This window comes from Aegilops tauschii, chromosome 4, assembly GCF_002575655.3.
Source record: "Aegilops tauschii subsp. strangulata cultivar AL8/78 chromosome 4, Aet v6.0, whole genome shotgun sequence".
NCBI classification, from domain to species: Eukaryota; Viridiplantae; Streptophyta; class Magnoliopsida; order Poales; family Poaceae; genus Aegilops; species Aegilops tauschii.
Window position 1 is genome coordinate 493,199,510 of NC_053038.3, and position 72,089 is coordinate 493,271,598.

At 43.3% G+C, this 72,089-nt stretch overlaps 1 protein-coding gene, 1 long non-coding RNA gene, 8 other non-coding genes and 1 pseudogene across 10 annotated transcripts; all 11 read right to left on the reverse strand.

The window, feature by feature from the left end:
* Positions 1-6,821: 6,821 nt before the first annotated feature.
* Positions 6,822-12,386, reverse strand: LOC109750372 (NADH dehydrogenase [ubiquinone] 1 beta subcomplex subunit 7). The gene is made up of 2 exons (XM_020309336.3): positions 11,893-12,386; positions 6,822-7,049 (listed from the first exon to the last, which is right to left on the reverse strand). The coding sequence occupies exon 1, from the start codon at positions 12,240-12,242 to the stop codon at positions 11,907-11,909; it is 336 nt and encodes a 111-aa protein (XP_020164925.1). The 5' UTR covers positions 12,243-12,386; the 3' UTR covers positions 6,822-7,049; positions 11,893-11,906.
* A 16,808-nt stretch (positions 12,387-29,194) lies between these two features.
* Positions 29,195-32,523, reverse strand: LOC120963130 (uncharacterized). Its single transcript, XR_005755106.3, has 2 exons — positions 32,235-32,523; positions 29,195-31,697 (listed from the first exon to the last, which is right to left on the reverse strand). It is a non-coding gene; the product is annotated as an uncharacterized lncRNA (long non-coding RNA).
* On the reverse strand, positions 29,902-29,975 carry LOC120963684 (small nucleolar RNA Z267). Its single transcript, XR_005755434.1, has one exon. It is a non-coding gene; the product is annotated as a small nucleolar RNA Z267 (small nucleolar RNA).
* LOC120963687 (small nucleolar RNA R44/J54/Z268 family) lies at positions 30,120-30,209 on the reverse strand. Its single transcript, XR_005755437.1, has one exon. It is a non-coding gene; the product is annotated as a small nucleolar RNA R44/J54/Z268 family (small nucleolar RNA).
* Positions 30,552-30,672, reverse strand: LOC120963738 (small nucleolar RNA SNORD14). The gene has a single exon (XR_005755484.1). It is a non-coding gene; the product is annotated as a small nucleolar RNA SNORD14 (small nucleolar RNA).
* Positions 30,717-30,853, reverse strand: LOC120963707 (small nucleolar RNA snoR2/U65). The gene has a single exon (XR_005755456.1). It is a non-coding gene; the product is annotated as a small nucleolar RNA snoR2/U65 (small nucleolar RNA).
* Positions 30,905-31,085, reverse strand: LOC120963682 (small nucleolar RNA Z112). Its single transcript, XR_005755432.1, has one exon. It is a non-coding gene; the product is annotated as a small nucleolar RNA Z112 (small nucleolar RNA).
* Positions 31,810-31,894, reverse strand: LOC120963636 (small nucleolar RNA Z103; annotated as a pseudogene).
* LOC120963634 (small nucleolar RNA Z103) lies at positions 31,938-32,032 on the reverse strand. The gene has a single exon (XR_005755390.1). It is a non-coding gene; the product is annotated as a small nucleolar RNA Z103 (small nucleolar RNA).
* On the reverse strand, positions 32,067-32,161 carry LOC120963633 (small nucleolar RNA Z103). The gene has a single exon (XR_005755389.1). It is a non-coding gene; the product is annotated as a small nucleolar RNA Z103 (small nucleolar RNA).
* On the reverse strand, positions 32,248-32,346 carry LOC120963632 (small nucleolar RNA Z103). The gene has a single exon (XR_005755388.1). It is a non-coding gene; the product is annotated as a small nucleolar RNA Z103 (small nucleolar RNA).
* Positions 32,524-72,089: the final 39,566 nt, after the last annotated feature.

Here is a 72,089-nt window from a genome sequence, read left to right on the forward strand (position 1 = left end):
ATTTCAAACGAATCAAAGGGATCATAGCAATTATCATAGCAATCATCCTTCGGTAAGCACGAAGGGAAATTAAACAATGTATGAGTTGAAGAGTTACTATCATTAGAAGGTGGGCATGGGTGATCAATCCGATCTTCCTCCTTTTGTTCTTCGCTCTCCTCATTATCTTTTTCATCTAATGAGCTCACAGTTTCAGCAATTTCTTCTTCCATAGATTCCTGCAACATATTAGTCTCTTCTTGGACAGCGGAGACTTTCTCAATAAACGCATCAATATCGACATTGTATTCATAATTCTCATAGCAATATTTAAGTATAGCAAAAAATTTAGGCCTATAAACATCATCATCAAAAGCTTCATACTTTTCAAACAAAGATTCAATTTCATAAGCACCCTTAAAAGCAATGAATTCTTCTATTCGTTCCACATCATAGTAATCATAAATACCATTAGTATAAGAAGCCAAGATTTCATTATCATTAAATTTGCATGAAAAGGTGAGGTTTGGAGCCTTCATCCTAGAGTAACAAGTATAATCATATCTCAAGCATAGTTGCCGAGCATACCAATGCAACATATGAATTTGATCCCATAAGAGTTTCCCTTTTTGAGTCAAGCGATAATCCCTAAAGTATTCACGTTGATCCAACGTGTCTCCCATCATATAATTGAATGGGGTTTTCTCAGGATTATTAAAGTAGTGCATAATATCTTTCAGATAATGAGCATGGAGGGTTTTAGGAGGTTCCCCATCTCCATGAGTAGCAAGTACACCTAATTTTTTTGGTATTTCGTGTTCCATATCCATAACTAAAGATAGAGAACAACTTAGAACAGCAAATAAAAACTACTTAGTGATAAAGCAAACAAGCACACACGAGAATATTCACCCCACGCTATTGCTCCCTGGCAACGGCGCCAGAAAAAGGTCTTGATAACCCACAAGTATAGGGGATCAGTTGTAGTCTCTTTCGATAAGTAAGAGTGTGGAACCCAACGAGGATCTAAAGGTAGAACAAATATTCCCTCAAGTTCTATCGACCACCGATACAACTCTACGCACACTTAATGTTCGCTTTACCTAGAAAAAGTATGAAACTAGAAGTACTTTGTAGGTGTTGTAGGCTAGGTTTGCAAGATAATAAAGAGCACGTAAATAAAACCTAGGGGCTGTTTAGATAAATACACAAGTAAGTTAGTTTTAGTAGAGAGATTTTTGTCACGAGAAAGTTATTTGTCCTTAGGCAATCGATAACTAGACCGGTAATCATTATTGCAATTTTATATGAGGGAGAGGCATAAGCTAACATACTTTCTCTTCTTGGATCATATGCACTTATGATTGGAACTCTAGCAAACATCCGTAACTACTAAAGATCATTAAGGTAAAACCCAACCATAGCATTAAAGTATCAAGTCCTCTTTATTCCCATACGCAAACAACCTGCTTACTCGGGTCCGTGCTTCTGTCACTCACGCCACCCACCATAAGCAAATCATGAACATATTGCAAACCCTACAGCGGGGATACCTCACGCTTGCGCGACACGGAGAGAACCATAGGACAGCACCAATAATAAAACATGCAACTCAAACCAATCATAGCAATTCACCAATCACCGATAGGACAACAAAAATCTACTCACACATCATAGGATGGCAACACATCATTGGATAATAATATGAAGCATAAAGCACCATGTTCAAGTAGAGGGTACAGCGGGTTGCGGGAGAGAGGACCGCTGAATATAGATGGGGGAAGGTGATGAAGATGTTGGGGAAGATGATGGAGGTGTTGGTGTAGATCATCGTCACACGATGATTGCCCAGGCGGCGTTCTGGCGCCACCGGGAGAGAGGGGGAGAGAGCCCCCCTCCTTCTTCTTCTTCTTCCTTGACCTCCCCCCTAGATGGGAGAAGGGTTTCCCCTCTGGTCCATGGCCTCCATGGCGGCGGAGGGGCGGGAGCCCCTCTGAGATTGGATCTCTCTCTCTCTCTCTCTCTCTCTCTCTCTCTCTCTCTCTCTCTCTGTTTCCTTCTATTTCTGCGCTCCCTGATTCTGGTCTTTCACCGTTTCTTAAATTCCCGGAGATCCGTAACTCCGATGGGCTGAAATTTTAACACGATTTTTATCCGGATATTAGCTTTCTTGCGGCCGAAGAAGGGCTCCAACCGCCTTATGGGGTGTCCACAAGGACAAGGGGTGCGCCCTACCCCCTGGGGCGCGCCTCCCGACCTTGTGCCCCCCTCGGGCATCGTCTCGCGTTGATTCTTTTTCCCAAAATCACATATATTCCAAAAAAATCTCCGTAAGTTTTTATCGCGTTTGGACTCCGTTTGATATGGATTTTGTGCGAAACAAAAAACATGCAACAAACAGGAACTGGCACCGGGCACTGGATCAATATGTTAGTCCCAAAAATAGTATAAAAAGTTGCCAAAAGTATGTAAAAGTTGTAGAATATTGGCATGGAACAATCAAAAATTATAGATACGATGAAGACGTGTCAACATCCATGATGCGGTCAGCGATGGCGTTATTGACCCTAACTGGTCCTATCAAACGACCTAACACATAACAGAGGAGGGGGAGGGGTAGCTTACCAGCTTCGATGTCGGGGAAGACATGGCGGAGACGAGGATGGTCGGACGGAGTCAATGAAGAAAGGGAGAAGCAGCTGTTGTTGCCGGTGAGTGCTCCTGCCGCCACATGCCGCTGCAGGGGAGTGTCGCAGCCGCAGATCCGAGTTGCCGCCGCCCTCGCAGCCGCAGATCTGAGTCGCCGCAGCCGTCGGTGCCAACAAGAGAGGAGGGCTTGTCCTACAGCTAGGGGTGAGCGAGTAAATGGGGTGGTGAGGGTAATATTTTTGCGCCATCCCGCCTCGGCCGATTTTCCCCTCCCGCCATCTCTGACCGCATCCCCCTGCACCGTGCCCTACATCGCGTCTTCGTTTTCCGCCCGACTCCACTCGGCTCGCTGGAAGCGGCCGATTCGAGCGTTCCCAGTGAGCCAGGCTCTGGGGTGCTTTAAGTTTCGTGCGGATGCGAGCCAGGCCAGCCTGCAGACAACCAAACGGCCCATTTTCATCCCGCCCGGGCCTGGTTGGGTTGTATGCAGCCTACCAAACGCGCCCCAAGGTTTTGGTCGACCTCGGTTCGCTGGTGACCGTCAGTGTATGTACAGTATAAGACCGAGTCCATCTTTTTTCGAAACCGATTTCGAAAAAGGACTACTAATCCTTAACTTTTCGAGGCACCCGTGGTTATGAATGGCAGACCTTTTCAATCCTTTCGACCTTGGCTCCGTAGGCGCAAGTTAGAAAGCTTGAGAAACAGAACTATATGATTTGATTCGATCCCAATAACCATGATATGATCATCTTACGGTGATACTTTTGTCGACGGAAGGATGAGAGCCAACTATGTAGCATCTACATCAAAAATTCAAGCATTGTATACGTCATTAGTCTGATTCTTGGGGGAGATTGAGCTTCAAGAAATTGTTAACGCTCTTATCAATACACAAATGTACAACTCCTCAAGAATTTCAATTGTGCTTAATTATACCCATCACTGTACGAGTTGGATTCAAGATTTCCCCAACCCCTTTTCATCAATGGACTCCCGACGTCTACGAAAGAGTGTTTTTCGTTCGACAAATTCCTGCCTCTATATCTATCTCTGAGGTGTTTGGTTTTTGCAAAACTCCATAGACATACAGAAGAGAAATATTATCCCCACTCCAATCAAGATAGAGCTTTTGCCAAAAGTTTATTGTGATCTTTTTGTTCAAATAACAATTAAGTTGAAGCAGGGCCATGAACAACAAATCTCTTTATGATAAACAAATCAATTTTGCAAGTTCGTTATTACAGGTAGTTCCTATGAAGAATCAGACTAATGATGTATACAATGCTTGAATTATCGATGTAGATGCTACATAGTCGGTTATCATCTTTCAGAGACTACGAGTATAATAGGAGCATCCGTAGACAAAAGGACCAACCTAAGATGATCATCTCATGGCTAGGAACAAATCAAATCAGATGGTTCTATTTCTCAACCTTTCTGACTTGCTCCTACGGAACCAAGATCGAAAGGATTGAAAAAGTTAGCCATTCACAACCACTAATGCAGGATTCCTCGAAAAGTTAGGGATTACTAGTTCTTTTTCAAAATCGATTTCGAAAAAGAATTGATCCAGTCTTATACATATGCGAGGAAGGTAATCAAAAAAGAGAGAAGACAAGTTATTCTTTCTTTTATCACTTAGGAGCCATACGAGATGAAAGTCTCATGCACGGTTTTGCATGAGAGAAAGAAGCGAGGAATCCTCTTTTCGACGTTGAGTTCCCCAATCCAGTTGTTGCTTTTCACGTGAATTCTCGATATTCCTTTTTATTTCCCATCAAACAAATGGCATCTTCTTTTGGAAATCCTATCTATTATTAGCATGATTTTGGGGAATCCCCTTGCTATTACTCAAACAAGCACGAAATGTATGCTTGCATATCCGTCCTTACGGCAAATCAGATATGTAATTATTGGAATAATTTTTGGAGACTCAAATGATGGATATGCAAGCATGATAATTTATATGTTGTTCTATCTCTCCATGAATCTAGAAACTTTTGCTTGCATTGTATTATTTGGTCTATGTACCGAAACTAGTAACATTCATGATTATGCAGTATTATACATGATAGTTCCTTTTTTGGCTCTCTCTTTATCCCTATGTCTCTTATCCCTAGGTGGCCTTCCTCCAGTAGCCGGTTTTTTGAAAAACTCTATATATTCTGGTATGGATGGCAAGCAGGCCTCTGTTTCTTGGTTTCAATAGGACTCCATACGAGCATTCTGCCTATCTACTACTATCTGAAAAATTAAGTTATTAATGATCGGATGAAACCAAGAAATATCCCCTTATGTGTGAAACTATAAAAGATCCTCCATCGAATTGAGTATGACTGTATGTGTGATAGCATCTACTATACGAGAATATTAATGAACCCCATTTTTTCAATTGCTCAGGATACCCTCTTTTAGTTGCTAGGTCTATTTCCTAGTTCAAGATCCCTCTTACTAAGTGAAATAAAAGAATTAGTAGCTCTGTTCCGCCCAAAAATAGGAATGGGCGTTAGGGTTATGAACTTATAATCATGGAATCGACTCAATCATCATATTATAAGTTCATTCCATACCGGACTAGTCCGTGCACATTATTACTATGAGAAGGGGTCATTCGAGCCTATGGACATAGGATACTCTGTTTACATATAAATCCCTATGTCCTTACATTCTATTTAGGACTAGGAATAAGTGCAATCAGACCTACTTTTGACATATCTATCATATTCTCTTATCTGGGTATCATATGCACCTCTTTGGGCTTTTATTGAATCGAGAAATTGGATTGTACGTCTTTAATATTTTTGATTTTGATATCGATTTTGAATTTTGATACATATAAGATGTCCTGCGAATAATGCAAATCGAAACTATTTGATGTCTGACTCGGGTCTATATGACCGATCGATTAAAATACTCCAAGACTCCACCTTTGTCATATATTCCATATATCACATTAGATAGATATCATATTCATGGAATACGATGCACTTTCAAGATGCCTTGATGGTGAAATGGTAGACATGCAAGACTCCAAATCCCATGCTGAAGAGCGTGGAGGTTCGAGTCCTCTTCAAGGCATAAACATGGAGGCATTCCCCGTAGAAGTATTCCCAAAATCTGGGCCCCATACCGGTGCATAAATCATCTTACAAAACCAAATAATCGCAAAACACTTAGGCGCTATGCATTAACTCCCATCTCATTTCTTGATATAAATAAAGAATCAACCAATAAAAAACATGGGGCGTGTATGTTTATAAGGCTGGTCATAGTGGGGAGTAACTTAGACTAGTAACATGCATATCTTACTAGTTTATGTTACTACCTCTATAGTGCATAGTATCATAGATTAGTATCATAGGTGGTCTCATTTATTGCTATGCATGACACATAGTAGCATCACATTTATTATGTTACGGTATCTACCTATGTTACTATAACCATCTCTCTCTTCTTTAATTGCCTGCCACATAAGCATGTTTGCGAATCCCAAGTGCATAATACTACTTATGTTACCTCCACTATGGCCAGCCTAATGGCTTGAGACTACCTGGCACAGCATGTAGTGGTCAGTTTATTGCATGTAATTGTATTAATTAGCAAATAAACATTAACTTCTCTCGTTTTCCCCTCGTCTTCGTCGTGGTGCGCAACGTAAGATGACTTATGCACCGGTACGGAGGGAGTATGAACGATCCTAAAAATCCCTCGAAAGAGATAATAAAAAACCCAAAGCAAATGGTATTCTACTAGAAGGGTGGTCTTAAGAGATAGATATATCCCAACCTCTATTGCTCTCGCGATACTTTTCCACGCAACAAGAAAAAGTGACTACGGATTCCCATTTTGTTTGTCGAGCAGACCGACATCAAGCATGGCTTTGGCCCAGACATGAAAAACAACCCGGCATATATGTGGCAAACACCGCCATAATTTCGTTTCCTCGGGCAATTCCAGGCCACCAACTATATAGATAGAACTGGCTGGCGTATAACAGACCAATACGAGTAACCACAACTCCCACAGTACGTAGGATGCATTGCTGACTAGGCCCGAACGGAAGAACCTGTGGCCACAATAACCAGTAATCTCGCAAGGTTAATATAGCAGCAGATCGTAAGGAGAGATATTCATGTTGTAAAATAGGCTCCTACTACATCAAGGCAGATGCATAAGCAGAGTCCAAGCACTGCATTCAAAACTTCAAGCTTGTCATTTCACTCGTCGAGTATAGGACGACAGCTGGTTCCTTATTCCATCAAACTTAAACTTGAACCGAAGGAGGGAAGGCAGAGGGGTACAAGAAAAGAAAAGAGTTAACTTTATGCCGAATTCAAACAGATGTTTCGTTCATACAAGAACAACATTCATGATCCTTGCGAGCACAGCGCCCTTCAAGCTCTAGTCACCAACCAGTCCTGCACATCCAAAGAATCCATTATTCGTCAATTAGGAGTATGATGATTTAGTGACGAATATGCGCTGCAGAAAAATACAATCAAGCAGGCTTCTCCAGACAGGAAGCGCCACCACCGAAAAGAAAAAAAGAAACAGTCACATTTTCTGACCCAGATTCAGGCCAAAATGTTAGCCTCATGCCAACTGGATAGAGAAGAAACTCTTGTCCCAAAACATTAACCATCTAACACATACCACCAATAGACATCAAAGGGCGTAGTGATGAATTTACATGGGAGACAAACCCCTCAGAAGGTCATTGTCATTTAGGAGAATGAGATAACAGAGCAACACCTATCAATTTTGGCCTGAATGGACTGACACCGCATATACCCGAAATGAACAGTCAAAGGCAACCTGATGGACAGCATAGAAAGGATTGCAAATGCCAAAAACCTTCACATCAAAATGTGATGATGCACTAAATCCGAAGGAAAGAGTACCCCACATACAGTATAAGTGCAGGGATTCCTTTGCAGTTATTATTAACGGAACGAATGAGCGGTCACCAGCCAAAGGACACAAGTTGTAGTATGCCATTATACTCTGTCCTTTGTTTCTTGCTGTCACAGACGGCAAACAGAATCATCAGACAAGATCGCGGAACTGCTAAAAAGACATGATTTACAGTGGACGGTTTGCAGCCATATGGGCTAGTCAGACCAAAAGATTCCTTAAATATCACATCCGTTGTGTTTTCAACATGTCACGGGTAAGCACAGGACTCCTGATGCAAATGCAAGGTAAAACTGAAGTCTGTTTCTTTGAACAAGATGTCATGATGGTTTCCTGCACGAGTTAGACAGGTTACTCGTGTGCAGAGATTCCTTTGCAGTTACTATTAATGGAACGAATTAGCCTGGACCACCCAAAGGACACTAGTAGTATGTACAACATTATTCTGTCCTTTGTTTCTTGTTGTCACAGGCTGCAAACAGAATTATCAGACAAGATTGTGCGTGGAACTGCTAAAAGGACAGCATTTACAGTGGACGTTTTGCAGCCATATGGGCTAGATCAGATCCAAAAGATTCCTTAAATGTCACATCCATTGTGTTTTCAATATGTCACGGGCAAGCAAAGGAATCCTGATGCAAATGCAAGGTAAAACGCAAGTATTTCTTTGAGCTAGATAAAACTAAAGTCTTTCTATGAGCTAGATCTCATGATGGTTCCTTGCATAAGTTATACAGGTTACTCGTGTTAAGTTGGAAGTACAGGGATTCCTTTGCAGTTACTATTAACGGAACAAATTAGCCTCGACCACGCAAAGGACACTAGTTGTACGTATGACAATATTCTGTCCTTTGTTTCTTGTTGTCACAGGCTGCAAACAGAGTTAACAGACAAGACCATGGAACTGCTAAAAAGACATGATTTACAGTGGACGGTTTGCAGCCATATGGGATCAGATTCAAAAGATTCCTTAAATATCACATCCGTGATGTGATATTTTCAACATATCATGAGTGGGCAAAGAACTTGTCTGAGTGAAAATGTGAGGTAAAACTGAAGTTTCACATATGTTCATCTCTTTTTAGTTACATCTTATGATGGTTTCTTGGATGAATTAGAAAGGCTACACCTGTTAAGCTTAAGTTGAACAAGCTTCTAAAACAAAGCAAGCGACTTAGCAAGAAGCAGACAGAACTAATAACTAATTGTACAGCACAAATATGAATCATCACCAGAATAAAACAAAGCAAGCTACGGTGTTTCTCATTTGATTAACAAGTTCAATAGGTGACCATGTGGTGGTGCCAATTTTTCAGTGTAAAAACCTAAATCATTGAATTGGATATTACAACATATTTGCAGAAAGAATACAAAATAAAGAGTCGAAGGACAATTTTCTCAGATGTGTGACCTTTTTTTTCATTCTTTAATTTGGTCTTGCTGTATGCCAGTATATTGACAAGCTGCCTATATCTGTTGGAATTTGATCCAATGTTCAGGATATCGGCAACTTTGTAGCTGCTCGGTCGGTTGAGGAGTAGGGATTAAACGGCGAATCGGCCTATTAACTGAATTTATCAGTAACCCATTTATCGGTAAGTTAATTAGGGCCATATCTATATATCTTAGCTACATATAGCAATAATGCAGCAGCAACAGCAATAAAGGAGAGGCAATAAGCAGCAGCAGCATATAGCACAGAGCAGGAGCAGCATATAGCATAGCACAGAGCAGATCAGCATATAGCACAGACTGCTTGGGGAGGGGGCGGCGACCTGGAGCAAGAAAAAGAAGGGATGCGAGCTCGGGGAGGGGCTTGTCTGCCATGCTGCTGGTGCTGCTCTCGGGGAGGGGGATGGGGAGGGGGGAGGGGGCAGCGAGCTCGAGCAGGAGGAAGAGGCTTGGTGCCTGGAACCTTGAGGAGTGCAGGCACCTCTCGGGGCGGCAGCGGCTGCTCGGAGAGGGGGGCGGCGGCGGCTTCTCCTAGCCTCCACCAACGAGGGTTACTACGGGAGGGGAGGGGAGAGTGAGAAGGGAGGGAAAGGGCTGACCTAAAACATCCAGTTTTGGGGTAAAGGAGCGAATGGGCCCAAATTTCTCTCTCCCTCTATTCAGTTGACCGGCCCAGTGGGATAAATCGGACTGACAGCCAATTAATCCAGATAAGGTGTTATCGCATCCATGACCTGATTCAGGATTAACTGGCCAATTACCTTAAATATCGGCGGATATTTTTAACAGTAATCTGATCTCAAGTATGTATTTCCTGGCAACTGTGAACAGTGGCGGACCCAGGAACTGAGCTTAGCCGGGCCGAAACATTTAAGGTCTAAAATTTAAGTTACAAATGCAAGTCTACTCAAGCAAAACTCATGAAATTCAACAACTGAAAACATGAAAAGGCATAAAAAAGAACCATGAGAACAACTAACATACTATTGATACTTGAAATGCTCGCTTGATACCACAATACGACAGGGAGCGGGCGGCGCAGGAAGCAGCAGCCTGGAGCAGGTGGTGATGCAGCAGGCAGGAGTGGCATGGAGCAGCAGGAGGGTGCAGCACCGCATGGAGCGGCAGGGGCGGCAGCACACGAGAGTGGATCAGGGCTCAGGAAGTTGGCCGACTCAGGAAGGGGATGATTCGGGGGAGAGGCCTAGATTGTTTTGGTGACTGGTTTTCTTTTTAGCGAACCTGCTAAGAACTTTATTAATCAAAAGAAATTATAGCAGTGATGCAAATGGGTCATGAGGAACCCCTAGCCAAATATGACGACATTGATCTGAGTGCCAGAATTTTTCTAGCTTGTGTGCCTCACAAATAGCTTTACAACCTATACCTTCTCTCCATGCTGGCAGTTTTTTTATCAAGACACCGTCCATGGTGGCTGCCTGGCTGCACGTGAACGTGACGTCAGATCCACGTAGAGCCTTAAGTTCAATCACTCCAGCCCAAGCCCAAATACCTTCTCTCCCTAAACCTCACGTACCCCTTCACGCGCAGAGGTTGGATAAACTGGCAAACAGCAGTGCCGCCGTTCGCCACCGGAGGGAAACTGAAAGGACCAGCTCGCCCCAGTGGTAGATCCGCCACTGACTGTGAAATGCATCATGTTTAACTATAGCGAACCCTTTGTTCTTTCAGTTTATTCAATTCAACAGTCTACGTGAAATATACCTCAGTCTTCTTGGTTGTTTTGAGTTCATAAATCATATTGTTATCTAACAAGCTTGATGAATAGGTGAAGGCACAACTTTATTTAGAAACCAATACATATATCTGTTGATTTCTGGTTACATTCAGCAGCCCGGACCATTCTCACATTTCCTTGTTTGAATTCATCAATTCAACGCACCTAATGCATCTGCCTTACATTACTTTTTGAAAACTTATTTACTTCATAGTTGTAGTTGCTAGTAAATCACTAACTGGATGGTATTGCAAAATGTCACCTATTGATGGAGACACGGAGACTGAGACATTAAGGTAGCACGTTTGTCAATGAAGCTTTTCTTTTCTAATTCAACGTATAATCAGAACAGATACCCCCTCTGCTGCTAAGACCAGCCTAAAATTTCAATGCTTCACTGATGCCACGAAAAACATATATTAAAAAGAATTCCAGAATAGATTATAAATTACTCCCTCCGTTCCTAAATAAAAGTCTTTCTAGAGATTCCACCAAGTCACTACATACGGAGCAAAATGAGTGAATCTACACTCTAAAATATGTCTACATACATCCGTATGTTGTATTCCATTTGAAATGGCTAAAAAGACTTACATTTAGGAACGGAGGGAGTAGTTTTGAAGCTCTACAACAATCCATAGGCCAAACAGCAGGAATTCGTGTTAGCTTTATTTACACCTATGTAATCCTTTTTCGCATTTCAAAAGCTCTATAGCCACAAAACATTCACATTTGACAACTCAACAAAAGTATAAAACTCCGGAATGAATAATCCACAGGCCAAACACACAGGGATTCGTGTTAGCTTTACACCTATGTAATCCCTTTTTTGCACTGTCAAAGCACTGTAAGCTCGAAACATTCACAATTCACAACTCAAAAAGTACAAACTGCAGAATAACAACAGAAATGGACGGAGCAACAGTGAAATGCAAGGATATGGCATGAAAGCGGATCCCAGATCCCCTGCATACATCGGTTTACAGGTCTAGACTCTAAACGTGTGCCTGACACAATCGTCTCGCAATCGGCTATAGGGGTCAACTATCCTACCGCAAACCCTAGCTATTCACCGAACTCCGCCCAATCAACCTTAATTAATGTTCACGCAATGCGCCGAACGCAAAATAAATGATGGGGAGGAGCGGGCGGTTCACCTGAATCAGACGGATCAGGCGAGCTTGGCTGTGGAGGGGGCGAGGGGCACGCCGATGGTGACGCTGCCCTTGACCTTGGCGCCCGCCTGCGCCTCGCGGATCTTCTGCATCTGGAGCATCCGCTCCATGACGAGCTCGTACTGGCACTTCTCGTAGGAGTGGCGCTCGGGCTCGCACTTCCAGGGGAGGTAGAACTCGGCGACGCGGCACTTGTTGAGCGGGATGAGGAGGTGCGCGCACTGGTCGCGGTAGGGGATCGGCAGGCGCGCCTCCGCCATCTCCGCCTGGGTCGCGATCTGCGGCTTCGAGGTGCCCAGTTGCACGCCGGCCGCCGCCGCCGCCGCCTCCATCTCTCACCTTCTCCTCTCTTCTCCGGCGAGGTCGCCGATGGGCTGTGCGGGTGCGGGATTGGTGCGGCGTCTGGTTCGGGCGAGAGAGTGGTGGTGGGTTCCCGTCGCTCTGGAGTTTTGCACTGTGGGTGTTGTTGTCTGGGTTCGGGCGGGCTCGAGTCGGGGCCTGCGAGTTATAGGCCGTTAAGGAGTTCCTTTGCTCCTCCACCGCGGCCTTTTAACGGTTGTGTGTATTTTAAATAATTTGCCTAAAAAATTACTGGAGTATTAAAATGTTTTGTTGCGAAAAAATTTTTGCACTGAATTTTAGTTTGACCAGGTAATTGTCCGTGCGTTGCAATGAGTGCATAAACATTCTAGTGGATTATTAGGCTATGACTACACATCTATTTATTATATTTGCGTTAAAATCTTAGCAAGTTTTTACGCTATCACCATGATTTACCTGTCATCTTATTGTTATAAGCACTTACTTGGTAAGAACTTATTAATGTATGAAAGAAAAACAAATCACCATGATCTATCTGCCATCTTATTATCAAGTACTCTCCCCGTCCCATAATATAAGACAGATGCAATAATGTCTTATATTATAGTACGGGGTGAGTACAATTTTGGTAAAAACTTCTTGACTTGTCAAAGAAAATTTTATTTTATTTCGGTAAGTTGGGACGATTGAGTTGGTTTTTAGGAAAAATAGATGAGAGAAAAATCAGAGATGGGGGGACAAATCAAAAAAGAGGATGGAGGGGGAACGTACATAAAGAGATTGGATGAAGGAAAGGGTGAAATGGGAACTTTACATTTTTTTAAGTAGTATAATAAATGTCTTATATTATGGGACGGAGGAAGTACAATTTTGGTAAAAACTTCTTGACTTGCCAAAAAATATTTTTTATTTTGATAAGTTGGGATGATTGAGTCGGTTTTTAGGGAAAACAAATGAGAGAAAAATCAGAGATGGGGGAACAAATCAAAAAAGAGGATGGAGGGGGAACGTCCATAAAGAGATTGGACGACGGAAAGGGTGAAATGGGAACTTTACATTCTTTTTTAAGTAGTATAATACAATAAATATTATGTTGTGTAGAACATGAATATTTAAAGTAATAATATGAGAGCTAAAACTAAAAATGCATATGATTTTTCATGTTTGCTTATATCCATAAATTTGAAGATTCTGCTAAACATTTTTATGAATAAGAGCACTATATTTCCCCACTTTATGCTTAAGTTGTTCCCTTTCTCACTTAGAGGAGTTGTTCCTTTTCTCACTTGGAGAAGATGCTAGAACTTGTAATTAATTGCCACCTGGAACTATAACAAGTTATCAAGATTGTCTCTTTGCTTTCATGAAAAAATTCATGTCGCTACATAAATCTCGTGTTGGGGTTACAAACATTCTGATTTTTCTTAGAAATAAAGGAAATGCTACCGAAATTTAGAGTAGTGTGGTAGCATCACCAGGTTAGGTCGAAATCTGGGGTGTCACATCTAGGTTTCAAGCATGTGTTGGATCCCCTGTATGCTCCCTTGCCAGCCTTATATACTCGACACCGCTGGGGTTACATTACTCGGGACATGTCGTGGTGGGCTTTCTCCACTAGTCTGTCTCGACCCCGGTTCCTCGCTTGTTGGCTTTGCTACCCAATCTCCATAGCATACCTAGGTCTTCCCAACTCTTGGGATTAGCCCGATAGTAGTGGTCCCTATGGAACCCAAGGACACGGGGACACGGTGATAGTTCCCTCGTCAATTAGTCCCTTGAGACATGTTGATATTAATTACCAAATCTACCTAGGAGATTACGGTACACTTCTGTATCCCACGCAACTGAGTCCGATACGACCAGGGAGCTCCTAAATTGAATATTCCACCCATCCGGCAAGGCTACCTCATCCACCTGGGGGTACGCAGTGATGCCGAAGAACGACGGGAAACTGTCCTTGAGCGGGCCGCCTAGACATCCCCAACCCACAGGTCCAACCAGTAATTCATAAATCGATCGATGTGCTTAGCCCCCAATCTAAAGAAGTGTTTAATATATTTTGGGCCCCATTTACAAAACGGGAGCCCTAAATCACTAGATCAACAAAGCAATGTCACGATCCCGCAGGTATTAAGCTCGAAGCATATTGCCCAAAGGCCTTTGCTCGTCGGAAGCAATTTTCCATACCCACTTAAGGAAGAGAGCCTTATCCATCACCTTGGAGTTAGTGATTCACAAACCACCAAACTCCTTAGATTTGCACATGGGCTCCCATTTGACCATGTGATATTTCCATTTGAGCCCGAGTCTACCTAGAAGAAGGTGGGAAGGCCCCTCAATTTTTTAAATTTTGTTTCAAAGCGGACCCCACAAATTTTAGGGAGTTCAGTTTGAGGAGATGGTTTGGGGAGTTAAGTTTTACAGGAAGGGCCAAAGATGATGTAACATTTGCAATTAACATGCAAAAAAGTGTGCAAATGACTCCATAGTAGCTCTTCTACCATTGATATTACCATCCAGAGAGAGTCCCGGCCCGTTTGACAATGTAGGTTGGATAGGAAAATTTAACAAAGACACAATGTAGAAGATGGTGGAATGGGGTGGTGTGTTATCCTTTAAAGCTGGTTTGGAGAAAGACGATGGACTGTGGCAGCGAGCAAAAGACATTTTTTGTACTGTTCAGAACATAAGCAATGACAGATAGGTAGGGGGATGTTGCTGCAAAGGCAAAGAATCAGGGATGAAGGTAGACACACAATCAGATCGGGTTATCTCTATTGCAAAGTGTTTTCCTTGTATGAATTATCAAAAATTAGTAATCCAGATAATTTGCCAGATTTCTTGAACCATTGATGCCAAAGGAAATGAAGTACCTCTGACGGTGACAATTGCAATAGAGGTGAGCTTTGGAAAATGATTTCACATCCATTGTAGTTTTTCTTGTCCTAATGCAGACCTTAGGTTATCAGCCGAAACTCGTGTTGATGCGCCTCACATGGTCGTGTACGAAGAAACTAAAGTCACATACACCCGTTGTTTTTCTTGTACGTATTCAAAATAAAAGATTTCTAGCAAGTATACCTTTTGCAAGGTCATTAGCATTCCATCTTCCACCGAACATGAAAAAAATACCAACTCCCCCCATGAAAACTGAAAAAAACATGAAAAATGAAAAAAAAAAGAACAATTTTTTATGGAAGTACTCTAATATAAATGCTATCTATACCCTATGAAAATTCACAGTCCGCAAAACTTAAGTCCACAACATAAGGATGAAATAGTAGCCCATGTTATTGAGTCATATTTTCCTACACCGCTAATAATGTCAAATGTTGACCGAATAAAGCAGTATTTCAACAAGATACGTGCAATGAAAAAAAAATTGCGAGAAAACTTTGGATCTATTCATCAACTATCAAGTAGTACAAAAAACACCAAAAGTAAAAATTACATCCAGGTCTGTCCAACTAGCGACGACTACAAGCACTGGAGCGAGCCGAAGGCGCACAGCTGTCATTGCCCCTCCCTCATTGGAGTCGGGCGCCGGTGACCGCATCTGCGCGCACTCGAGGGAGGGGAAGTGGGCGGTGGCAGTGTTGGTACCCTGTGGGGCGCACGCCTCCGTGCGATGCGGGAACCCTACGGCAAACCTCCACAACCATAGGGGAGCGGCAGCAACACTAGGCTCGTCGACGTTGTGAGCCCCGTTGACTATGTCGGGTAACGCCGACTTAGGTTATCCCTAAAAACACTATCAACCACATCATAACTGTTTGCTTCCGCTTTCCTCACAGAGTTGGTTCTAGCTTTCACCGAAGGATCTCGATCGATGCTCGCCATCAAAAGATATGGGTCTAGCTGCTGCCCTAGCCGGAAAGAATGGGAGAGTGAGCCATTCATACTGAAAAGAGTGATTCGTTTTTGAAGTATATCAAATTCAAAGGAAAAAGCTGGAAGAAGACGACGGGATTGTTGATAGATCCCCTCTACATCCTAACCAAGAGGACCGAGTGCAAACCTCTGTCTCTTTTTCTCGCCGGGTGGAAAGGTTATTCTTTGCCAGTAGTGCCCTCTGTAGGAAGAATCGTAAATGCCGGAGGACGCGTTCAACATGAATTGTCACTGTGGAATGAAATCACCTCTTGAATCGAGCAAGAAATGACTATTTATTTGATAATAGCGACTTATCACAAAAACAACCAAGGGTCCATCGACCCGATTGAAACTGTCCTCACTGCGTTGAATCAAAGGGAACTACTATAGAGAGTGGAATAAGCTACAAGGCATAACACTATGAGCTTTTCTTTAGATAACCTTAATCACACCAGCTTTTACTCATGGGAGGGTAAAGGAAATAGGAATGTATGAAATCTATCCCAATAAGAAATGCGGAAGGTTGTCAACTAGAAACCTGTTATCACTCTCTTCTTCCGATCGTCCCATCAGTTTCTTGTAAGCCTGCTTCCTCCGATGATCGGTTGCGGCTAACTTCTCTCTCTTCATCTCTCTGAGTTTGCTTCTTGGTAGTAGTTACCCCTGTCAGAACCTTTGTCTACTCTTTCGTATAAATACGCTGATCTGCCAGCCAGCCGAAAGTAGAGAACCACATTGTATGATCTGGGGAAACTCTCTGTTATAGCTGCGATTTCTTATTCATTCAGGGCGCCGTTCATGTGTTTTTAAAGAAAGGATACCTTGTGATTCCAGATTTCAATAGAGATTCGATTCCTCACATCTAAGGAAAGACAGACACAAATGCACAGACACATTATCCGGGGGTGTCACCGTTTGCATCGTATCAGTATCATAAGAGAAGATTGGTTGTTGTGAGTGATTTTACTACCCTTCCAGACTTAGCAGGTAATGAAGCTGCTGACGAGGGAGGAAATTGTAGGAGATATGCCCTAAAGGCAATAATAAATGATATTATTTATCTCCGAGTTCATAATTATGTTTATGTTCCATGCTATAACTGCAATGATTCTCGAGTCTGCAATATCCACGTGGCTCGAAGGAAGACTCATATGCACGTGTGGAATAATAAACGGTAAGAAGTATTCCTAGTCTGGCCTCTAAGACTAGCTCAAGTGTTGCATGATGGTTCTGTTTTCCTGATCATGGGCATGTCTACGCCAGCAATTTTGAGGGCACAATGTTAAGAGAACATTTGTGTTGAATCGACCCGGATTGATGTTATGCTAAGAGATTCATTCGTCACAAGTTAATGGTTTATAACACAGAGATAGTTAATGTTTGCATAATTCCTTAGACCATGAGAGTATCGAGTTTCTTCATGCTTGCTTCATGAACTTTGGGGTTTGTTAAACGTCATCCGTAACTGGATGACTATTACGGCGGCTTACGGGTTCATGGGAAAGTATGTTAAGTAACTTGATAGCTCGAGATTGGGATTTGCTCCTCCGACGATGGAGAGATATACTCGGGCCCTCTCGGTGTTACGGTGTCCATCATCGTCTGGCCAGACACTTTGTGATTTGATCACGGGGATGCCGGAACACGAAACGAGAAAAGAGAACAAAACCGGTAACGAGGTAACTAGCATAGTGGACAAGTTGTTGATCCACGGGAATGCCAACATGTCTCACCTCGGGTATTTGTAACATATCGCGAAGCAACAGGAATAGCACGCGGCAACTGGAGGTTCACTCGAATATTTATTCGTGTGGGTATAGGGGTCAATATGGGTGTCCACGGCTCCGATGTTGATCATTGATCGGAAGGGGTTCCGGGTCATGTCTATACTTCACCGAACCTATAGGGTCACACGCTTAAGGGTCATCTATCTGCTGAATACTAGACAGGGAGTCTGAGAGAAAATCACCGAAAAAGTTTCGGACACCGAAAAGTTTCGAACAGCGGAATCGTACCGTAGAGAGAGGTCATCGGATAAGTTTTGATGATACCGAAAAGTTGTTTCGGGATACACCATTAAGTCAAATTGGTTTCGGCACATGCCTGATAATTCTTGGAGGATGCCAAAATCATTCTGGAAGCTTTTTGGAATTTTCTGAGATAAAAACCGGAAATGTTCCGGAGCTGCCGGAGCCACTTCAGATGCGTTTCGCAGATGAAAATCACTAAAACCGGAATTGTTTCGGAACGCGTTGAAAATCATTTTAGTGGGTACTGGAAATGTTCTTAGCCCACATAAATATTTTCAGTTCGATCAGACACTGAAAAATGTCGTCGTGAATAGTGAAAATCAGCTTTATGGTTACTTTATGGAAAGCCACCTTTTGGGGCTTTGCTCCAAAAGATCTTGGGGATGACATGGATGGATAGGAGCCATTTTTTGGGCCCCTCATGGGGGTGTGGCCGGCCACATGGGGTATCCCCCCTTGGGGACCCTCTTGTTGATTGGTTTCACTCCTAGGTCCTTGTGGAAAGACTTCATTCATGTGCATTTTGGGTTTTTTGTGAAACTACCCTACCCCCTTGGGATTTTCTATAAATAGAGGTAGAGGGGCAGCCCTCCACACTCATCCCTTGCTCTCATACACATGCCATGCATTATCTGGCTTCTTCTGTCCCTCCCACGAAAAGAGTTTCGTAGAGCCGTAAGGCTGTCTGGGTTCCGGCAGGAACTAGTTCTGGACGGTGAAGCCCTGCCGGATAGATGACACCGTATGTGTGCAACTCTGTAGAGAGATCGTAGTTTCGGTCTTAGTTCGTGAGTGCCTCCCGAAGGGCTGTCCATGTGACCGTCCGAGTTTCGAAGGTCCTCCCGAAGGGCTGTCCGAGTGACCGTTCGAGTTTCGAAGGTCCTCCCAAAGGGCTGTCCGCGACACCGTCCGGGGGGCTGTTCGACTGCCTCCCGGAGGGCTGTCTGAGGAGCAGATGAGGGTATACATCCTCGTGGTTGGGAGGCTGTAAATCCTAGCTGCGGGGATCTGCACCGCCGATCGTCATCGACTCTACTTCCCGCTGCGCTACGAGTCGGTAACGAAAAAGATCAAACCATGTATGCAGTCTCCATAGTGGTCCTGGGCTGGTGCGTTGGTCGGAAATTTTTTGTTTTCTGCTGCGTTACCCTACAGAAATGTCCGTTGAAAATAAAGCGAACCAGTGGGGCTTAAAAGTCACTCTTTGAATAGTTTTTCAGACCGTTAAGTTGTCAATCTTTCCAATGATGAGGCTCCAAAGTTTATTACATTTCCTGGTCTGCCGAGGACAGCACTAGATTGATTGCTTACCGACTTTCATTCAAATACCAACCCATCTTTTTATCAAAAGCATGGAAACTATCTAATCGAAGATAGAATTCGCGCCTGTGAAAAGTAAGCAATTTCATCATTTTCCTTCGCAACACAGCTCACTCAATTGTAGAGATACCGAACAATTTGAGTGATCGATCGACCTTGTTGCACAATGACCCATTCTCTCTCTTCCATCCCGCCTTCTGAACCGAACCCTGGAGAAAGACTTCTTGAACAGAACAGAGCAGCAATTCTAGAAACTTCCATTTTCCATTGATCTGGGCGTTGCTATTAAAAGTGGGTCTACCCGCCCCGGCGTGACTCACACTTGACCAACCACTTCTATCTAAGAAAATACTTAGGTAGGGTCAATCTCCCTTCGGGGTTTACGCGTCCTAGTCCGAACCATTGGATCGATCAGAAGAAGAAAGGCAAAGGAATTGAAAGGTAGAGTAAGAAGCATCGCCCAGCAGAGTGATTGAGGGAGTCTTCCCCAGCCCAATGGTCTTCTTTTTGTTTTTCACTCTCCTATTTTGATTTTGGAAGAGTTCTACTACTGTTTCAGTAGTTCTAAGACCCTTCCTTCCCTTTTCAAGTGCTTGCTATCCCTCTCGCTCTACCCGTTCAGAGGGAGCCCTAGTTTCAGCATAATAGCCTCGTTTTGAAGCGCTCGCTTCATATGGACGTACGTCGAACAAAGGAATCTTATCGGCATACCCACCTACTGGGCGTGGTTCACTTGACCGACCAACCGACCCAATAGTAGGAGTAGGCGGCTGGCTTCTTATGTGAAGAGAACGGATGGAGAAACAGATGCGCGAAAGAACTAGTCCCTTGGAAAGCTTCGTTTTCCTAACCCAACCTAAGCATAATGAGCTGGTTATTTGAGTATCGAAGCTGTCGAGTGTTCCATTCTTTCGTATGTAGACCCCAGCGAAGAAGGAGAATCAGAAATGGAACTAGTCGAACACGCATAAGATACCGGTTTTAGGCATAACCCCGGGTTAAATAAAGTAGTAAAGGAGCCTAATTTAGCTAAACAGGGGCTTCTCCGCCACCATAACCAACCAGCTACGTAGATGAATTATCCTTGCGTTCAGCTATCAAACCCATCCACTAGAGCTTGAACCCATGCTTGCTCAAACCATCTGTTTTCTCTTCTAACGAGCATGGCTTCCCTGTCACCTACACTAGAGACGTCTCAACAGTTTAGTTTATTCATAAGCCTAGTACACAAGGAGGGTTTTAGCACGCACTAGCTGTACTGTAGTATGATCTGGTATCAGCTGCTGTCTCTCCTTGCTATTCTAGTTTAGTATAGGTCGCCTCAAACTCAAACAAAAACGGGTGCACAGCTCTACTGCGTCTTATCGAATAGTGCTTTTGAGTCAAAGTGCAATCACCATTTCATGTACACCATCTTTGTCAATATCTGCAATTACCTGTAGAAAGAATGTGAAAAACAACTCAAGGTCATTTACAGAACGAACAACAAAATATAAGCAAAAGGATACAAAAGGTTCACTTACTGGGGTGGACAAGATGTGAGCATAGATGCTCACGTAATCTTCCGCTTTCTCATGTTCTTGTTCTGTCCAGTCCTCATCTCCCCACATGGATTCATCAACATAGTCATCATAATCATAATTGTACTCATCAGGCTGTTCTTCTGCATCCCGAAACAAATCAAATGATGTATCAGCGTCATCCTCTAGAGGCTTGCTATTTTCAACAGTGGCTGCTCCTGAACGAGCTGCTCATGCTCAGGCGGCAGCTCATTAAGATCAAAGTCGTGGTTGTTCATCATGGAGACCTGGACCCCTGCAGGTGCCGTTTTCCCCGCTACCAGGCTCCCACCAGAGAGAGATCCAATTTCCGTTTTTCTAGAGCAAGCTGGAAGCGTAGACCCATACCTTGTACTCTCATTCTTTCGTTTTAGCTAGCCATAATGGTATGTGCTTTGAAAGGTAGTTATTTTTACTAGAAAGTACTTACAGAGGGCACTGAGGCGCAGCCTCGAGCTAGGCGAGATTCTCTATTGTTGCTTCTTATTAGCCAGATCCCGCACCAGGTTTTCCAGGCGGAACAGTTCCGGGATCTTATGAATCTGCGACTAGACGTGAATCTGGTTCAGAACCACAGATCGCGGGTTAGCCATCCCGTCGTAAGGCTTCTTTACACGCCATGGTTGCGGAACAGCCACGGCCCTTCTTCCATGAGCTTCTGCCAGTCGCCAAGGCAGAAAACTGGAACAACAAACAGGTTGTCCTCCACCGCTCGAAACGTCACACCTTGTGCCATGTTCCAAGCAAACTGCATCATTGAGAAAAAGGATTGGCTACTGAAGGGATGCGGTGTGGCCACTTTCGCAAGGGCCATCCACCGACCCTTCTACTATCGGTTTTGAGTATTGGCTACTACTATACTAGCTACTCACCTATCGGTCTAATGAGCATACTTGGAGAAAGGAGAACTTCCCGCCTATAATGTTGAGTTGGCAACCTACCCATTCGTTGAAGTACTTCCTTCATACAGCCCAAAGAAAGGCGTCTAAGCCATCTTAGTTCGTGAACAATGACCCAGGTGCATAAACAGGTGCATAAAAAGGAAATCAAGTTTGGGAAATGGTACCTGGCTAGTATTTATGCCGAAATCTAGTGACATTATTGACTATTACTATAGTCAAGAAGTAAAGAGTAAAGGCTTTGGCCATTGGCAACGCTTACCTAACTTCTCACTTAAATGTTTACTCGCGTTACTGGTATTCAATAAAAGAAGGAAACCATGGTACCTACCTCCCTCCCTTACTTGGTAATCTAAGAACCCTTCAGGGGGGGAGCAAGAGATCTTCCATACCAACATTTTGTTCGCCACCCCTGCTTCCTCCTCCACTTGAGCTTGTGCAGCAAATCTACTTTATGCTTAGGCCAGGTCCTGCAAGTAAAGAGAAGTAAATATTGGAAACATGGGTATCTAGTTTATTTTATTCAACGGCTGAGTAATTGAAATTCCTTGCTTCTTCAAGCAGGAGATCCCGAGTACCGGGTGTCGTCAGACTCCCATTCTATTACCTTTGTGCCAAGAGCACGTTAAGCTGCCTGGGCTGTTCCGCTACCGGCGTGTAAAGAAGCTCCACCTAACGGCTAAACCAATGAATTTCTCTCCTTAAAGGAATCTACTTCCCTGACTGTCAACTACTCGCTTCTTCACCGGTATCATACCCGCGCCAGACTGAACAGCAGAGTTAGAACCCAACCAAATACGATTCTTGTATTATCTTACCGAAATTCGGATCCATTTGGCTCCAAAGGAGCAAGCGCGGGAGTTCTAATAGGACTTTGAGACTAGAAAAATCCTTCGAGCTGCTGAGAACAGAGAGAAGTAGTTGCAGAGAGGTTTGAAAGGGTTAGGCAGATGCCCCATTATTCGTAAACAAGAAGAAATCCAGATTAGTTTGATGGAGCTGTGGCTTAGCACAAGCATGGTGTTAATGTGGTTCCTCTTGACTAAACACTTAAACAATTGGATCCAGTAGGGTTCAATAGAGGTATGGTATCGGCAACCTTTTAGGGAGCGAGATTCTTTGGAATAAGATAGCTGCCCAGAGCTTGCGACGTACCTACCCCCTGGGCGTAGATAGAATTAGGTAAGATAAAAATCGATTGGAAAGTCCTAAATTAGACCAATTCAATTCCGTCTGCTAGAATAAGAAAAAAGTGCTTCCGAATTGATCTCATCCTTTATAATGAGAATTTCTCTTTGTTCAGTAATAACTTAATCTTGCAATAAAACACTCTTGCTTGGAAGGTATGGTAAAGGTAAAGTGTTTCTATTTTCTGATATAAAAAAGAGAGTGCTAAAGGAGTCATTCAGAAGTGAGTGAAGGGGCAAAGATCATTTCTTTCATTCAGGAATGGACACTGGACCAGAATGAAATGTGGGAATATCGGGATTGGCAGATTTTTTATATTGAAATAAAAAAACTCAACATGACTAGTGAATTCAAATTAGAGTCACTTGCGGATTTCTTCAAATTGTTGTAGTGTAGTATTGTGGTTTTTCAGTAAAGACCCCGACCTATAAATATTCACAGCCCGGCTCATACGGGCGGACAATATTCACCCAGAGCCCCGTTGCGACCGCAATGCTGTTCTTGAAGGACCTTACCTTAGAGCAAAAAAAAAGGGAATAGAAGTTAGGAAGACTACTGACGTAGGGCGGCGGGTGAGCTCAACCTCGAACCAAACAAGCAACGGATTGAGCAACTAGCGTGAAAGCCGTTGCGCGTTAGCGCATCCGTTTTCTTGCTCCATCGTTATTGGTTTCTATTCTCTCCCTGCACGAACCTCGGTCCAATCAATTTGTTTGGAATTGGGGTTAGGACCGGTTAGAACTCCCATTTCCCGATCGGAGGTTTGAGCTGCTATGGCAAGCTTTTTTTCCAAATAGTGGGTATGGGGAATCCACCGTACCAACACGATTGGCTGGTGTTGCTGATACCGGACCCGTTATAACCCCGATTGGAAGGGCAGGCCAGTCTGAGGCTCTGGGGATGCGAGGCCATTGAAAGTGAGTATCCCATATTCTATGACGGAGATAGAGCATTAATTGCAGTTTTCACCCCACCTTAACGACCGAGCGAGGGATGAAATCTTTCGACGACTAGGGAGACGTCACCCGAGGCCGATTCCAGTGGATCACTATAGAATCTTCTAGAAGCAGGTTCTCCGGGCACTATGGTAGGACGTGGATCGATCATGACGAGAATGGACTTCTCCGTCATGTAATGGTTTAGAAGAGTCACGGTCCTGTTCCCCGCCGGGCTTTTTCCCTTCTCGACTAGACGAAGGAGATATTCATTCCATTCAGGCAGGTGAGGAAGGGCGGCGTCGGCTTGACCCTGTCTTCTCTCTTGGTCGGGTCGGAGGCTAAGTTTCTCATTCAGTGGTGAGGTGTTCATAGAAAGCAAGGCCTCGCCCAACGAGTGGCGGATTTGGTTTGGATGGGGTCTCGCTTGGACGCTGGGGAGATCCATAGATCTGGATAGAGTCTTTCTCGCTCAGTAAAGAAGAGTACGTGCACTACGGCTTACGCAGTGGATCTTCGGGCAACCAACCCGGCACATCCAATTCCGATCAACAACTTGGAGGTATGGCTGAGTGGCTTAAGGCATTGGTTTGCTAAATCAACATACAAGAAGATTGTATCATGGGTTCGAATCCCATTTCCTCCGGCACGGAAGTAGAACAGGCGGGCGAAATTACGTGAGAGAAAGAATCTCAGATTGATGGAGTCCGCCGTCGGACAGAATAGCTGCTTAGTGACTAGGAGCGGAGCGCCCCTTTCTTGTTCTTGGTGGCGTCTATAGCGAAGAAGACCTTCCCGAACGAGGGCCGTCCAGTCCCTGGCCGGCTCTCGGTTCTTGAGCAAGCTCCTCCACTGCAGGTAGGATGCTCATAGATGAAGAAAAGAGACTTTAGGCAAGTGGTTCTGGTAGCTCAGCTGGTTAGAGCAAAACAAGCAACGGATTGAGCAACTAGCGCGAAAGCCGTTGCGCGTTAGCGCATCCGTTTTCTTGCTGGACTGCAAATCCTTTTTTTCTTGTTTCAGTGGGAAGAGCAAGGGGCATTGTCCTTGAAATCCTTCAGTGGTTCGAATCCACATATGAGCGTCTTTTTTTCGGTATGCCGCTCCGCGAGCAAGGAGCCACACGAGGAGAGCGAGAGAACAAAGTGGGCTTTGGTGATGTCGGAATTTGCACCTATTTGTATCTATTTAGTGATCAGTCCGCTAGTTTCTTTGATTCCACTCGATGTTCCTTTTCCATTTGCTTCCAATAGTTTGACCTATCCAGAAAAATTGTCGGCCTACGAATGTGGTTCCGATCCCTCCGGTGATGCCAGAAGTCGTTTCGATATACGATTTTATCCGGTTCCTATTTTATTTATTATCACTGATCCGGAAGTCACCTTTTCTTTTCCTTGGGCAGTACCTCCTAACAAGATTGATCTGTTTGGATCTTGGTCCATGATGGCCTTTTTATTGATTTTGACGATTGGATCTCTCTATGAATGGAAAGGGGTGCTTCGGATCGGGAGTAACCACTTTTGAAAGGGCAAAGGGGGGAAGGACATAGGAAAGAGGGATGCCTACAAAAAATCAATTGATTCATCATGGTAGAGAAGAAAAACGGCGCACGGACCGTACTCGAGCTTCGGATCAATGTCCCCAGAAGCAAGGAGTATGCCTGCGTGTTTCGACGAGAACACCGAAAAAACCTAATTCAGCTCTACATAAGATAGCAAAAGTACGGTTGAGCAATCGACATGATATATTTGCTCACATTCCAGGCGAAGGTCATAATTCGCAGGAACATTCTATAGTCTTAGTCAGAGGAGGTAGAGTGAAAGATTCGCCAGGTGTGAAATCCCATCGTATTCGAGGAGTCAAGGATTTGCTGGGAATTCCGGATCGTAGAAAGGGAAGATCTAAATATGGTGCAGAAAGACCTAAATCGAAATGAATGGAAGATGCCTCTAGAACTTTTTGGTTCTTTTTGGGGGGCGATATGGAAGCAACTAGCTCCCTTTCCCTTATTACGTTACCATTTCTCTCCGCTATTCTTCGCTTAGAAGGGCTTGACTTACTTAACTTACCGCTTTCCCGAAACTAGCTAAAAAAGGGTCAGGTATACCCGCCTGATGAGATAGGGTTTTTTCTAAAGCGGGAGCTGCTGTCGGTATGGGCAATTTCTTAAGTTCTTTGATTGATTCCATCCCCGAGTGCTACCAAAGTTCCTCTAATTCCTCAGCCAGATATTTCCCTTGCCAGACTTTCCCGATAGCGGAATCGATAGATGTTACCACGGAGCGGTACCTAGCAACCTTCATTCCTGCTTTTCCGTCTTGCCTTTGCTACTTGAGAGAATGCCTTTGACCGAGCAGCTCTTCCACTCATTTTATTAGCAATCAAACCTCTTCCCTTCAACTCGTACCGAAGGCTATGTCCCAGTAAGCATTTCCTCTGTTTCCTTGTTTCCCACCTCTGACCTTCCACTATGACATGACCAGTCCACTAATAAGTCAGGTATCTCTGAAAAGTAAGACCATCCTCTTCCCTTCGTCAATAGAAGAACTCCAACCATGCTTTCTTGAAATAGCAGTTATTGTCTTCCTGGTCAGCTTTCGACGAGTGACTCTTGGTTGCGGGGCCAGGGGGGACCTACTATCTACTTAACCGCTAGGCAAAGAGGGAGGAGCCAGGAAGCGGGCGTTTAGTGAGGAAGAGACAAAAAAGCATTTCGTCGATAAAGATGAGTGCTTTCGATTGGCTTGTTGCACTAAAGCTGCGAGGTTCTTTGATCGAATCAGCTCTTTGCGTTTACTTTCATCCCATCCCACTCTCTTTCTTCTTTCATTTTAAGAAAAAAAGAAGGAATTTTAAAATCCTTATCCTTCTATACAATCCAATCATGCAGTCTAGCTCTACTTTACAACGATATATCTAGCTTTTAGTTTTGTTGAACTGCGCTTATCTCAGGAAATGAGGATAACTTAACGGAGCCCAAACTCATTTGAAATAGGTTTTCTAGCCTTTGGCTTAAATAAAAGATCCAGCTAACTTGTGAGATAGAGTTGTCTTCCTGGCTGGAACAGGATGGTACCTTATGACTTCAACTGGAAATGGCTTGCATGGATCCAAAAAAAACTCAAACCAACTATTCAACAATTAGTGGGACCTAGAATGAAACTACCATTGTCTTCCCATACTCATCTACATCAACCACCGGCTACAGAGGGAGCTAGCCTGGAAAGAAAAGGAAATGAATGGAGGGGTATTTCTCTGGTAAAATCCCTTCATTAAAGACACACTCAAAAATAGTTTATTTCAAAGAAAAGGAAATACCACTGAAGAAGATCTTACTTTTTTGGCATTAACTGAAAGCCCAGACACTCTGTTAAAATGAGTCATGATACTAGTAAGCTCTTGGATAGAATTCAGATCACCATCGCTGAAAAAAAAGGATCATCTGCAAAGCACAGATGGTTGAGTCTGAGCCTCAACCAGCCTTTGTGAAAAAACTAGATTGCAGCTGATTTTTATGCTTCAAAGCCCTATATTAGAGTTACGACCGTCCACCAATAGAATAGAGACAGCAAAAGAAAGGGACAATATATTGGAATCTAAAGCCAGGGAGCTTCTAAATAGCCGGGGAATTAGCCTGGATGATGATGAAGACATCTCCCGGGCAGCAGATCTTATTTTATATGGGAAAAGGCGCGATCAAGAACTATGCAATCCGGGCCTTAAACCGTGTAACCTCCAAAACCTGGAAGGACTTCCTGGATGAATTAAGAAAGTTGAGTGGGCCATTTAGTTTATATAGATGAAATAGAATATATAAAAAGTTTGATCTATTCTATTGAAATAGAATACCCTAAAAAAGTTTTCTAAACGTGGGCCACCATTTGTATTTCGACGAAATGCTATCACCCAGAAAACAGAGATTGAAAGGATAGTAGAGGAGCTGTTGCAAAATGCTGTAATCAGGCCCAGTACAAACCCCAAAGCAGCTCTGGTGTTGAAGAAAGATGGAACCTAGAGAATGTGTTTCGACTATCGAAAACTAAATGCAGCAACTATGTTTTCCAAATACCCCATTCCTATCATAGAAGACCGGCACTTTTGGATGAGGTGTGAACTAAGATAGATTTGAGGGCTGGTTATCACCAAATAAGAATGAAAGGAAGAGGATATCTACAAAACAGCCTGAAGGACCGGCTTTTTGAATTCAAGGTGATGCCCCGGCAACCTTTCAACAACTCATGAATAGTGTTTTTAAAGAGATGTGTTGGAAAGGGGTATTGGTCTTTTTCGATGACAGTCTAGTGTACAGTTCTACCATGGTGGAGCATCTCAAGTTGCTAGAGGAAGTGTTCCGGCAAAACAAACTTTTTGTGGGTGAGCCAAATTTCATAAAGGAAATACATTATTTATGAAATTGGGGTATCTACTAATACAAACAAGGTAGAGGGCATGACAGCTTGGCCAGAACCAGCCAATGTCAGAGAACTCCGAGGGCTGCAGGGGTTATTACAGGAGGTTTGTACCGGGGTATGGAGCTATCAGCAGGCCTTTAACTGAGTTGTTAAAGAAAGGTATGGAAAAGAAGCCAGAAAAGCATTTCTCAAGCTCAAAAGTGCTAAGATATGGTGATGCCTTTGAACGTTGCCTGGGAGAGCGGCTCAAAAGAGTTGGGACAGACTAGAAGCTTTGAAGCTTTGAAGTTTATGTTCTTTAAAAAGATAATAGCTTTGAAGTTTATGTTCTTTAAAAAGATAATAGCAATCTTGACTTAAAAGGGTCAAGATCCCCGTGAAGGAATGCTGATTGAACATCGAGCTGATAAAGAGGGAGTGCCATACCCAAGATACTCCATTAAAGGAAAGGTATGCTTGTCCTGATTTACAGGATCTGCTAGAGATAGATGCACGCCACGAGATAACCACCCGCGCGGCCGCCAAATTCCGATTGGCTATGTCGGTATCATCATGCGTCTTGAAACCTGTGGCGGAGCTACATTCAAAAGCATGGGCGGGCTAGTGAAGAGAGGCCCAATTTTCAGATAATTATGACCCGAATTTACCCTTAGGCTCAGTCTGTTGTAGCAAAATTGGGCGGGCCATGGAGCATTTTGCTTCAACGTAGCTCCACCACTGCTTGAAACCACTTGGCAAGCTTCAAAGTGCAAACAGCAACCTCACTTTATATTTTATTTGCCTTTGTGGGCCATGAATTTCATGACACAATCTAGATTTCTACAACAATTCCAAGCCAGACCAGTTCAGTTAACTAGCATCTTCTGCAGCTCTGCTGACTATTGAAAAAATCCCAGGCGCACAAATCCAATGCAGTTGTCGACATAGTTCAACATTACATGTAGGTCGGTAAGGCTAAAAAGATTGTGCTAATTAGGGGGTAATTTTGCCTGAAGACTGACATGGGGCCATCGAAGGTCTCATCTCATACTGAATGGATTCAACCTGTTTCCTCAAATCCGTGGGCTGCTTGGTCAGTTTTTGGCGCCACAATCGATTCAGATCCTGTGTAAACAAATTAAAACAGTGGATTTCTGAATTGATAGATAAAAACAAAAATAGAGAAATGTGGATCTGTCTGTGCTAACTTCATACTCCCTCCGTCCGGGTTTATTAGGCCCCATATTATTTTGAGCCAAAGTTTGACCATGCATTTCAATAATAAAATGTAGACTATATGTCACAAAAACTATGCCATAGTAAACCTATTTGAAATGCAAATCCAACTATATACTTTTTCTGCATTATACTTTTTTATATTTTTAGTCAAATACATAGTCAAAGTTGGATCCAAAATACAATGGGGCCTAATAAACCCGGACAGAGGTAGTACAATCGCAACAGTGGATTGAATGCAAATGCCTCAGATTGTAGGTTTATTTCAAAGCAAAAAGCTGCAAAGTATATTTAACACCATCACCGGCAGATTGCTCCAACCAACTTACTAAACCAAGCTGATAGCACCAACAAAATCCCAAACAAAATGATCCACTAAGAAAAGCTGCCTCAGTGGTAGTGACAATCAAAACAGACAAAAGAAAATACCTAAAATTTGAATTGGCTTGGAAAACAGAAAACATCAGAGAGATTCCCATTATAGACTTGGTCCATCATACCAATTACATGGTTCTGATGTCCCTGTCTCGGTGGCATCACCTGCTTCCATGGATTTCCATCCAAGATCCGAATTGACAACTAACAATGAAAGAACAAAGAAAACAGAGACAACAGAACAAACAATATTTCATATGATTTGCCACCCTATTTAAGATTAATAATGTTTAACAACAAAAGAATCTAAAATTCAGCTTATATTTTAAGCTAGTATACCACAGTAAATGATAGACCATCGTAATATAATTATTATACCGTATAAACATTCCAAAGGTAAGGCCAACCATTCGTCGACCAGTTTGTGCACCCTACGTTCCAGTGAGTGAAATATATCAAAGGCAAGAAAGATCAGATGCAACAAAAACAACAAAATAAACTAGGGAAATCATCATGGCTCAGACATCCAAGGAAGGAATTAGCAGCATTAGCTCTCAAGCCTGGCAGGGCGAAAGCTCTTAGGCGGCATCTGCGAATGTTTAGAGAAACAAGCCTTAGTTCTATCATCATCGCCATTGATTTCCCAGTAAAACTACACAAAATATTACAGGGAGGCAATAGGTGTAATCACAAAAAACGGCTCTGTGTACCGACTGAATCACAGCCACAGGTTCCTATCAAATGTGAAAATCTTTGTTGGCACAATGTAGCATCTCCGGTCAAGGCTTGTGGCTACCTGAGACGTGGCATCGGGCCCAAGAAAACAGGAAAAAAGAAAGGTTGCAAGAGAACAGGCATCATTGCTTAGTCCCTCAGAGACCCGTTTCAAATCACACACACAGCTGAATCAAGCCAGTGCAAATGGTATTCCATCCCAGAGCAAACCACAGAGGTTATGATACAGAGATGGACACTTGCAGAAGCAGAGAAGCGGCTGCTGTTTACAGTGTCATACGGCACTTCCTGGTCTAGTGCTCTTCACAGGGACAAGATGTAGTACAAAAAGGAAAGAATGACACAACTTCAAGCAATGTTCAGTGGAAAGATAAGTCGTTTTTCGGTTTGGGGGCTCGCGGTGACAAATGCCACCACTGCCAAAAACCTATATGAATCATCATCGCATCACAAAAACAGAGGAAACAGAAATGAAATTAACAGAAGATGATGGAAGGTAAAGGCTTCAGTCTGAAACAACATGAATCGATCAATGGCGGACGAATCCGCCTCAGCTAAGATCCTTTCGGACCTGAATGATCACCAGCCAACAATTACATGTATAATTATTCATGGAAATATAATTACATGTTACATGTATTTGATATTGTAGAGTTTAATAGTGTATATACATGGTCAAACTTAAAACAACTACTGTGCATACAATTTGAGTGCAGAATCACTAAGCGTACAATTTGAGTGCAGAATCACTAAGCGTACAATTCGAGTATCCAAACCTGAATGGATGCAAACCCAAATAAACTGATTTACCCACTTTTAAGTAAACTAGATTCCATCGGTCCATCATTTCGTACAGATTCGAGGTTCGCCCCTGAGAATTTCAAGAAGAAAGCAATCCATACCAAGTAATGAAAAACGAAGGAGCCTGCAAAACAAGTTGCAGTTTATGAATTTAGTCAATTTTAAGTAATTTTTATGCTCGATGAATCATTCTGTAGATCAAATCAAGAGATCAAAAACTATTATCAACTGTAGCGAAGAAACAAAATCAAGTGAATAGGATTACACATGCGCATAGTATAATCATACTCGATCATTTGGGGAAAGGATCCTCAATTCCATTAAGAGAAAATTTAGTTTGGGGGAAATAATAATAAGAAAGTGGATGGATCAGATTTCTGGCTTGGAATCCTGATGGGATTACATTTGCGCATAGTATAATCATAGTCGATCATTTGGGGAAAGGATCCTCACACCCATCCAAATTTCAAACGAACAGGAATACAATGTAACAATGGATCAGATTTCTGGCTTGGAATCCTGATGGGATTACAGTTGCGCACAGTATAATCATAGTCGATCATTTGGGGAAAGGATCCTCACTTCCATTCAATTTATTTTCACGACGAAACAAAACAGAAAGAAAAAAAATACAAGAACATGAGACAAAAGAATCGCGTACATGGTACGACGAGATGGATCAGATTTCTGGCTTGGAATCCTCTGATAAAGGATTACATTTGCGCACAGTATAATCATGGTCGATCAGCTGGGGAAAGGATCCTCACTTCCATCTACATCCAGAACGAGGAAACGAAACTCAACACAGCAGCAAGATCAAATCTGACGGGGGATGCATCACACAAACGAAACGAATCGAATTGCCAAGAAGATAACAACGGTAGAAAGAAATAGAAAAAAAAGCTAAAGGATCTGCGCAGAACAGAGGGCGAGAACCGGGCGGCCGCGGGAGACGACGGAGGACCATGGGAGACTGGAGGACTGCGCTATATATGGGGGTTGTGGGCGCAGGAATCGTAAACCCTAGCTCGCATCGAACGGGGGAGGTACCGCCACGTCTGCGGGTTGGATTAGGTTGCGTTCCCTCCTGCGACTACCGACGGCGGCGAGAGTTATTCGGGCCTTGCTGTAACCCGGCCCATTGTGTACTATGTATCTGGGCCTGTATTAGTTAATTTTCCCATCGATCGCTAAAAAAAGTTATTTTTTTCCACCGTCACCTCAAAAAAAAAATTCCTATCACTATGTCCGCTTGATTTTCCATTGCAAGAGCCAACCTCGCATTGTATCATGGATCAGGAAGTTGCGACGCTAATGTCCAGATGGACCAATGCCCTACAGGGTCAGAGAAGAAACCGTCACACTAAATGATGATAAATCTCAACGAAAAACCACGTCCTGAACACAACTTTCGCCAACACCACGACGACGGGGGAGGAGCAAGAAACACAAAAAGTGACCCTTTTCTTTTGAAGTACGGCCCTTGAAGGCTTTTATTCATTCATCGATCGTACATAGTCTGAATGCACCTCGACACTCAAGAACTCATGGATACAACTGAAAATTACATCGTCCATGTCTGAAAGCAGAGCATGCTGAGCTAATTTGTGCGCCACATCATTGGCGTCTCTACTAATATGGTTCAACTCGAATCCCTGAAAAATGAGAGATAGACCTTCATCTCTCTAATAACGAGACCTACATCTGAGAATCGCTCCTCTTATTCCACTCGTCCGCTAGGGTTTTGCAGTCTATTTCAATTTGAACATTGGTCCATCCTTGCTCCAAAGCAAAACAACATCGCATTGCGGCACGCCAAAGCTTCTCCAACCAACGGGGAGGTAGTTCCTAAATAGTGTTTATACCTAGCTGCAAGAAACGAGCCGTGATTATCACGCGCTATCATCGAGCCTCCCGACTCCCTAGTAGCCATTTGCGTTGCTATGTCTGTATTCACCTTGACAACTCCTTCGGCAGGTGGACGCCAAAACGGCCGTTCATGAAGTGCCACCTTTTCCTTTCCTGGAATATCAAGAACTCTGATCATCTCTTGGACCAGCTCCATTGAGCGAATTGGCTGGTACTGGACCTCCCCATGTGAATATTAGTTTCTGCTATTCCAGACCGCCCACATCACCGTAATTGCAATTTCTGCTTTTTCCTTGGACAGATAGTGGGGATCCAGAATATCTCTAGACCAAGTCTCTGGAACCATATGAGGTAGACTGATTCCAAAAAACTTTTCCGCCTCAGCCCACTACGTCCTGGCATGGACGCACTATACCAGTGCATGTAGCAGAGTTTCATCCTCATGCCCGCACAACAAGCACGTAATCTTCATTCACATGTCTCCAGAACGCTTTCAAAACCCGCCACCAAAACACATGTATCTTAGGTTGCACTCTAAGCTTCCACATCGCTCTCCAGCTTTCTTCTCCGCTTGAGGAGCTGGTTGGAGTTCCACTAGAATTGTGTTGCCGCTCCTTCAACTCTCTATACGCTGAGCGCACTGTATAAGCTCCAGACTTATCCCAAGCCCACGCCCAGTAATCACCTTCAGTTAACTGCGGTCTTGGAATATTCAGTATGGCTTCGGCATCCGAGGCAATGAACGACCTCCTCACGAAGTCCGCGTTCCATTGCCCTGTTTGGTCATCTATTAAATCTGCAACCAGCTGAACAGGTTCATCCAATAACCTGCAAATAGGTTTCATACTAGTGGTTCCACTAATCCATTGATCATGCCAGATCTCCGTGGATCTTCCATCCACCACTCGTCGAATAAGACCCTGCTTCAGGGCCTCTCTTTCCTGTATGATAGCGCGCTAGGTGGAAGAGGCATTAGTCGGGCATCCGGCTTGTAAGACATCCCCCTCCGGGTAGTATCTCCCTTTTAGAACCCTTGCACAGAGACTATATATCAGGGTTAATCAGCAGCCTCCACGCCTGCTTTGCCAACATTGCATCATTAAAGAGCTCTAGGTCTCTGAAACCTAGTCCTCCTTTAGATTTTGGAATAGCCATCTTCGACCAAGATTGCCAGTGCATACCTCTCTTATCCAGTGTCCCAGCCCACCAATACTTGGACATGACCGTCATTAATGTTTGGCACAAACCTTTAGTGAGCTTGAAGCAGCTCATAGAGAAGGTCGGTAGTGCTTGGACCACTGATTTAAGATGCACTTCTTTACATGCGCAAGACGCATTCCTATAACTCCACCCTTGTACCCTTGATCTGGCTGACTCCACCAAGTGTTTGAAATTATGTTCGGTAATCCTACTAGCTGTTGTAGGCAAACCAAGGTACTTCTCAGCTAGGGCCACTCGATGAATTTGCAGGGCATTCCAGACCCCCCTTATCACAGACGCCCCACAGTTTGGGCTAAAGAAAACTGAACTTTTCGACTTGTTTGCACACTGACTAGACCCCCTGGAATAGGCATTCAGGATTTCATTGAGGCGATGCGCACTTCGACTATCCGCCTTCATAAATACAAGGCAATCATCGGCAAACAGTAGATGGGAAACCCACGGCGACATGAGCCCCGCTCGTATCCCTCTGTCAATCCATCCTCCGTCATAATTTTTTAACATACATAATAGCCCTTCTCCGCACAGAAGAAACAGGTAAGGTGAGATAGGATCCCTTGCCTAAAACCCCTGGACGGACGAAACGATGGTAATAGATCTCCATTTACTTTCACTTGGTAGGTTACTGAATTCACACATTTCATTACCAAGGAAATCCACGCTTCTGAAAAGCCCAAACGGTGCATCCTTGCACATATTCCCATTCAACACGATCATATGCTTTCATCATATCTATCTTTACCGTGCACCATCCTTGCTTCCCCTTCTTCCTCTTCATAGCATGCACACATTCATAAGCCGTCAGAATATTGTCTATTATCAGTCTCCCCGGCACAAAGGCACTTTGCTCCTCTGCAATGATTTAATCGAGAATTTCACAGAGATGGTTAGCCAACACTTTTGAGCAAAGTTTGTAAATGAAATTACAGAGAGAGATAGGCCTATATTGGGTAATATTACGAGGATTTTTAACCTTCGGGATTAAAACAATAACTGTTTTGTTCACCACTTCAGGCATATGGCCACCATTAAGAAAATTAAGAACTGCTCATGTCACATCATCACGGTTTAGGTGCCAATGCTTTTGGTAGAAGCCGACATTAAAACCGTCCACACCTGGCACTTTAGAAGGCGCCATCATAAACAGAGCCAGATCCACTTCTTCGGCCTTAAAAGACCTTAGCAAGCGATCATTCATTAGAGGCGTCACTTTTTCCTGAACATGGTGTAGCACCTCCTCAACAACTAGCTCCTCTTGAGCCATATATAGTTCTATATAAAACCCTTGAATCTCTGCTTGGATGTCCTCTTTTATTTCACATACTATCCCGTGGGCATTTTTCAACACTGTTATCCTGTTTCTTGTCCGCCTAGCTGTTGACTGTGCATGGAAGAAACCAGTGTTTCTGTCACCCGCCCTCAGCCAACCCACCCGCGATGTTTGCCTTGCCATGATTTCCTCACGGAGGAGCAATTCATTTAGCCGTCTCGCAAGTTCCTTCTCCCTCGGAGAGGATCCCTTGTATAAAGAGTTGTTCTTTTCCTTCTCAAATTCCTTTCGGATCTTCTTAAGTTTTCCGCGAACATCTCCGAACTTCTTACTCTTCCAGTCTGTCAAATGGCTCTGCATTGAATTAGATTTGCGTTAAGGTCAAGAAGAGAAAACTCCTCATTCACATGCAACCATCCATCAGACACTGCTTGTACATGCGACTCATCGCGCTGCCAGGCATCTTCATAAACAAAGCGATGCGGGCCCCGCCCCTCATCTGCATGCAACTTAACAATTTTTGCGGAAAGCAGACAATGGTCAGACCGAGGAGAAGGGATATGCCTCACCCTTGTTGCCTCATACAAATTCAAGAACTCTTGATTAGCCAGGAACCTATCCAGTCGCACTTTAACATTAGCTTGGTCATCCTGCCTATTGTCCCATGCGTATGGGATACCAGTGAATCCCAAATCTTGAAATCCACATAAGTCGATCACCTCCCGGAACCCTGCCATTTGCCATTCCGCCCTCACATTCGAGCCAAAGACTCAGAGTTATCAACTATTTCATTGAAATCGCCCCCACAAAGCCATGGCAGATCATCCTGCGCAACCAACACTATCAACTTATTCCAACTTTGAGACCTCTCGCTCCTGCGAGCCTTGGCATAAAAACCGGTGAACCTCCACCTTTTATTATCACTTCCTATATTCTGGACTGTTACATCGATATGTTGATATGATACATTGTTTAGGGTAAAATCTACCTCATGTGACCAGAACAAGGCTAAATCTACCTCACTCGATCTTTGTTTCACTCAAAAAGACCAGGGCGGCCGCTTCCAACCTCACCAAGTGGTGAAGTTCACGAACTGTCTCCGGGTTCCCAAGCCCGCAACAATTCCAAACAAAGCAATTCATTGGTCCCGGTGGGCTGGTACGCAGCCTCCACCATATTTTGTGTGCTAGTCTCCCCCTCCGCTTTCTTCTTCTTAGAATCCCTGCTATCCTCCTTACTATCATTGGACACCTCTGATTCACTAGTCCTCTTCTTATTCAAAGTCTCCTGATCCACCAACATAAGTGGAGGTCTACGACCGCCATCATCCATGTTCACTCTCCTATAAACATGATTCTTCCCATTTCCTCTGCCCCGTTGAGATGGAACACCTCTCCCAGTACCACCTCCACCACGAGCATTAAACTGATACACTACATTTTTAACTCGCCCAGATGTAGACTTGTCAGGCGAAGTAACTTCCTCTCCTTTCTCCACTTCCTCGTCTTCCCAGTCCTCCTCAGCAAACTGGTCATCCGCTGGGCCTCCATAAACCCATGCAGGTCCACTACCCCAGCCCTTCTTCCTTATAGGCACTCTGAGATTTTCCCCATATTGGAGCCTCCCATAGGCATCACGACCTGCCGGTGTTGGACAAACGTGTCTTCATGTCCAAGTATTCCGCAGGAAAAACAAAAGTATGGCAGAGCCTCATATTGAACATCATAGAATATATCCTATTTGGTTTTCGCCGATTCTAACCTTACCCATCTCATCAATGGTTCCTACACATTAATCTAGACCCGTGTCCTCAATGCTTCCCCATATGCAAGACCTTTCGCATCCACATCAATCCTAATAACCTTCCCCAATAGCTGAGCTATCTTCTGTGGCCATGGGGACCGTCTAAGGTTGAAGGGTAAATTGATAACCCGAGCCCAGATCTGAATCATCTCGAACTCCAGATCATATGGCCTTTGACTCTCATCAAAGATTTGTAGCACTACCGCATGCTTGCCCACAATCGATGGTCCTCCCTCGAGGATCCTGTGTCGGTCCCTCTTCCCTTCAAATCTTGCCACAAACATATTATTACCTGCAGAGCTGAATGAGAGTCCCCTTGAGTTGCCCCAAGCAGGCCTCAAAGCTTCAACAATAGTGTTTACATGAAGTACCCTCATGTGTAGCACCTTGCCCACCACCGCCACTATTGGCTCACCTTGATTTCCATCCTGATCATCCACCACCAATTTTGCACTCACTCTATCTGTCAGATTCACCTTCTCCATCATCTTCTCCATCACCTCTCTCTCCTTGCCAGCCGCCGATGAAGTCGACATCTCCGTCGATCTCCCATTGCCCCACCCTAGTCCCTCCCGAGTGCACCAAGGGTGGGTAGGATCACTAGGGTCCCCCGTGATCACCCCGAGCACAATCCCAAAGAGGAACAAGAGGATCGGGGACTAAGAGGGGGAATCACGGGAAGAAACTCAAAGAGTGACCTGATGCATTAGAGAGACATCCATGGGGAGAAAAGGATGCCAAATCCTCATCCATGTCACAAAATGGATGATGGGACATCAACTCGGTCCCTAAAGGTGTGTTTGGTTTAGCTCACGGGATGGAACGAGACGGAATCTTGAGTGGAGAATGTGTAATGTGCTCGTACCTCCGATTCAAAGGAATTGCCCTGTTCCTCGTCTCATCTCTCACTCGCCATCTATGCCGCCTCTTCCTCGTCTCTCTCTCTCCCTCTCAATCGACGTTGTCCCTCGTCTTCCTCTCATTTATGGTGGGCACGCGGCTAACGACCTGGAAGACGAGCAGCGGCGGTGGCCAGTGCTCACTGCTCAGGTCGGGTGACACCGGCGGGAAGGCGACAACCGGAGAGATGGGCTACGGCGGCCGAAGGGAAGGCGACATCAGAAAAAGATGAGCGATGGTGGCCGGCGCGGGCGGCACCCACAGCTGGAGAAACTGCTCGATTTGGTCTTGGCGAAGGCGAGGACACGGAGCAACGTCATCCTCCACATGCCTTCTCCATGAAAGCAACGGTGTGATTTCTTGGCTGTGTAGCCAGGGACGGGCCCACCTCAATTCAAGGGTATTCAGTTGAATACCCATTATTTTTGTCCAAAAACTAGGTATATCTAGTGTATATCATATGTATATACAAGGGAAAGAAAACGAAACAGATGAAAACCGTTCTAGCTTACCAATTCGAGTGAATAGCATAAAACTACCACAATTCGCGTTAGGGTTCCAGAAAACTACCACAAATTTGTTTATGACTGATAACTACCAGATTCAGTGTCGGCTGTTTCAAAAAACCCAAATCGCTGAGTGCTTTGCAATTGATCACGATTATTACAAGTCGGGCCCGCACCTAAATAAACCGTCTGTTTGACCGTTTGAAAAAATGAAAAAACAATCAGGTCCCTATAAGCTTTTTTAAAAAAGCAATCGGGTCCCTATACGTTTTCAGAAAAAGCAATCGGGTCCGTGAGGAGAAGTCGCGTTCCAGGGCGGAGCTCCTTGCCCGCAGTGGCTGCTCCTTGTTGGGAAACGCAGTAATTTCAAAAAAAAAATCCTACGCACACGCAAGATCCATCTAGGTGATGCATAGCAATGAGGGGGGAAAGTGTTGTCCACGTACCCTTGTAGACCATAAGCGGAAGCGTTATGACAACGCGGTTGATGTAGTCGTACATCTTCACGATCCGACCGATCCTAGCACCGAAGATACGACACCTCCTAGATCTGCACACGTTCAGCTCGGTGACGTCCCACGAACTCTAGATCCAGATGAGGTCGAGGGAGAGTTGCGTCAGCACGACGGCGTGGTGACGGTGATGATGAAGCTACCGGCGCAGGGCTTCGCCTAAGCACTGCAACAATATGACCGAGGTGGAAATCTGTGGAGGGGCACCGCACACGGCTAAACAATCAACTTTGATGTCCTAGGGTGCCCCCTGCCCCCGTATAGAAAGGAGCAAGGGGAGGGGGCCGGCGGCCTCATAGGGTGCGCCCCAAGGGGGGAATCCTACTCTTACTAGGAGTAGGTTCCCCCTTTCCTAGTCCAACTAGGAGGGGAAGGAAAGAGGAGGAGGGGAGAAGGAAAGAGGGGTCGCCCCCCCCCAATCCCTAAACCAATTTGGTTTGGGCCTACGGGGGGTGCGCCCCACAGCTCCCTTGCTGCCCTATATTTCCACTAAGGCCCATGAAGGCCCATTGACCCCCCGGGGGGTTCCGGTAACTCCCCGGTACTCCGGTATTTATCCGGTGACCCCCGGAACCTTTCCGGTGTCCGAATATAACCTTCCAATATATCAATCTTTATGTCTCGACCATTTCGAGACTCCTCGTCATGTCTGTGATCTCATTCGGGACTCCAAACAACCTTCGGTACATCAAAACACATAAACTCATAATACCGATCGTCATCGAACGTTAAGCGTGCGGACCCTACGGGTTTGAAAACTATGTAGACATGACCAAGACTCATCTCCAGTCAATAACCAATAGCGGAACCTGGATGCTCATATTGACTCCTACATATTCTACGAAGATCTTTATCGGTCAAACCGCATAACAACATACGTTGTTCCCTTTGTCATCGGTATGTTACTTGCCCGAGATTCGATCGTCGGTATCATCATACCTAGTTCAATCTCGTTATCGGCAAGTCTCTTTACTCGTTCCATAATGCATCATCCCGAAACTAACTCATTAGTCACAATGCTTGCAAGGCTTATAGTGATGTGCATTACCGAGAGGGCCCAGAGATACCTCTCCGATACACGGAGTGACAAATCCTAATCTCGATATATGCCAACTCAACAAACACCTTCGGAGACACCTGTAGAGCATCTTTATAATCACCCAGTTACGTTGTGATGTTTGATATCACACAAAGTGTTCCTCCGGTATTTGGGAGTTGCATAATCTCATAGTCAGAGGAACATGTATAAGTCACGAAGAAAGCAGTAGCAATGAAACTGAAACGATCATAATGCTAAGCTAACGAATGGGTCTTGTCCATCACATCATTCTCTAATGATGTGATCCCGTTCATCAAATGACAACACATGTCTATGGCTAGGAAACTTAACCATCTTTGATTAACGAGCTAGTCAAGTAGAGGCATACTAGGGACACTCTGTTTGTCTATGTATTCACACATGTACTAAGTTTCTGGTTAATACAATTCTAGCATGAATAATAAACATTTATCATGAAATAAGGAAATAAATAATAACTTTATTATTGCCTCTATGGCATATTTCCTCCAGTCTCCCACTTGCACTAGAGTCAATAATCTAGTTCACATCGCTATGTGATTTAACACCAATAGTTCACATCACCATGTGATTAACACCCATAGTTCACATCGCCATGTGACCAACACTCAAAGTGTTTACTAGAGTGCGTAATCTAGTTCACATCGCCATGTGATTAACACCCAAAGAGTACCAAGGTGTGATCATGTTTTGCTTGTGAGAGAAGTTTAGTCAACGGGTCTGCCAAATTCAGATCCGTATGTATTTTGCAAATTTCTATGTCTACAATGCTCTCCACGGAGCTACTTTAGCTAATTGCTCCCACTTTCAATATGTATCTGGATTGTGACTTAGAGTCATCCAGATCGGTGTCAAAGCTTGCATCGACGTAACTCTTTACGATGAACTCTTTATCACCTCCATAACCGAGAAATATTTCCTTAGTCCTCTAAGGATAATTTTGACCGATGTCCAGTGATCTACTCCTAGATCAAAATTGTACTCCCTTGCCAAACTCAGGGTAGGGTATACAATAGGTCTGGTACACAGCATGGCATACTTTATGGAACCTATGGCTGAGCATAGGGAATGACTTTCATTCTCTCTCTATCTTCTGCCATGGTCGGGCTTTGAGTCTTACTTAACTTCACACCTTGAAACACACGCAAGAACTCTTTCTTTGACTGTTCCATTTTGAACTACTTCAAAAACTTGTTAAGGTATGTACTCATTGAAAAAACTTATCAAGCGTCTTGATCTACCTCTATAGATCTTGATGCTCAATATGTAAGCAGCTTCACTGAGGTCTTTCTTTGAAAAACTCCTTTCAAACACTCCTTTATGCTTTCCAGAAAATTCTACATCATTTCCAATCGACAATATGTCATTCACATATACTTATCAGAAAGGCTGTAGTGCTCCCACTCACTTTCTTGTAAATACAGGCTTCACCGCAAGTCTGTATAAAAATATATGCTTTGATCAACTTATCAAAGCGTATATTCCAACTCCGAGATGCTTGCACGAGTCCATAGATGGATCGCTGGAGCTTGCACATTTTGTTAGCACCTTTAGGATTGGCAAAACCTTCTGGTTGCATCATATACAACTCTTCTTTAATAAATCCATTAAGGAATGCAGTTTTGTTATCCATTTGCCAGATTTCATAAAATGCGGCAATTGCTAACATGATTTGGACAGACTTAAGCATCGCTACGAGTGAAAAAATCTCATCGTAGTCTGATGACCCACAAGTATAGGGGATCTATCGTAGTCCTTTCGATAAGTAAGAGTGTCGAACCCAACGAGGAGCAGAAGGAAATGATAAGCGGTTTTCAGCAAGGTATTCTCTACAAGCACTGAAATTATAGGTAACAGATAGTTTTGTGATAAGATAATTTGTAACGAGCAACAAGTAACAAAAGTAAATAAGGTGCAGCAAGGTGGCCCAATCCTTTTTGTAGCAAAGGACAAGCCTGGACAATTTCTTATATGAAGGAAAACGCTCCCGAGGACACATGGGAATTATCGTCAAGCTAGTTTTCATCACGTTCATATGATTCGCGTTCGGTACTTTGATAATTTGATATGTGGGTGGACTGGTGCTTGGGTGCTGTCCTTACTTGGACAAGCATCCCACTTATGATTAACCCCTATTGCAAGCATCCGCAACTACAAAAGAAGTATTAAGGTAAACCTAACCATAGCATGAACACATATGGATCCAAATCAGCCCCTTACGAAGCAACGCATAAACGAGGGTTTAAGCTTCTGTCACTCTAGCAACCCATCATCTACTTATTACTTCCCAATGCCTTCCTCTAGGCCCAAATAATGGTGAAGTGTCATGTAGTCGACGTTCACATAACACCACTAGTGGAGAGACAACATACATCTCATCAAAATATCGAACGAATACCAAATTCACATGACTACTAATAGCAAGACTTCTCCCATGTCCTCAGGAACAAACGTAACTACTCACAAAGCATATTCATGTTCATAATCAGAGGAGTATTAATATGCATAATGGATCTGAACATATGATCTTCCACCAAATAAACCAACTAGCATCAACTACAAGGAGTAATCAACACTACTAGCAACCTACAAGTACCAATCTCAGACTTAGAGACAAGAATTGGATACAAGAGATGAACTAGGGTTTGAGAGGAGATGGTGCTGGTGAAGATGTTGATGGAGATTGGCCCCCTCCCGATGAGAGGAGCGTTGGTGATGACGATGGCGATGATTTCCCCCTCCCGGAGGGAAGTGTCCCCGGCAGAACAGCTCCGCCGGAGCCCTAGATTGGTTCCGCCAAGGTTCCGCCTCGTGGCGGCGGAGTCTCGTCCCGAAAGCTTGCTTATGATTTTTTCTCGGACGAAAGACTTCATATAGCAGAAGATGGGCACCGGAGGGCCACCAGGGGGCCCACAAGGCAGGAGGGCGCGCCCCCACCCTCGTGCCCAGGGTGTGGGTCCCCTCTGGTATTTTCTTCGCTCAGTATTTTTTATTATTTCCAAAAATAACTTCCGTGGAGTTGCGCAGAATAGGTCTGTAATATTTGCTCCTTTTCCAGCCCAGAATTCCAGCTGCCGGCATTCTCCCTCTTTATGTAAACCTTGTAAAATAAGAGAGAATAGGCATAAGTATTGTGACATAACGTGTAATAACAGCCCATAATGCGATAAATATCGATATAAAAGCATGATGCAAAATGGACGTATCATAGTCAACACCTTGAACTTGTCGAAAACCTTTTGCGACAAGCCGAGCTTTGTAGATAGTAACACTACCATCAGCGTCCGTCTTCCTCTTGAAGATCCATTTATTCTCAATGGCTTGCCGATCATCGGGCAATTCCACCAAAGTCCATACTTTGTTTTCATACATGAATCCTATCTCAGATTTCATGGCCTTAAACCATTTTGCGGAATCTGGGCTCATCATCGCTTCCTCATAGTTTGTAGGCTCGTCATGGTTAACATGACTTCTAGAACCGGATTACCGTACCACTCTGGTGCGGAACGTACTCTGGTTGACCTACGAGGTTCGGTAGTAACTTGATCTGAAGTTTCATGATCATCATCATTAACTTCCTGTAATTGGTGTAGGCATCACTGGAACTGATTTCTGTGATGAACTATTTTCCAATTCGAGAGAAGGTACAATTACCTCATCAAGTTCCACTTTCCTCCCACTCACTTCTTTCGAGAGAAACTCCTTCTCTAGAAAGTATCCATTTTTAGCAACGAATATCTTGCCTTCGGATCTGTGATAGAAGGTGTACCCAACATTTTCCTTTGGGTATCCTATGGAGACACATTTCTCCGATTTGGGTTCGAGCTTATCAGGTTGAAACTTTTTCACATAAGCATTGCCGCCTGATAACCCACAAGTATAGGGGATCGCAACATTTTTCGAGGGTAGAGTATTCAACACAAATTTATTGATTCGACACAAGGGGAGCCAAAGTCTCAAGTATTAGCAGTTGAGTTGTCAATTCAACCACACCTGGATAACTTAGTATCTGCAGCAAAGTATTTAGTAGCAAAGTAATATGGAAGTAACGGTAACGATAGCAAAAGTAATATTTTTGGGTTTTGTAGTGATTGTAACAGTAGCAACGGAAAAGTAAATAAGCGATGAACAATATGTGAAAAGCTCGTAGGCATTGGATCGGTGATGGAGAATTATGCCGGATGCGGTTCATCATGTAACAGTCATAACATAGGGTGACACAGAACTAGCTCCAATTCATCAATGTAATGTAGGCATGTATTCCGAATATAGTCATACGTGCTTATGGAAAAGAACTTGCATGACATCTTTTGCCCTACCCTCCCGTGGCAGCGGGGTCCTAGTGGAAACTAAGGGATATTAAGGCCTCCTTTTAATAGAGTACCGGACCAAAGCATTAACACATAGTGAATACATGAACTCCTCAAACTATGGTCATCACCGGGAGTGGTCCCGATTATTGTCACTTCGGGGTTGCCGGATCATAACACATAGTAGGTGACTATAGACTTGCAAGATAGGATCAAGAACTCACATATATTCATGAAAACATAACAGGTTCAGATCTGAAATCATGGCACTCGGGCCCTAGTGACAAGCATTAAGCATAGCAAAGTCATAGCAACATCAATCTCAGAACATAATGGATACTAGGGATCAAACCCTAACAAAACTAACTCGATTACATGATAAATATCATCCAACCCATCACCGTCCAGCAAGCCTACGATGGAATTACTCACGCACGGCGGTGAGCATCATGAAATTGGTGATGGAGGATGGTTGATGATGACGATGGCGACGGATTCCCCTCTCCGGAGCCCTGGACGGACTCCAGATCAGCCCTCCCGAGAGAGTTTAGGGCTTGGCCGCGACTCTGTATCGTAAAACATGATGAATCTTTCTCTCTGATATTTTTCTCCCCGAACACGAATATATGGAGTTGGAGTTGAGGTCGGTGGAGCTCCAGGGGGCCCATGAGTCAGGGGCGCGCCCCCCACCCTCGTGGAAAGGGTGTGGCCCCTGGCCTTGATTCTTTCGCCAGTATTTTTTATTATTTCCAAAAATAATCCCCGTGAAGTTTCAGGTCATTCCGAGAACTTTTGTTTCTGCACAAAGATAACACTATGGCAATTCTGCTAAAAACAACGTCAGTCCGGGTTAGTTCCATTCAAATCATGCAAGTTAGAGTCCAAAACAAGGGCAAAAGTGTTTGGAAAAGTAGATACGACAGAGACGTATCAACTCCCCCAAGCTTAAACCTTTGCTTGTCCTCAAGCAACAGTTGACAAACTGAAAATGATAAAGAAAAACTTTTACAAACTCTGTTTGCTCTTGTTGTTGTAAATATGTAAAGCCAGCATTCAGGTTTTCAGCAAAGATTATGACTAACCATATTCACAATAACATTTAGGTCTCATGTTTACTCATATCAATGACATAATCAACTAGCGAGCCATAATAATAAATCTCGGATGACAACACTTTCTCAAAACAATCATAATATGATATAACAAGATGGTATCTCGCTAGCCCTTCCTGAGACCGCAAAACATAAATGCAGAGCACCTTTAAAGATCAAGGACTGACTAAACATTGTAATTCATGGTAAAAGAGATCCAATCATAGTCATACCCAATATAAATTAATAGTAATGGATGCAAATGACAGCGGTGCTCTCCAGCTGGTGCTTTTTAATAAGAGGGTGATGACTCAACATAAAAGTAAATAGATAGGCCCTTCGCAGAGGGAAGCAGGGATTTGTAGAGGTGCCAGAGCTCGATTTTGAAATAGAGATAAATAATATTTTGAGCGGCATACTTTCATTGTCAACATAACAACCAAGAGATGGCAATATCTTGCATGCTACACACATTATAGGCGGTTCCCAAACAGAATGGTAAAGTTTATACTCCCCCTCCACCAACAAGCATCAATCCATGGCTTGTCCGAAACAACGGGTGCCTCCAACTAACAACAGTCCTGGGGGAGTTTTGTTTGCAATTATTTTGATTTGATTTGCATAAAGCATGGGACTGGGCATCCCGATGACTAGCCATTTTCTCGTGAGTGAGGAGCGGAGTCCACTCCTCTTGAGAATAACCCACCTAACATGGAAGATACGGACATCCCTAGTTGATACATGAGCTATTCGAGCATACAAAACAGAATTTCATTTGAAGGTTTAGAGTTTGGCACATACAAATTTACTTGGAACGGTAGGTAGATACTGCATATAGGAGGATATAGTGGACTCATATGGCATAACTTTGGGGTTTAAGGGATTGGATGCACAAGCAATATTCCCACTTAGTACGAGTGAAGGCTAGCAAAAGACTGGGCAGCGACCAACTAGAGAGCGACAACAGTCATGAACATGCATTAAAATTAATGAACATTGAGTGCAAGCATGAGTAGGATATAGTCCACCATGAACATAAATATCGTGAAGGCTATGTTGATTCTGTTTCAACTACATGCGTGAACATGTGCCAAGTCAAGTCATTTGAATCATTCAAAGGAGGATACCACCCCATCATACCGCATCACAACCATTTTAATAGCATGTTGGCACGCAAGGTAAACCATTATAAGCTCCTAGCTAATTAAGCATGGCATAAGCAACTATAATCTCTAATTGTCATTGCAAACATGTTTATTCATAATAGGTTGAATCAGGAACGATGAACTAATCATATTTACAAAAACAAGAGAGGTCGAGTTCATACCAGCTTCTCTCATCTCAATCAGTCCATCATATATCGTCATAATTGCCTTTCACTTGCACGACCGAACGATGTGAATAATAATAATAGTGCACATGCATTGGACTAAGCTGGAATCTGCAAGCATTTGGTAAACAGGAGATGACAAGGCAATATGGGCTCTTGGTTAAATCAACAATAATGCATATAAGAGCCACTTTAACAATTTCATTATGGTCTTCTCCTATCGACCCCCAAAGAAAAGAAAAGAAATAAAACTATTTACACGGGAGAGCTCCCAACAAGCAAAAGAAGAACAGGAAATCTTTTTGGGTTTTCTTTTTAATTACTACTACTACAGCATGGAAAGTAAACTAGCTAAAAGCTACAACTATTTTTTTTGTTTTCTTAAGGTTTTTCAGACACACAGGAAGAAATCATAAAAAGGAAAATAAACTAGCATGGATATTATAGTGAAAAATTATGAGCACCGACAACTAGCAATGAGTGTGTGAACATGAATGTAATGTCGGTGAGAGATACGTACTCCCCCAAGCTTAGGATTTTGGCCTAAGTTGGTCTATTGCCACGGCTGGCCTGGCGGATATCCAAAGTTATAGCTGGGGTCGTACTGAGATGCAGCAGTTATTGCATCGTGGGCTACAGCTTGGAGGCGAGCTATCTCAGCCCTCCTCTCGTACTCGTTTGCCTCCTCCCTGGTTATGAAATATCTCCCCTTTGCCTGAAAGTCAAAGAAGGTAGAAGAAGGAAGAGCGACGTGATAGGTGCGTCGTCTGTCAAAGATTAGTCGGTACTGGAGGAACTGATTGTTCCTCTCAATAAAACGATGACGAACCATAGCCTCATAATCTAAATAAGCAGGAGGCAACTCAATATCATCCTCACGTATGGGTATATTTAGAAAATTAGCTAACAGGTTGCATAAATTCCACCAAAGAAATCTCCATTAAATCTATTATTATGCAACCTATGTGCAATAATGGCTCCTAAATTATAATGTTTATCTCCTAATACATCACTCCTGAGAACACTGAGGTCGGGGACACACATGTGACATGCTTCATCCTTACCATTTATGCACCTACCTATGAAGAGAGCAAAATAATGTATAGCAGGAAAATGAATGCTCCCTATGGTAGCTTGTGCTATGTCTCTAGATTCCCCCACAGTTATATTAGCAAGGAAATCTCTAAATTCAGATTTGCGAGGTTCACTAGAACTACCCCATTGTGGAAGTTTGCAAGCAGTATTAAAATCCTCTAAGTCCATAGTACAAGAATTTTCATAAAGATCAAACAAGACAGTTTGAGAATTGCGTGACGATGAAAATTCAAACCTCCTCACAAAGGAATCAGTGAGATAGTGGTAATGACGACACTTATCTGCCTCGAAGCTCACAAGATCAGCATTACGCACTTATGCATTAAATTCTTCCTTGATTCCTGCTCGATCCATGAAGTCCTCTGAAGGCCATTCACAAGCCCGCACTTGAGCTTCCCTTGGTGGTTCATCGTCGGCATCGCGCATTGCGAGCCTGGGTCCTTGCTTCCTTGAAGGGCCACCTTGGTACATTTTCCTAAACATATTTCTTCCTCTGAAAAATTTCTGAAAATTTTAGTAACTTCAAATAAAAGTGAACCAAACTCAACAAAACTGATAGCAACTACTCCCACAAGTGCCTAGAAACTATATCATGCATTAGAACTACTCGGAACCATATAAATTTGACATGCAAGCTCAAGAACATGGTCACCTAGGCAGCACAAATTTGCAATGAATAAAGCACTAGAACAAAAACTAATTGGACCATTAGAGGAGTCATATACCAAGGAACAATCCCCCAAAGCAGTTTTGTGAGAGGTGCTTCGAGCAAGGAGATCGAAAATCGCAGCAAAATGAGCTAGAACTTGTGCTTGAGCTGGTTGGTGATTTTTTTGGAAGGAAGAAGGAGTGTGTGGGTGCAGGAATAAGTGGAGGGGAGCCACCATGGGCCCACGAGGCAGGGGGCGCGCCCAGGGGGTGGGCGCGCCCTGGACCCTCGTGGCCAGGTGCTTGCTCCCCTGCTGTGTTCTCAGTGCAAGATATTCTCAAATATTCCAGAAAAAAAATCATATTTCAATTTCGGGGCATTTGGAGAACTTTTATTTTCGGGGTATTTTTTTATTGCACGGATAATTCAGAAAACAGACAGAAAATACTATTTTTGCTTTATTTCAACTAAATAACAGAAAATAAAAGGAGGGTACAGAAGGTTGTGCTTTCTAACTTCATCATCTCATGCTCATCAAAAGGAATCCACTAACAAGGTTGATCAGGTCTTGTTAACAAACTCATTCCGAATAACATGGAACCAGAGAAATTTCGAATAACACTATGTTACCTCAATGGGGATATGCACATCCCCAATAATAAGAATATCATATTTCTTCTTGACAGTAGGTAGAGGAAATTCAAAACCTCCAAAAATAATCGATGGAATTTTTCCAATAGAGTTGATACTATGAACTTGAGGTTATTTCCTCGGAAAGTGTACCGTATGCTCATTACCATTAACATGAAAAGTGACATTGCCTTTGTTGCAATCAATAACAGCCCCTGCAGTATTCAAAAAGGGTCTTCCAAGAATAATAGACATACTATCGTCCTCGGGAATATCAAGAATAACAAAGTCTGTTAAAATAGTAACATTTGCAACCACAACAGGCACATCCTCACAAATACCGACAGGTATAGCAGTTGATTTATCAGCCATTTGCAAGGATATTTCAGTAGGTGTCAACTTATTCAAATCATGTCTACGATATAGAGAGAGAGGCATAACACTAACACCGGCTCCAAGATCACATAAGGCAGTTTTAACATAGTTTCTTTTAATGGAGCATGGTATAGTGGGTACTCCTGGATCTCCTAACTTCTTTGGTATTCCACCCTTAAAAGTATAATTAGCAAGCATGGTGGAAATTTCAGCTTCGGTATCTTTCTTTTATTTGTAACAATATCTTTCATATACTTAGCATAAGGATTCATTTTGAGCATATCAGTCAAACGCATACGCAAGAAGATAGGTCTAATCATTTCGGCAAAGCGCTCAAAATCCTCATCATCCTTTTTCCTGGATGGTTTGGGTGGAAAAGGCATGGGTTTCTGAACCCATGGCTCTCTTTCTTTACCGTGCTTCCTAGCAACAAAGTCTCTCATCATAACGTTGATTCTTTGATTGCGGGTTATCAAGATCAACAGCAGGTTCAATCTCTACATCATTGTCATTGCTAGGTTGAGCATCAACATGAACATCTTCATTAACATTATCACTAGGTTCATGTTCATTACCAGATTGTGTTTCAGCATCAGAAATAGAAATATCGTTGGGATTCTCAGGTGTGTCAACAACAGGTTCACTAGAAGCATGCAAAGTCCTATCATTTTTCTTTTTCTTCTTTTTAGAAGGAGTAGGTGCATCTAAATTATTCCTCTGAGAATCCTGCTCAATTCTCTTAGGGTGGCCTTCAGGATACAAAGGTTCTTGAGTCATTTTACCAGTTCTAGTAGCCACTCTAACAGCAAAATCATTATTCTTACTATTCAATTCATTGAGCAAATCATTCTGAGCTTTAAGTACTTGTTCTACTTGAGTGGTAACCATATAAGCATGTTTACTAATGAGTTTAAGTTCACCTTTAACTCTAGACATATAATCACCCAAGTGTTCAATCATATAAGCATTGTGTTTCAATTGTCTACCAACATAAGCATTGAAGTTTTCTTGTTTGACAATAAAATTATCAAACTCATCTAAGCATTGGCTAGCAGACTTATAACGGGGAATATCACCTTCATCAAATCTATAGAGAGAATTTACCTTTACTACCTGTGTCGGGTTATCAAGACCATGTGTTTCTTCAATAGGTGATGGATTAAAATCATGTATTTCTTCAACAGGCGGTAAATTAAAATCATGTATTTCTTCAACAGGCGGTAAATTAAGACCATGTATTTCTTCAACAGGAGGTAAATTCTTAACATCTTCAGCTTTAATACACTTTTCTTTCATAGATTTCTTTGCCTCTTGCATATCTTCTGGACTTAGAAATAGAATACCCCTTTTCTTAGGAGTTGGCTCAGGAAGTGTCCAATTATTTTCGTTGGTCAACATATTATTCAATAGAATTTTAGCTTCATCTGGTGTTCTTTCCCTGAAAACACAACCAGCACAACTATCCAGGTGGTCTCTGGAAGCATCGGTTAGTCCATTATAAAAGATATCAAGTATTTCATTTTTCTTAAGAGGATGATCAGGCAAAGCATTAAGTAATTGGAGAAGCCTCCCCCAAGCTTGTGGGAGACTCTCTTCTTCAATTTGCACAAAATTATATATTTCCCTTAAAGCAGCTTGTTTCTTATGAGCGGGGAAATATTTAGCAGAGAAGTAATAAATCATATCCTGGGGACTACGCACACAACCAGGATCAAGAGAATTAAACCATATCTTAGCATCACCCTTTAATGAGAACAAAAATATCTTAAGGATATAATAGTAGCGAGTTTTCTCATCATTAGTGAACAGGGTAGCTATATCATTTAATTTGGTAAGATGTGCCACAACAGTTTCAGATTCATAGCCATAGAAAGGATCAGATTCAACCAAAGTAATTATATCAGGGTCGACAGAGAATTCATAATGCTTATCAGTAACAAAGATAGGTGAAGTTGCATAAGCAGGATCATATTTCATTCTAGCATTCAGAGTTTTTTGTTTAAGCTTAGCTAATAATTTCTTAAGATCACTTCTATCATTGCAAGCAAGAAAGTCTCTAACAGTTTCTTCATCCATAACATAACCCTCAGGCACAACAGGCAATTCATATTTAGGGGGAGAATCTTCATCATCACTTTCATCAATATTATCAGTTTCAATAATTTCATTCTCTCTAGCCCTAGCAAGTTGTTCATCAAGAAATTCACCAAGTGGCACAGTAGTATCAAGCATAGAAGTAGTTTCATCATAAGTATCATGCATAGTAGAAGTGGCATCATCAATAACATGCGACATATCAGAATTAATAGCAGAAGCAGGTTTAGGTATCGCAAGCTTACTCAAAACAGAAGGTGAATCAAGTGCAGAGCTAGATGGCAGTTCCTTACCTCCCCTCATAGTTGAGGGATAAATTTTTGTTTTCGCGTCTTTCAAGTTCTTCATAGTGACCAACAGATATAAATCCCAAGTGACTCAAAGAATAGAGCTATGCTCCCCGGCAACGGCGCCAGGAAATAGTCTTGATAACCCACAAGTATAGGGGATCGCAACAGTTTTCGAAGGTAGAGTATTCAACCCAAATTAATTGATTCGACACAAGGGGAGCCAAAGAATATTCTCAAGTATTAGCAGCTGAGTTTTCAATTCAACCACACCTGGATAACTTAGTATCTGCAGCAAAGTATTTAGTAGCAAAGTAATATGGAAGTAAAGGTAACTGTAGCAAAAGTAATATTTTTGGGTTTTGTAGTGATTGCAACAGTAGCAACGGAAAAGTAAATAAGCAAAGAACAATATGTGAAAAGCTTGTAGGCATTGGATCGGTGATGGAGATTATGCCGGATGAGGTTCATCATGTAACAGTCATAACATAAGGTGACACAGAACTAGCTCCAATTCATCAATGTAATGTAGGCATGTATTCCGAATATAGTCATACGTGCTTATGGAAAAGAACTTGCATGACATCTTTTGTCCTACCCTCCCGTGGCAGCGGGTCCTAGTGGAAACTAAGGGATATTAAGGCCTCCTTTTAATAGATTACCGGACGAAAGCATTAACACATAGTGAATACATCAACTCCTCAAACTATGGTCATCACCGGGAGTGGTCCCGATTATTGTCACTTCGGGGTTGCCGGATCATAACACATAGTAGGTGACTATAGACTTGCAAGATAGGATCAAGAACTCACATATATTCATGAAAACATAAGAGGTTCAGATCTGAAATCATGGCACTCGGGCCCTAGTGACAAGCATTAAGCATAACAAAGTCATAGCAACATCAATCTCAGAACATAATGGATACTAGTGATCAAACCCTAACAAAACTAACTCGATTACATGATAAATCTCATCCAACCCATCTCCGTCCAGCAAGCCTACGATGGAATTACTCACGCACGGCGGTGAGCATCATGAAATTGGTGATGGAGGATGGTTGATGATGACGATGGCGATGGATTCCCCTCTCCGGAGCCCCGAACGGACTCCAGATCAGCCCTCCCGAGAGAGTTTAGGGCTTGGCGGCGGCTTCGTATCGTAAAACGCGATGAATCCTTCTCTCTGATATTTTTCTCGGCATGACGAACTGTCGCAACGGTGCATACTCAGGGAGAACACTTGTACCTTGAAATTTAGTGAGAGATCATCTTATAATGCTACTGCCGAACTAAGCAAAATAAGATGCATAAAGGATAAACACCACATGCAATCAAATAAGTGATATGATATGGCCATCATCATCTTGTGCCTTTGATCTCCATCTCCAAAGCACCGTCATGATCACCATCGTCACCGGCTTGACACCTTGATCTCCATCGAAGCATCGTTGTCGTCTTGCCAACTATTGCTTCTACGACTATCGCTACCGCTTAGTGATAAAGTAAAGCAATTACATGGCGATTGCATTTCATACAATACAGCGACAACCATATGGCTCCTGCCAGTTGCCGATAACTGTGTTACAAAACATGATCATCTCATACAACAATTTATATAATCACGTCTTGACCATATCACATCACAACATGCCCTGCAAAAACAAGTTAGACGTCCTCTACTTTGTTGTTGCAAGTTTTACGTGGCTGCTACGGGCTTAGCAAGAACCGTTCTTACCTACGCATCAAAACAACAACGATTTTTCAACTAATGTTGGAGAAACAGACACCCACTAGCCACTTGTGTGCTAAGCACGTCGGTAGAACCAGTCTCACGTAAGTGTACGCGTAATGTCGGTCCGAGCCGCTTTATCCAACAATACCGCCGAATCAAAGTATGACATGCTGGTAAGCAGTATGACTATTATTGCCCACAACTCTTTGTGTTCTACTCGTGCATATAACATCTACGCATAGACCTGGCTCTGATACCACTGTTGGGAAACGCAGTAATTTCAAAAAAATTGCTACGCACACGCAATATCCATCTAGGTGATGCATAGCAACGAGAGGGGAGAGTGTTGTCCATGTACCCTCGTAGACCATAAGCGGAAGCGTTATGACAACGCGGTTGATGTAGTCGTACGTCTTCACGATCCGACCGATCCTAGCACCGAAGATACGGCACCTCCGCGATCTGCACACGTTCAGCTCGGTGACGTCCCACGAACTCTAGATCCAACTGAGGTCAAGGGAGAGTTGCGTCAACACGACGGCGTGATGACGGTGATGATGGAGCTACCGGTGCAGGGCTTCGCCTAAGCAGTGTAATGATATGACCGAGGTGGAAATCTGTGGAGGGGGCACCGCACACGGCTAAACAATCAACTTCGATGTCCTAGGGTGCCCCCCTGCCCCCGTATATAAAGGAGCAAGGGGAGGGGGCCGACGGCCTCATAGGGTGCGCCCCAAGGGGGGAATCCTACTCCTACTAGGAGTAGGTTCCCCCTTTCCTAGTGTTGGGAAATGCAGTAATTTCAAAAAAATTCCTACGCACACGCAAGATCTATCATGGTGATGCATGGCAACAAGAGGGGAGATTGTAGTCCACGTACCCTCGTAGACCGTAAGCGGAAGCGTTATGACAACACGGTTGATGTAGTCGTACGTCTTCACGATCCAACCGATCCTAGTATCGAAAGTACGACACCTCCGCGATCTGCACACATTCAGCTCGGTGACGTCCCACGAACTCTCTATCCAGCTGAGTGTCGAGGGAGAGCTTCGTCAGCATGATGGCGTGATGACGGTGATGATGAAGCTACCGGCGCAGGGCTTCGCCTAAGCACTACGACGATATGACCGAGGTGGATTATGGTGGAGGGGGCACCGCACACGGCTAAGACAATGATCAACTTGTGTGTCTATGGGGTGCCCCCCTCCCCCGTATATAAAGGAGTGGAGGAGGGGGAGGGCCGGCCCTCTCTATGGCGCGCCCTAGGGGAGTCCTACTCCCACCGGGAGTAGGATTCCCCCCTTCCAAGTAGGAGTAGGAGAGGAAGGAAGGAGGAGAGAGGGAGGAAGGAAAGGGGGCCGGCCCCCCTCCCAATTGGGATTGGGCTTGGGGGGGGGGGGGCGCCCCCTCCTAGGCCGCCTCCTCCTCTCTCCCACTAAGGCCCATACACTCCCCGGGGGGTTCCGGTAACTCACCCGAAACTATTCCGATGTCCAAACATAGCCATCCAATATATCGATATTTATGTCTCGACCATTTCGAGACTCCTCGTCATGTCCGTGATCACATCAGGGACTCCGAACAACCTTCGGTACATCAAAACACATAAATTCATAATACCGATCGTCACAGAACGTTAAGCGTGCGGACCCTACGGGTTCGAGAACTATGTAGACATGACCGAGACTCATCTCCGGTCAATAACCAATAGCGGAACCTGGATGCTCATATTGGTTCCTACATATTCTGCGAAGATCTTTATCGGTCAAACCGCATAACAACATACGTTGTTCCCTTTGTCATCGGTATGTTACTTGCCCGAGATTCGATCGTCGGTATCTCAATACCTAGTTCAATCTTGCTACCGGTAAGTCTCTTTACTCGTTCCATAATGCATCACCTCGCAACTAACTCATTAGTCACATTGCTTGCAAGGCTTATAGTGATGTGCATTACCGAGAGGGCCCAAAGATACCTCTCCGACAATCGGAGTGACAAATCCTAATCTCGATATATGCCAACTCAACAAGTACCATAGGAGACAGCTATAGAGCACCTTTATAATCACCCAGTTACGTTGTGGCGTTTGGTAGCACACTAAGTGTTCCTCCGGTATTCGGGAGTTGCATAATCTCAGAGTCATAGGAACATGTATAAGTCATGAAGAAAGCAATAGCAACATACTAAGCGATCAAGTGCTAAGCTAACGGAATTGGTCAAGTCAATCACATCATTCTCTAATGATGTGATCCCGTTAATCAAATGACAACTCATGTCTATGGCTAGGAAACTTAACCATCTTTGATTCAACGAGCTAGTCAAGTAGAGGCATACTAGTGACACTCTGTTTGTCTATGTATTCACACATGTACTAAGTTTCCGGTTAATACAATTCTAGCATGAATAATAAACATTTCTCATGATATAAGGAAATATAAAGAACAACTTTATTATTGCCTCTAGGGCATATTTCCTTCACCTAGTCCAACTAGGAGGGGAAGGAAAGAGGAGGAGGGGAGAAGGAAAGAGGGGGCCAGCCCTAAACCAATTCAGTTTGGGCCTAGGGGGCGCGCCCCACAGCTCCCTTGCTGCCCTCTATTTCCACTAAGGCCCATGAAGGCCCATTGACCCCCCGGGGGGTTCCGGTAACTCCCCGGTACTCCAGTATATATCCGGTGACCCCCATAACCTTTCCGGTGCCCGAATATAACCTTCCAATATATCAATCTTTATGTCTCGACCATTTCGAGACTCCTCGTCATGTCCGTGATCTCATCCGGGACTCCGAACGACCTTCGGTACATCGAAATACATAAACTCATAATACCGATCGCCATCGAACGTTAAGTGTGCGGACCCTACCACTACAAAAGAATACACTTCCGTGATGATACGTGTTTGTCACCGTAGGTCACGTTTTTTTCTGTCATGCATGTACATCCATGACGATTTTATGACAGAATCAAGATAGTCATACCTGTGCTGTCGTAGAAGTGTTCCATGACATTACCAAAATTATCATCACGGAAGTGTCCACTTCCATGACGATAAATCGCGCGTCATAGAAGTGCTTTCGTCAAGGGTGACCGACACGTGGCATCCACCGTAATGGCTCGCCGTTAAGCTATCGGGTCTGGTTTGGATCCGATAACCCGTTAACAGCCCGGACCAATGGTGATTTTCCACGTGTAAAATTCTCATTGGCCGGAGGTAACACGTGTCTGCTCCTCGGTGGGCCAGATGTCGCCCGTCCATTGGAGGAGACATGCCTATGATACGTCGACACGTGGCAGGGCCCAACAGAGGCCCATATAGGTTAAATGGACCGGCCCAACTAAAGGCCCAAAATATTTTGCGAACCATAATGGGCCGGCCCAACTAAAGGCCCAAAAGATTTTGCGGACCATAATGGGCCGGCCCAGCTAAAGGCCCACAAGATTTTGCAGACCATAATGGGCCGGTCCAGCTAAAGGCCCACAAGATTTTGCCGACCATAATGGGCCGGCCCAGCTAAAGGCCCACAAGATTTTGAGGACACTAGTGGGCCGACCCATTCATAGGTTGCCATGTTTTGGGCCAAATGTCGGCCCATATTTGATCCGGTCCATTAACAGCCTGCCATGTTCCGGGCCTAATAAAGGCCCATATGAGATCTGGCCCGTTAAAAGCCTACCACGTTCTTGAAGGAAATATGCTCTAGAGGCAATAATAAAGTTGTTATTTATATTTCCTTATATCATGATAAATGTTTATTATTCATGCTAGAATTGTATTAACCGGAAACTTAGTACATGTGTGAATACATAGACAAACAGAGTGTCGCTAGTATGCCTCTACTTGACTAGCTCGTTGAATCAAAGATGGTTAAGTTTCCTAGCCATAGACATGAGTTGTCATTTGATTAACGGGATCACATCATTAGAGAATGATGTGATTTACTTGACCCATTCCGTTAGCTTAGCACTTGATCGTTTAGTATGTTGCTACTGCTTTCTTCATGACTTATACATGTTCCTATGACTATGAGATTATGCAACTCCCGAATACCGGAGGAACACCTTGTGTGCAATCAAATGCCACAACATAACTGGGTGATTATAAAGATGCTCTACAGGTGTCTCCAAAGGTATTTGTTGGGTTGGCATAGATCGAGATTAGGATTTGTCACTCCGAGTATCGGAGAGGTATCTCTGGGCCCTCTCGGTAATGCACATCACTATAAGCCTTGCAAACAATGTAACTAGAGTTAGTTGCGGGATGATGCATTACGGGACGAGTAAAGAGACTTGCCGGTAACGAGATTGAACTAGGTATTGAGATACCGACGATCGAATATCGGGCAAGTAACATACCGATGACAAAGGGAACAACGTATGTGGTTATGCGGTTTGACCGATAAAGATCTTCGTAGAATATGTAGGAGCCAATATGAGCATCCAGGTTCCGCTGATGGTTATTGACCGGAGATGAGTCTCGGTCATGTCTACATAGTTCTCGAACCCGTAGGGTCTGCACGCTTAACGTTCGGTGACGATCGGTATTATGAGTTTATGTGTTTTGATGTACTAAAGGTTGTTCGGAGTCTCGGATGAGATCAGATACATGACGAGGAGTCTCAAAATGTTCGAGACGTAAAGATCGATATATTGGAAGGCTATAATCGGACATCGGAAAGGTTTTGAGTGGTTCGGGTATTTATCGGAGTACCGGAGAGTTACGGGAATTCGCCGGGGAGTATATGGGCCTTATTGGGCTTTAGGGGAGAGAGAGGGGGGCTGCCTAGGGTAGGCCGCGTGCCCCCCAAGGCCTAGTCCGAATTGGACTAGGGGGAGGGGCGGTGCCCCCTCCTTCCTTCTCTTCTCTCTTCCCCTTCCTTCTCTCCTACTCCTACTACTTGGAAGGGGGGGGAATCCTACTCCCGGTGGGAGTAGGACTCCCGAGGGCGCGCCATAGTAGAGGGCCGGCCCTCCCCCTCCTCCACTCCTTTATATACGGGGAGGGTGGCACCCCATAGACACACAAGTTGATCATTGATCTCTTAGCCGTGTGCGGTGCCCCCCTCCACCATAATCTACCTCGGTCATATCGTCATAGTGCTTAGGTGAAGCCCTGCGCCGCTAACTTCATCATCACCGTCATCACTCCGTCTTGCTGACGAAGCTCTCCCTCGAAGCTCTACTGGATCGTGAGTTCGTGGGACGTCACCGAGCTAAACGTGTGCCGATCGCAGAGGTGCCGTATGTTCGGTACTAGGATCGGTTGATACGTCCATTTTGCATCATGCTTTTATATCGATATTTATTGCATTATGGGATGTTATTACACATTATGTCACAATACTTATGCCTATTCTCTCTTATTTTACAAGGTTTACATGAAGAGGGAGAATGCCGGCAACTGGAATTCTGGGCTGGAAAAGGAGCAAATATTAGAGACCTATTCTGCACAACTCCAAAAGTCCTGAAACTCCACGGAAGTCATTTTTGGGATTTATAAAAAATACTGAGGGAAGAAAATACCAGAGGGGGCCCACACTCTGGCCACGAGGGTGGGGGGCGCGCCCTACCCCCTGGGCGCGCCCCCCTGCCTCGTGGCCCCCCTGGCTGGCCTCCGGTGTCCGTCTTCTGCTATATGAAGTCTTTTACCCTGGAAAAAATCATAAGCAAGCTTTCGGGACGAGACTCCGCCGCTACGAGGCGGAACCTCGGTGGAACCAATCTAGGGCTCCGGCGAAGCTGTTCTACCGGGGAAACTTCCCTCTGGGAGGGGAAATCATCGCCATCATCATCACCAACGAACCTCTCATTGGGAGGGGGTCCATCTTCATCAACATCTTCACCAGCACCATCTCCTCTTAAACCCTAGTTCATCTCTTGTATCCAATCTTTGTCTCATAGCCTGAGATTGGTACCTGTAGGTTGCTAGTAGTGTTGATTACTCCTTGTAGTTGATGCTAGTTGGTTTATTTGGTGGAAGATCATATGTTCAGATCCATTATGGATATTAATATCCCTCTGATTATGAACATGAATATGCTTTGTGAGTAGTTACATTTGTTCCTGAGGACATGGGAGAAGTCTTGCTATAAGTAGTCATGTGAATTTGGTATTCATTCGATATTTTGATGAGATGTATGTTGTCTCTCCTCTAGTGGTGTCATGTGAACGTCGACTACATGACACTTCACCATTGTTTGGGCCTAGAGGAAGGCATTGGGAAGTAATAAGTAGATGATGGGTTGCTAGAGTGACAGAAGCTTAAACCCTAGTTTATGCGTTGCTTCATAAGGGGCTGATTTGGATCCATATGTTTCATGCTATGGTTAGGTTTACCTTAATACTTCTTTTGTAGTTGCGGATGCTTGCAATAGGAGTTAATCATAAGTGGGATGCTTGTCCAAGTAAGGACAGCACCCAAGCACCGGTCCACCCACATATCAAATTATCAAAGTACCGAACGCGAATCATATGAACGTGATGAAAACTAGCTTGATAATAATTCTCATGTGTCCTCGGGAGCGCCTTTCTTTATATAAGAGTTTGTCCAGGCTTGTCCTTTGCTACAAAAAGGATTGGGACATCTTGCTACACTTTATTTACACTTGTTACTTGCTACCCGTTACAATTTATCTTATCACAAAACTATCTGTTACCTATAATTTCAGTGCTTGCAGAGAATACCTTACTGGAAACCGCTTGTCATTTCCTTCTGCTCCTCATTGGGTTCAACACTCTTACTTATCGAAAAGGCTACAATAGATCCCCTACACTTGTGGGTCATCATCGGTCGATCGTGAAGATGTACGACTACATCAACCGCGTTGTCATAACGCTTCCGCTTTCGGTCTACGAGGGTACGTGGACAACACTCTCCCCTCTCGTTGCTATGCATCACCATGACCTTGCGTGTGCGTAGGAAAATTTTGAAATTACTATGTTCCCCAATAGTGGCATCCGAGCCAGGTTTATGCGTAGATGTTATATGCATGAGTAGAACACAAGTGAGCTTACCAGCATGTCATACTTTGATTCGGCGGTATTGTTGGATGAAGCAGCCCGGACCGACATTACGCGTACGCTTACGCGAGACTGGTTCTACCGACGTGCTTCGCACACAGGTGGCTAGTGGTATTGTTGAAAACTACTCCATCTCACGTGATGATCGGACATGGTTTAGTTGATATGGATCACGTGATCATTTAGATGACTAGAGGGATGTCTATCTAAGTGGGAGTTCTTAAGTAATATGATTAATTGAACTTTAAATTTATCATGAACTTAGTCCTGGTAGTATTAGCATATCTATGTTGTAGATCAATAGCTCGCGTTTAGCTCCCCTGTTTTATTTTTGATATGTTCCTAGAGAAAACTAAGTTGAAAGATGTTAGTAGCAATGATGCGGATTGGATCTGTGATCTGAGGATTATCCTCATTGCTACACAGAAGAATTATGTCCTTGATGCACCGCTAGGTGACAGACCGATTGCAGGAGCAAATGCAGACGTTATGAATGTGTGGCAAGCTCGATATGATGACTAATTGATAGTTTAGTGCACCATGCTTTACGACTTAGAATTGGGGCTTCAAAGACGTTTTTGAAACGCCACGGAGCATATGAGATGTTCCAAGAGTTGAAATTAGTATTTCAGACTCATGCCCATGTCGAAAGGTACGAGACCTTTGACAAGCACTTTGCCTACAAGATGGAGGAGAATTGCTCAGCTAGTGAGCATGTGCTCAGAATGTCTGAGTACTACAATCACTTGAATCAAGTGGGAGTTAATCTTCCAGATAAGATAGTGATTGAGAGAGTTCTCTAGTCACTATCACCAAGTTACTAGAACTTCGTGATGAACTATAATATGCAAGGGATAATGGAAACGATTCCCAAGCTCTTCGTGATGCTGAAATCGACGAAGGTAGAAATCAAGAAAAGCATCAAGTGTTGATGGTTGACAAGACCACTAGTTTCAAGAAAAGGGCAAAGGGAAGAAGGGGAACTTCAAGAAGAACGGCAAGCAAGTTGCTGCTCAAATGAAGAAGCCCAAGTCTAGACCTAAGCCTGAGACTAAGTGCTTCTACTGCAAAGGGGCTGGTCACTGGAAGCAGAACTGCCCCAAGTATTTGGCGGATAAGAAGGATGGCAAAGTGAACAAAGGTATATTTGATATACATGTTATTGATGTGTACTTTACTAGTGTTTATAGCAACCCCTCAGTATTTGATACTAGTTCAGTTGGTAAGATTAGTAACTCGAAACGGGAGTTGCAGAATGAACAGAGACTAGTTAGGGGTGAAGTGACGGTGTTGGAAGTGGTTCCAAGATTGATATGATCATCATCGGACACTCCCTATACTTTCGGGATTAGTGTTGAACCTAAATAAATGTTATTTGGTGTTTGCGTTAAGCATGAATATGATTTGATCATGTTTATTGCAATACGATTATTCATTTAAAGATAGAGAATAATTGTTGTTCTGTTTACATGAATAAAACCTTCAATGGTCATACACCCAAGGTGAATGGTTTATTGAATCTCGATCGTAGTGATACACATATTCATAATATTGAAGCCAAAAGATGCAAAGTTAATAATGATCGTGCAACTTATTTGTGGCACTGCCGTTTAGGTCATTTTGGTGTAAAGCGCATGAAGAAAATCCATGCTGATGGGCTTTTGGAATCACTTGATTATGAATCAGTTGATGCGTGCGAACCATGCCTCATGGGCAAGATGACTAAGACTCTGTTCTCCGGAACAATGGAGCGAGCAACAGACTTGTTGGAAATAATACATACTGATGTATGCAGTCCAATGAGTGTTGAGGCTTGATAACCCACAAGTATAGGGGATCGCAACAGTTTTCGAGGGTAGAGTATTCAACCCAAATTTATTGATTCGACACAAGGGGAGCCAAAGAATATTCTCAAGTATTAGCAGATGAGTTGTCAATTCAACCACACCTGGATAACTTAATATCTGCAGCAAATTGTTTAGTAGCAAAGTAGTATGGAAGTAACGGTAACGGTGGCAAAAGTAACAGTAGCAGTTTTGTAGTAATTGTAACAGTGGCAACTGTAAAGTAACTAAGGAAAGAGCAATATGTAAAAAGCTCGTAAGCATTGGATCGGTGATGGATAATTATGCCGGATGCGATTATTCATGCCACAGTTATAACATAGGGTGACACAGAACTAGCTCCAATTCATCAATGTAATGTAGGCATGTATTCCGAATATAGTCATATGTGCTTATGGGAAAGAACTTGCATGACATCTTTTGTCCTACCCTCCCGTGGCAACGGGGTCCTATTGGAAACTAAGGGATATTAAGGCCTCCTTTTAAGAGTACCGGACCAAAGCATTAACACATAGTGAATACATGAACTCCTCAAACTACGGTCATCACCTGGAGTGGTCCCGATTATTGTCACTTCGGGGTTGCCGGATCATAACACATAGTAGGTGACTATAGACTTGCAAGATAGGATTAAGAACTCACATATATTCATGAAAACATATTAGGTTCAGATCTGAAATCATGGCACTTGGGCCCTAGTGACAAGCATTAAGCATAGCAAAGTCATAGCAACATCAATCTCAGAACATAGTGGATACTAGGGATCAAACCTAACAAAACTAACTCGATTACATGATAAATCTCATCCAACCCATCACCGTCCAGCAAGCCTACGATGGAATTACTCACGCACGACAGTGAGCATCATGAAGTTGGTGATGGAGGGTGGTTGATGATGAGGACGGCGATGGATTCCCCTCTCCGGAGCCCCGAACGGACTCCAGATCAGCCCTCCCGAGAGAGATTAGGGCTTGGCGGCGGCTCCGTATCGTAAAACGTGATGAATCCTTCTCTCTGATTTTTTTCGCCCCGAACGTGAATATATAGAGTTGCAGTTGAGGTCGGTGAAGCACGAGGCAGGGGGCGCGCCCAGGGGGGCAGGCGCGCCTCCCACCCTCGTGGACAGGGTGTGGGCCCCCTGGCCTTGATTCTTTTGCTAGTATTTTTTATTATTTCCAGAAGTAATCTCCGTGAAGTTTCAGGTCATTCCGAGAACTTTTGTTTTCCACAAAAATAACACCATGGCAATTCTGTTGAAAACAACATCAGTCCGGGTTAGTTCCATTCAAATCATGCAAGTTAGAGTCCAAAACAAGGGCAAAAGTGTTTGGAAAAGTAGATACGACGGAGACGTATCAACTCCCCCAAGCTTAAACCTTTGCTTGTCCTCAAGCAATTCAGTTGATAAACTGAAAGTGATAAAGAAAAACTTTTACAAACTCCGCTTGCTCTTGTTGTGGTAAATATGCAAAGCCAGCATTCAAGTTTTCAGCAAAGATTATGACTAACCATATTCACAATAACACTTAGGTCTCGTGTTTACTCATATCAATGGCATAATCAACTTGTGAGCAATAATAATAAATCTCGGATGACAACACTTTCTCAAAACAATCATAATATGATATAACAAGATGGTATCTCGCTAGCCCTTTCTGAGACCGCAAAACATAAATGCAGAGCACCTTTAAAGATCAAGGACTGACTAAACATTGTAATTCATGGTAAAAGAGATCCAGTCATAGTCATACTCAATATAAATTAATAGTAATGGATGCAAATGAGAACAGTGCTCTCCAGCTGGTGCTTTTTAATAAGAGGGTGATGACTCAACATAAAAGTAAATAGATAGGCCCTTCACAGAGGGAAGCAGGGATTTGTAGAGGTGGCAGAGCTCGATTTTTGAAATAGAGATGAATAATATTTTCAGCGGCATACTTTCATTGTCAACATAACAACCGAGAGATTTCGATATCTTCCATGCTACTCACATTATAGGCGGTTCCAAACAGAATGGTAAAGTTTATACTCCCCCACCACCAACAAGCACACTCCACGGCTGGTCCGAAACTACAGGTACCGTCCAACTAACAACAATCCTGGGGGAGTTTTGTTTGCAATTATTTTGATTTGATTTGCTTAAAGCATGGGACTGGGCATCCCGGTGACCAGCCATTTTCTCGTGAGTGAGGAGCGAAGTCCACCCCTCTTGAGAATAACCTGCCTAGCATGGAAGATACAGACAACCCTAGTTGATACATGAGCTATTCGAGCATACAAAACAGAATTTCATTTGAAGGTTTAGAGTTGGGCACATACAAATTTACTTGGAACGGCAGGCAGATACCGCATATAGGAAGGTATAGTGGACTCATATGGAATAACTTTGGGGTTTAAGGGATTGGATGCACAAGCAGTATTTTCGCTTAGTACAAGTGAAGGCTAGCAAAAGAGTGGGAAGCGACCAGCTAGAGAGCGACAACAGTCATGAACATGCATTAAAATTAATAAACATTGAGTGCAAGCATGAGTAGGATATAATCCACCATGAACATAAATATCGTGAAGGCTATGTTGATTTTGTTTCAACTACATGTGTGAACATGTGCCAAGTCGAGTCACTCGAATCATTCAAAGGAGGATACCACCCTACTATACCACATCACAATCATTTTAATAGCATGTTGGCACGCAAGATAAACCATTATAAACTCCTAGCTAATTAAGCATGGCATAAGAAACTATAATCTCTGATTGTCATTGCAAACATGTTTATTCATAATAGGCTGAATCAGGAACGATGAACTTATCATATTTACAAAAACAAGAGAGGTCGAGTTCATACCAGCTTTTTCTCATCTCAATCAGTCCATCATATATCGTCATAATTGCCTTTCACTTGCACGACCGGACGATGTGGAAAATAATAAGAGTGTACGTGCATTGGACTAAGCTGGAATTTGCAGGCATTCAATAAACAGGAGAAGACAAGGCAGTATGGGCTCTTGGTTAAATCAACAATAATGTATATAAGAGCCACTTCAACATTTTTATTATGGTCTTCTCCTATCGACCCCCAAAGAAAGGAAAGGAAATAAAACTATTTACACGGGAAAGCTCCCAACAAGCAAAAGAAGAACATGAAATCTTTTTGGGTTTTCTTTTAATTACTACTACTACAAGCAAGAAAGTAAACTAGCTAAAAGCTACAACTAATTTTTTTTGGTTTTTCTTAAGGTTTTTCAAACACACAAGAAGAAAGCATAAAAAAGAAAATAAACTAGCATGGATAGTAAAATGAAAAAGTATGAGCACCGACAACTAGCAATGAGTGTGTGAACATGAGTGTAATGTCGGTGAGAAATACGTACTCCCCCAAGCTTAGGCTTTTGGCCTAAGTTGGTCTATTGCCACGGCTGGCCTGGCGGATATCCAAAGTTATAACTGGGGTCATACTGTGATGGAGCATCGGGGTGCCAGTGGCTGGCAATCTCCTCCGGATCCCACTGGTAAACAAACTGTCGTGAAGGATCAAACTGTGGTTCCAGCTCTGGCTCTGTAGCTGGTGTGAGGTTTTGGTAGGCGTGAATGACCTCCGGCGGAACAAGGTACTTGCCTGCAGATAAGTCAAACAAAGAAGGAGCCGGCAAAGTAATAATCTCAGGGCGAATTTTATCAAATATCAGTTTGTACTTAAGCGTCTTTTCCCTATTCTTAACGATAAAATCATGTGCTACCATACTCTTATAGTCTAGAAAAACAGGAGGCAACAACTTTTCTTCTTTCTCATAATGCTTAATAGGTATGTTAAAATGTGCAGCGAGGCGCGAGGCAAAGATACCTCCCAAGATGGGGCCCTTCGTACGTTTAAGATTTAACCGCTTTGCAACAATAGCGCCCATACAAAATGTGTCATCACGGAACAAGGCATGGCACAAAATAACAATATCGGGGGCACTAAGGTTGCCACAGTTTCCGCGACCAATTAAGCATCTACTAGCAAATATTGCAAAGTAACGTAGAACAGGAAAGTGTATGCTAGTAATTCTTGCGTCGGAAACCTTCCTCGTTTCCCCTACATCAATTGTATCAATAAACCCCTCCACATCGTTACGATGTGGTTCCTCTGCGCTGCCCGAAAAGGGCAACTTGCAAACCTCACAAAATTCATAAAGGGAATCTCCTTATACTCATCATATAAATAGAAATCCACCGAAGGTGGTGACCTCCTAGCATGGAAATGAAAATTTTGCACAAAAATATTAATAAGTAGGAGATACTGTTCGCGTTGGTCGCGGAGGAAGTCGGTGAGGCCTGCATTCTCAGCCAACTCATAAAAATCATCATAAATCCCGGCCGCTCTCAAGAAATTATCACACGGCCATTCACACGACCGAACCTCCGTGGTGCGAGGGAGATTATATTTGGGCCTCTTGTCTTCTTCACTTTGCTTATCCTTTGAGCTTCGCTCGAAGAGCCCCTAAAAATCTCTTCATAGTTTTCTGAATTTTTTTGAAATTTTTAGTTACTTCAAATAAAAGTGAACCAAGCTCAACAAAATTAATAGCAACTACTCCCACAAGTGCCTAGAGACTATATCATGCATTAAAACTACTTGGGACCATATAAATTTGACATGCAAGCTCAAGAATAGGGTCACCTAGGCAGCAAAAATTTGCAATGAATAAAACACTAGAACAAAAACTAATTGGACCATTGGAGGAGTCACATACCAAAGAACAATCCCCCAAAGCAGTTTTGTGAATGGAGCTTTGAGCAAGGAGATCGAAAATGGCAGCAAGATGAGCTAGAACTCGTGCTTGAGCTGGCTGGTGAATTTTTTGGGAGGAAGGAGTGTGTGGTGGCTGGAATAAGTGGAGGGGAGCCACCATGGGCCCACGAGGCAGGGGGGCGCCCAGGGGGGTGGGCGCGCCCTGGACCCTCGTGGCCAGGCGCTTGCTCCCCTGCTGTGTTCTCAGTGCCAGATATTCTCAAATATTCCAGAAAAAATCATATTTAATTTCATGGCATTTGGAGAACTTTTATTTCTGGGGTATTTTTTTATTGCACGGATAATTCAGAAAACAGACAGAAAATACTATTTTTTGCTTTATTTAATCTAGATAACAGAAAGGAAAAGGAGGGTATAGAAGGTTGTGCTTTCTAACTTCATCCATCTCATGCTCATCAAAAGGAATCCACTAACAAGGTTGATCAGGTCTTGTTAACAAACTCATTCCGAATTGCATGAAACCAGAGAATTCTCGAATAGCACTAGGTTACCTCAACGGGGATATGCACGCCCCCAATAATAGTAATATCATATTTCTTCTTGACAGTAGGAAGAGGAAATTCAGAGCCTCCAAAAATAATCAATGGAATGTTTCCAATAGAGTTTATACTATGAACTTAAGGTTGTTTCCTTGGAAAGTGTACCGTATGCTCATTACCATTAACATGAAAAGTGACATTGCCCTTGTTGCAATCAATAACAGCTCCTTGAGTATTCAAAAAGGGTCTTCCAAGAATAATAGACACGCTATCGTCCTCGGGAATATCAAGAATAACAAAGCCCGTTGGGATAGTAATGTTTGCAACCACAACAGGCACATCCTCACAAATACCGACATGTATAGCAGTTGATTTGTCGGCCATTTGCAAGGATATTTCAGTAGGTGTCAACTTATTCAAATCAAATCTACAATATAAAGAGAGAGGCATAACACTAACACCGACTCCAAGATCACATAAAGCAGTTTTAACATAGTTTCTTTTAATGGAGCATGGTATAGTTGGTACTCCTGGATCTCCTAGTTTCTTTGGTATTCCACCCTTGAAAGTATAATTATCAAGCATGGTGGAAATTTCAGCATCCGGTATCTTTCTTTTATTTGTAACAATTTCTTTCATGTACTTAGCATAAGGATTCATTTTAATCATATCAGTAAAACGCATACGCAAAAAGATAGGTCTAATCATTTCAGCAAAGCGCTCAAAATCCTCATCATCCTTTTTCTTGGATGGTTTAGGAGGAATAGGCATGGGTTTCTGAACCCATGGCTCTCTTTCTTTACCGTGCTTCCTAGCAACAAAGTCTCTCTTATCATAACGTTGATTCTTTGATTGTGGGTTATCAAGATCAACAGCAGGTTCAATCTCTACATCATTGTCATTGCTAGGTTGAGCATAAACATGAACATCATCATTAACATTATCACTAGGTTCATGCTCATTACCAGATTGTGTTTCAGCATCGGAAATAGAAATATCATTGGGATTCTCAGGTGTGTCAACAAGGTTCACTAACAGCATGCAAAGTCCTCTCATTTTTCTTTTTCTTTCTCTTAGAAGGACTAGGTGCATCAACATTATTTTTCTGAGAATCTTGCTCAATTCTTTTAGGGTGGCCCTCAGGATACAAAGGTTCGTGAGTCACTTTACCCCCTCTAGTTGCAACTCTAACAGCAAAGTCATTATTCTTACTATTTAATTCATTGAGCAAATCATTCTGAGCTTTAAGTACTTGTTCTACTTGAGTGCTAACCATAGAAGCATGTTTACTAATGAGTTTAAGTTCACCTTTAACTCTACACATATAATCACTCAAGTGTTCAATCATATAAGTATTGCGTTTCAGCTGTCTACCAAAATAAGCATTAAAATCTTCTTGCTTAACCATAAAATTAGCAAACTCATCTAAGCATTGGCTAGCAAACTTAGTAGGAGGGATTTCAACTTTATCATATCTATAGAGAGAATTTACCTTTACTACCTATGTCAGATTATCAAGACAATGTACTTCTTCAACAGACGGCAAATTAAGACCATGTATTTCTTCAATAGGAGGTAAATTCTTAACATCTTCAGCTTTGATACCTTTTTCTTTCATAGATTTCTTTGCCTCTTGCATATCCTCAGGGCTGAGAAATAGAACACCCCTTTTCTTCGGAGTTGGCTTAGGAGTTGGTTCAGAAAGTGTCCAATTATTTTCATTTTCAACATATTATTCAATAGAATTTCAGCTTCATCAACAGTTTTTTCCCTGAAAACACAACCAGCACAACTATCCAGGTGGTCTCTGGAAGCATCAGTTAGTCCATTATAAAAGTTATCAAGTATTTCATTTTTCTTGAGAGGATGATCAGGCAAAGCATTAAGTAATTGGAGAAGCCTCCCCCAAGCTTGTGGGAGACTCTCTTCTTCAATTTGCACAAAATTATATATTTCCCTTAAAGCACCTTGTTTCTTATGAGCAGGGAAATATTTAGCAGAGAAGTAACAAATCATATCCTGGTGACTACGAACACAACCAGGATCAAGAGAATTAAACCATGTCTTAGCATCACCCTTTAATGAAAACGGAAATAATTTAAGGATATAATAGTAGCGAGTTTTCTCAACATTAGTGAATAGGGTGGCTATATCATTTAATTTAGTAAGATGTGCCACAACAGTTTCAGATTCATAGCCATAAAAAGGATCAGATTCAACCAAAGTAATTGTCTTAGGATCAACAGAGAAATCATAATCCTTGTCAGTAACAAAGATAGGTGAAGTAGCATAAGCAGGATTATATTTCATTCTAGCATTAAGAGATTTTTCTTCCAGCTTAACTAATAATTTCTTAAGATCACTTCTATCATTGCAAGCAAGAAAGTCTCCAGCAGTTTCTTCATCCATAACATAACCCTCAGGTACAACAGGCAATTCATATCTAGGGGGAGAATCTTCATCATCAATATTATCAGTTTCAATGATTTCATTCTCTCTAGCCCTAGCAAGTTGTTCGTCCAGAAATTCACCTAATGGCACAGTAGTATCAAGCATAGAAGTACTTTCATCATAAGTATCATGCATAGCAGAAGTGGCGTTGTGACAGCCTGATTTTTGCCCTCTCTTATTTGCCTGATTTTCATTTGGCTTTATTTTGAAATTTAGAGTTTTTGAATCTTTTCATATGGACTTAAACACTTGGGTACCCTTGGCTTTCACCCAAGTGCATCATTCCCCTCTCTAATCATCATCCCCCTTCTGATCCACCTCAAAATAATCTTGGGAGTATTTTTCTAAAATGAAATATATTCATTTTCCTCTCTAAAACCCTAGCTAGTTCAATGAGCTCCAAAGCAACCCTATTTTTTCTTACCCACAAAAATCTGAGAAAATTCACAAATATTCTTTGAACCCTAGGGCACCTTCCTGAGCAAAAATATTTCATCACTTTTTGGAATATTTTTGCTACAGAAAATATTTTCTGTTCTGGACAGAAATGGTGGTTTCTACAGCAACTACCATTTTACTTGCTCCATTGTGCCTGAGTTTTCTTGTGCATCATCACCTTAGTAGATGATGGCTAGCCTCCAAAGCACAGCCCCGAACTCCCAGCCATTTGACCTCAGTAACCTCTCAAAGTTACTGATCAGAAACTTACCTGGCTTGTAAAATCTTCTCTACTGCATCTGGAGCCAAACCGAAGCGTGGTAATCTTCAAAACTACCACGAACAACAAGCCAGACATGATCTTTGGATGTTGGTCGGCCTGAGGGGAGAGTTCACGCGGTGACCACGCGTGTCCATGATGCCAGCAAGCGTGTCGACGCGCTCTGAGTCCCGCCGAGCGTTCTGTTCGCGCGTGCTCGCTTCCCCCGCCTGCCCGAGCGTGCCAAACTTCGCCACCATCCTCGTCTCAACGCCATTAACTCCCCCTAGCGCTCGCCGATGCCGGAGCTCGCCGCAACGAGCACGGGCGCGGTCCGCCAACGCCACAGTGCGCTCTGCACTGTGCTCGTCGCCTTCCTCTTGATCCTGTACTCGTCCTCGTTCGCCCACAGTCCCCGCGTGAGCTGCGTCGCCTTCTCCCCCTCTCACTGACGCCGCTCGTCGCCGGGCGCAGTGTCCAGGT

Excerpts from the sequence above, each read along its gene's own strand:
- LOC109750372 (XM_020309336.3), bottom strand. The coding sequence starts at position 12,242 with ATGGAGGCGGCGGCGGCGGCGGCCGGCGTGCAACTGGGCACCTCGAAG.